This window comes from Ceratotherium simum, chromosome X (assembly GCF_057802395.1).
Source record: "Ceratotherium simum simum isolate JZ-2026a chromosome X, ASM5780239v1, whole genome shotgun sequence".
Lineage (NCBI taxonomy): Eukaryota > Metazoa > Chordata > Mammalia > Perissodactyla > Rhinocerotidae > Ceratotherium > Ceratotherium simum.
Window position 1 is genome coordinate 84,971,271 of NC_141940.1, and position 60,948 is coordinate 85,032,218.

The 60,948-nt window shown below is 45.7% G+C and overlaps 3 protein-coding genes across 6 annotated transcripts; 1 reads left to right on the forward strand and 2 right to left on the reverse strand.

The window, feature by feature from the left end:
• Positions 1–8,892: 8,892 nt before the first annotated feature.
• LOC101397482 (structural maintenance of chromosomes protein 1A) lies at positions 8,893–45,623 on the reverse strand. Of its 2 annotated transcripts, XM_087427465.1 has the most exons (25): positions 45,451–45,623; positions 40,774–40,962; positions 40,551–40,663; positions 39,356–39,559; positions 39,024–39,262; positions 38,114–38,372; positions 37,887–38,027; positions 36,985–37,067; positions 36,621–36,828; positions 35,445–35,630; positions 35,174–35,353; positions 34,923–35,069; positions 34,690–34,827; positions 33,760–33,876; positions 33,547–33,653; positions 30,444–30,585; positions 28,119–28,264; positions 27,874–28,027; positions 26,725–26,835; positions 12,338–12,494; positions 11,698–11,852; positions 11,418–11,569; positions 10,226–10,295; positions 9,842–9,952; positions 8,893–9,391 (listed from the first exon to the last, which is right to left on the reverse strand). In XM_087427465.1, the coding sequence occupies exons 1-25, from the start codon at positions 45,557–45,559 to the stop codon at positions 9,308–9,310; spliced, it is 3,702 nt and encodes a 1,233-aa protein (XP_087283591.1). In that variant the 5' UTR covers positions 45,560–45,623; the 3' UTR covers positions 8,893–9,307. The 2 variants fall into 2 exon arrangements, with proteins under 2 accessions (XP_087283591.1, XP_087283592.1); XM_087427466.1 differs by lacking the exons at positions 40,551–40,663; positions 40,774–40,962 and having other exon boundaries at positions 45,451–45,543.
• A 5,747-nt stretch (positions 45,624–51,370) lies between these two features.
• Positions 51,371–58,209, forward strand: RIBC1 (RIB43A domain with coiled-coils 1). The gene is made up of 6 exons (XM_014779724.2): positions 51,371–51,487; positions 52,706–52,787; positions 52,983–53,327; positions 56,899–57,017; positions 57,455–57,849; positions 57,965–58,209. Exons 1-6 carry the CDS (start codon positions 51,371–51,373, stop codon positions 58,044–58,046), a joined length of 1,140 nt encoding a protein of 379 aa, XP_014635210.1. The 3' UTR covers positions 58,047–58,209.
• Positions 58,210–60,738, reverse strand: HSD17B10 (hydroxysteroid 17-beta dehydrogenase 10). 3 transcript variants are annotated; one of them, XM_087427468.1, is made up of 6 exons: positions 60,660–60,738; positions 60,141–60,305; positions 59,309–59,497; positions 59,088–59,216; positions 58,898–59,006; positions 58,210–58,363 (listed from the first exon to the last, which is right to left on the reverse strand). In XM_087427468.1, the coding sequence occupies exons 1-6, from the start codon at positions 60,684–60,686 to the stop codon at positions 58,305–58,307; spliced, it is 678 nt and encodes a 225-aa protein (XP_087283594.1). In that variant the 5' UTR covers positions 60,687–60,738; the 3' UTR covers positions 58,210–58,304. The 3 variants fall into 3 exon arrangements, with proteins under 3 accessions (XP_087283594.1, XP_087283593.1, XP_004443806.1); XM_087427467.1 differs by having other exon boundaries at positions 58,361–58,698; positions 60,660–60,737; XM_004443749.3 differs by having other exon boundaries at positions 58,361–58,698; positions 59,333–59,497; positions 60,660–60,735.
• Positions 60,739–60,948: the final 210 nt, after the last annotated feature.

The following is a 60,948-nucleotide window of genomic DNA, read 5'->3' on the forward strand; positions in this document are numbered from 1 at the left end:
AAAAATGATCTGACAAGGGTTTTTAAGGAGCCATCATAAAAATGCCTCAATGTACAAGGAACAGACAAACAAAAAATAGAAACTGTCAGCAAAGAAACAGAAGATATAAAGAAGAACCAAATGGAAATTTTAGAACTGAAGAATACAATAACCAAAACAAAAACCTCCATGGATGGGCTAACAGCAAAATGGAGAGAACAGAGGAAAGAATCGATGAACTTGAAGATAGAACAATACAAATTACCCAATCTGGAAAATGGAGAGAAAATAGACTGGGGAAAAAACTGAACAGAGCCTCAGGGACCTGTGACACTATAACAAAAGATCTAACATTCCTGTCATTGAGGTCCCAGAAGGAGAGAAGAAAAAGAGATGGGGAAAGTTACCTATAAAGTAATGAGACTCAGACCGCATTTCAGACTTCTTATCATCAAAACTGGATGCTAGAAGAAAGTGGAGCAATGCCTTCAAAGTTCTGTGGGAAAATGATGTTGAACCTCAAATTTTATAGCCAAGTGTAAGGATGAAGTAAAGATATTTTCAGATATGCAAGACTCAGGAAATCTACCTCCTACACAACCGTTCTGAGAAAGTTACATGAGGATATGTACCATCAAAACAATGGAAAAAATAAAACAAAAATCAGTAAATAGTGGATATAACTAAGGGAACCACTAAATAGTGGATATAACCAAGAAAAGCAGTGAAGGAAAGTCCCAAAATGACAGCCATGCATCAGGCCTACAAACCAACTCCTCCAGATTTGAGAAAGGGGATGGCGGGCTCCAGGAAGAAGGTCTCTTGGCATAAAAATGTGGACTTGATGGAATATTTAATGTAACAGAGATTTTAGAAAGAAAAAAAAATGGAATATATGATAAAGTAAAATAGTGAAAGAGAAAAAAAGAATTAGAAATTTGAGGAAAAACGAAAAACTGCTACGAGGAAAAAATTATAAAACTACATTAATTGTCTCTGCAATGAACAATATTTACAGTCATTAATATAATAACTGTTTATTGGTTTTCAACTTTTAAAATCAAACTATCAAACTATAGACAAAACACACACATACACAAAACCTAATCATGATTACAGAACAGAATTCAATGTTATCAACTTTAACAACATAAAAGACCAGATGCCAGAAGTTGGGAGGTTGATGGTAGGGAAGAGGGCAAAAGGAAAAGATATTCTCATCTAGCAAAGTTCTGGTCAAGACATATTTTCTATAGTTTGTGGAACAAGAAATAAAAGTGTTACTTAAATTCAGAAAGGTATCTAATAGAGAAACCAAATTATATTAGCAGGAAGGACAAGAGTTGAACTTGGTGTAAATGATCTAAATCTTCATCTGTCAGAACAGGACACCCACAGGTAATGTCTGAAATTGATAAAAGACAAAGGCCCACATAGCTGAATATTTAGATATGGAGACAATCAGAAGAAATAATTAAAAGTTGATGTTAATAACTAAAAATGGTAGAGTGGGGTGGGGATGTGTGAGGCAGTTAGACTCGTGCTTTTCATAATGTCCCTTTGTACTGATTCGAGTTTATTGATTTGTTTTCTAAATAATGTGCATGAATTACTTCTATTTTAAAATGAACACGTAGGGGCCGGCCCGGTGTCGTAGCGGTTGGGTACGCGCGCTCCACTGCGGTGGCCCAGTGTTCGGATCCTGGGCGTGCACTGACACACCGCCTGTCAAGCCATGCTGTGGCGGCGTCCCACATAAAGTAGAGGAAGATGGGCACAGATGTTAGCCCAGGGCCAATCTTCGTTGGCAGAAAAAAGAGGAGGATTGGCATCCGATGTTAGCTCCGGGCTAGTCTTCCTCACACACACACACACACACACACACACACACACAAGAACATGGATTTAAAATTAATGTTTAAAAACACAGAAAAAGGATATTCTTGTGCACCACTTACCCCTCCCCCAATTTCCTTTGTCACTGCAGACCTAATGGCAGCAGAATATAAAAACCTTTGGGAAACCTTGCAGTCTCCCTTCCTGCCTCTCCCATAAATGCAGCTCTGCTGCAGTCAAACTGGAATATTTGTTAGCCCAAACCTGCCATCTTTACACCCACCTCCTTGCTTGTTTTCATGCCTCCCAGGGCTGGAAAGCCCTTACTCCTTATCTCCACCAGTTGGATTCCTCCCTATTCTTCAAGGCTCAGCTCAAATTCCACCTCCTCCAAAGTCTTTCTTTGTCCCCTGGTAAACTTCCTCCCTCCTCGGGGCCTCCTGAGTCGTCATCATTCAAGCCTCTTATTATGACACTTACAGGTTCCTTCTTCAAGTAAATTATTTAGGTCAGTGTTTCATGCCCCCAACCATCTTTCAGACCAGCTACCAGATTGATCTTCCTAAAATACCAATCTGACTCTGCCACTCCCTGCTTCAAACCCTTCTACTGCTTCCCTTGCCCATAGGGTCAAAGCTGAGCTTGATTGCCTGGCTTCTGCCACTTCTTCCACCACACGAACGATGCCTGCTCCCCCAAAACCCATGCGCTTTCATACTCTTCATACAACTTTGCTGAGGCAACTCCTCTGCTTGGAATGTTCTTTCCCCACCCCGTCCACATGGTAAACACCAACTCTTCCTTCAAGTCTCGGCTCAAGTACCCTTTTTCTATAGAGGCTTTCTTGAGTACTCCCTCCATCCTGCCCCACTCCAGGAAGAACCATCCAATGGTCCTATATTCTCTCTCTGCCCCATCTGGACTTCTGTTATCTCATCTGTCACAGTTGGTGCACTTACCTGCTTACTTATGAGTCCCCAATTAAACTGTGAGTTCCTGGAGTTCAGGAGTATACCTTATCTCCAGAACCTAGCACGGGTCCTGACACGTAGCAGGAACTCGATGCATGCTTGCTGAATGAATGGATGGAAAAGTGATGACTGAGTGATTACAGAAAAGAACAAATGAGCAAATGAATGAGATATATGCTTATATCAATGCATGAATGATTAAGTTAAAAAGCGAATGAATGAGTTATGCAGGAATAAGTGAAGAAATGAATGATAGCTGGATGAATGAATGAGAAAAAGAAGCCAATAAGTAAAGGAAAAGTGCCTGTGCCAGTGAGGGTATGAGAGAAAGAATGAGTGAATTCCCACCTCTGTGTCTTGGTTCAAACCCACCTGGAAGACCTTCTGCCCTGCTCTCCACCCATCTAAAGTGCACACCACAGTGTTAACCTCTTTTAGATTACAAGGAACAGACACACTCAGGTTAGTGATGGAGATTTATTGAAGCATTCAGGGAAATAAGGAAGACGAAAACAGCTACACAGGCAGCCTCACAGAAGGAGAGAAACTTGAAAATGGTTCATGATCCAAAGCAGCTCTAGAGCCTGGCTTATCTTGTCACTCCCTCAGCTGCAGGCATCTGTTGCTCCCTTCTCTAGTGCTTCCCAAAACGGTGACTCAACTTCTTTCTGGCTGTATTTATACTCCTACTGCTACTGACTACCTTCTTTCTGCTCCCCTCCTTGCCAGCCCATGGCCTTCGGGGCCTCACAGCTTCTGGGCCTCCTGGCTCCTGCAGCTTCCTGGCTTCTGGGGCTTCAGTTCCAGTTAACCCAGGGCTTCTCTGTTGTAGCTTCTGCTTGCCTTGTAATTCCTGCTGCCTCTTCGATTCCTGTTGCCTTGCTGCCACGTGGTTCCAACTACCTCGTGGCTCTTGCAGTCTCATCACTTCTGCTGCCTCATGGATCTGGTCTGTTCAAGCCTGCTGCTGCTTCCTGGATCTCAGATTCAGGGTTTCGCCTCATGGTTTCTGTTCCTTGTGGCTCCTAGTTTCATGGCTTCTGTGTCCTTTTGGCCCATTGTTGTCTTGCCACTTCATGGCTTCTGCTACCTTGTGGTCCCATGTTCTCATGATACAAATGCCTCACGGTTTCTGCTGCTTTCTCCTTGCTTTTGCTGTTTAGTTTCTGGCACCCCTCATCTACCACCACCTCTGCCTTGCTCAATTCTAATTAATTGCTCACTTCTTCTGAATGCCTTACATTCAGCCTCCATGAAAAAGGATTGTTTCATACATTAGCCATTCGATACAGGCCGTCCCTATGAGGTGGAGTTCTTACATCAGTCCACCTAATAGGCCACCGGCCAGCCTAGAGATTGGCTATCCTTGAGTCAGATACTATCCCAACCTACCCATCTGTGGTCAGGATTGTGAGGTCACATGGTACAGAGCATGGCAACTCATGCTTAAGAAACTCCTTAGAAGGAACTGTGGGCGTGGCAGGTTTGCTGAAGGTTTCCAGAAGGGGGCAGTGTAAATGGCAAGCTTCTTGTTTGGCCTCTCCAGCACATCGACCCTCAAGGCTCAACCTAAGTCCCACCTTCTCCCTGGCTACCTCTGCCCTTCCTGATCTGTGATGGGAGCGATCAAGCTCTAGGGGCGATGTGGAAAGGGAACTTAGGTTCCGGTTCTGGCTCCAACACTTCCTAGTAGTGAGACCTTGGGCAAGTTCCTTCCTCCAAGGGCCTCAGGAGGGGGTTGGACAAAGTCTGTAAGTTCCCTTACAGGTCTGACATTTGGGCATCTCACTTTAGGTTACTGTATATGGGACATGAGTCTTACCTGGGAAAGTCCTCAAAAACATCTCTTGAGGTAGGAAAGAGGGAGTCAAGAGTCCTGGCTTGGAAGAGCCTCACTGCACACAAGAGGGGCTTAGCCAAGATTTATTGAACTGGATGAATGAATCAATGGCTGGGGGAGGAGGAAACCACACAGCACACAGAGAATGTTTAACTAACTTGAGGGAGGAATTCCAGTTGCTGAGGAGGCTGGAAGGAGATTCCGATTCAGATGGATGAGGAAGGAGAATGACTGGGATAGCGTAGGAATCTTGGCTATTAATGGGTACTCATTCTATGCTCTCAGTCACCCTCCACATCCAATAATCAGTCACCAAGTACAGTTCATCATCTTCCCTTAACAGCTCACACCTTATCACCGCCAATCCATTTCCACTGCCCTTGACCTAGAGCAGGCCTCCTGGGCCTTTCAGTAGTTTCCTAACTAATCTCCCTGTCTCCATTCTCTCCCTCACAAAGGCATGCCTTCACACATTCATCCATCCAAAAACTATTTACTGGGTGCCTGTTTTCTGTCAGGCATTGTGCTTTTTGCTGGGAATATACCAGTAGCAAGATAACCCCAGGCCCACCCTTGTGGTGCTTACAGCTTATTCAGAGAGACAAAATAAGCAAATATAATGCACCGTGAGAATTGAACAACAGGGAAACTGCAGGCATGGGAGCACACAGCATGAGCGTCTGACCTAATCCATTTCCGCACTGGCTGGCCAGAAAGAGGTTTGTTAAATTCACATGTGATCTGGAGTCTCCCCTGCTTAAAAGCATTCCACGGCTCCCCACTGCCTTCATGCTACTTTTCCCAAACCTGGCTGTACCCTAGTCATGTGGTGACCTTTATGAGCACTCAAGATTCCAAAACCCCACCCCAGTTACTGAAACTGAATTTTTAGAGGTTGGGGCCCAGGGTGCCCTGTGTATTTCTAGTGCCCAGTCAGTTTGGGAACCACACTGGCCCATGAGATAAATCTAAACTCTGTAGCCAGGCTCTTATGACCCTCTTCGAATTCAAGTCAGGTTCCTGACTACCTCTCCAGCTTCATTTCTTGATGCTCTTCCCCCATGCCAGGAAACTTGATGCTTCAGTACTTCCGAATTGCTTTGCTGTCACTTGCCTTCAGGTCTTTGGGCATACTGTTCTCACTACCTGGAAATTCCTTCCACTTCCTCCTCAACTGGCTAATTCCTACCAGTGCCTCAAGACTCAGTTCAGGTGTCACCTCCTTGAGGATGCCTTCCCTGAACCTCTCCCTAAGCTGGATGCCCCTCCTTTTTCTGTGTTCCTGTCAGAGCACCGATCACACTGCATAATAATGGCTGTCTAATAAATTGCCTCCCCAACTAGACAGTGAGCTCCTCAAAGGCAGGACAAAGATTTGACTCACGTTTGTGTCCCTGGTGCGCAACAGCGTGATTCTCAGAGTCAAGTGCCCAATTAAGGTAGACACTGTCGTGGAGTACTCCTCGCCACCCTACAACAATGCAACTGGGTCCAGAGCATAAGGAAGTCAACCTAGCATCCTTCAACAAGCCCTGCGGATCCTACTTGGAACCAGCTTGCTCTTGGAAACACATTGTGGTGTCTGCTCTCCTCTCTGAGCACAGCCTTCACTGAGCATGGGCTGCCTTGTGATGATTCGAGGCAGTGTGGCACAGTGGGAAAGCACTGGACAAGCACAGAGGAAATTCAAGTTGAAGTCTAGACTCTGCCACTGAACCACCGGGATCTCAGACAAGTCATCTCACCTCCTTGATCCTCAGAACCTAAGGCCTCGAAGCTCCTTTGTAGCACTTGTGTTCCTGTGTGCCAGGGCCTTAGCCTAAGGCATCTCATGTAATCCTTTCCACCCTGTGAGGCAGGGATTAGTTATCTAGATTATTATCCACACCTACTGAATTAGATTTCTAGGCGCGGACCAGAACAAGGAGCTCCACATGCTTTGAACATGGGGGTGCAGCAGGGAACTGGTGCTTTCCATTATAAGCCCTTCTGTACTATTTTATTTTCTAACCAGTGTATATATTGCTTTGATTTTTAAAAAGGAGAAAGAAAAAGCCTCACAAGTGATTCCAGTGCACAGCCAAGGTAGATAACCATCCTCACAGTGGAGAAAGCACTAGACTGAATCGGAGGGCCTGGGTTCAAACCCTCACTCTTATCTGGTAGTTGGGTCACTTAACCTTCCCGGGCCTCAGTTTCCTCATCGGTGAAGTGAGGAGAACAGCAATCGCCACCTCTAAAGGCCTATGATGATCTAGATGCCAGCCAAATTGCTTCACATGTATTTCATCTTCGCTACACTGCTGCAAGGTAGGCCTATATGATTTCTCTTTCTACATGAGGAAACCGAGGCTCAAGGAGGTGAAGTAACGGGCTCAGGTTTCTACAGCTAGGATGTAAAGCAGAGTGACTCCCAAATCGTGCTCCTCCACATATGCCAGCATTTTCCAAACTACAGCACATGTACCACTGGTGGTATGTGACTTCTTTGGTTGAACACAGACAAATTTATTTTGTTTTGGTAGCTATGCCTTTTAATATGTATTAGAAAAATACATAATTAGCACATCGAACCTGTGGTTTCATGGATATCACTACTTAGGATGAAACTGAAGTAGACAACAATGTTAGACCCAAGACAACCTCAAGATAAATACTGAGTAAATAGCACAGGAGGGCAACTGAAAGTATCTATCAAAAACAAAAATATAAATAGCCTGTGACTCTGCAATTCAACTTCTAGGAATCAACCCGAGGTAAACTTACACACACACACACACACACACACACACACACACACACAATGTTCCTATGTAGTATTTTGTAATAGCAAGAACGGAAAACAGTCTTACTGTCCATCACGAGAGCAATGGGTTAAGTAAAATGTGCTCGAGTCATATGATGGCAATCTATACAGCAATTACAAAGGATGAACTGCATCTACATTTAGCAACATGCATAGATCTCAAAAACAGTGTTAAGCCAAGAAAGCAAATTGCAGCATGATTCAATATACCATTTGCATTAAACACACAATATTTTCAATGAACTCATATATGTAAAAGTCTTAAAGTCTAGATGGATATACAACAAACACGACAGCAGGTCAAGAGGCAGAGGGGAGAGGGAATGGCAGTCGAATGAGGCTAGCTTTATTTGTAACAATCTAATTTCTTAAAAGAGAATGCATTCATGCATTATTTGGGTAATTAGAACTGATTTAACTTTTAAAAAACAAAATTGCAGTACACAGAGCAAGACAAGGTGATGGTCTGACGGTGTATGTGAACAAGCAAAGGCTGACCTTGTGGCAGCAGGCTGTGCTGCCTCTGCACAGGCCTTGCAACTAATGCCGTTCATTCCTAAAAGGAACGTCACACGCATTTGGCCGGGATGTGGCCCAGGCTACCTCTCCCCTACTTCCTCACAACCCAGGTTGGGGCCCAGGCACCTGGTTATCATATGTGGTTGCAAATATAGGCTTCCTTAGGCCCTCCACTTACCAGGTAAACCCCATCAGTGCCCTGGAACTTTCCTAATAACCAGGGCATTCAGCATCTCCCAGATTTGGAGGCTCCTTCTGTCCCTAACAACTGGGATCAGAAGCCCTCAGGCTCAGGTCCAGGCATGAGAAGGCTTGCATTCTGAGGAGTCAGCACCTAGTGGGCTCCAAGTAGGGATAAGGCTTCCAGTGAGGAGCTTGACATCATTAAATCCTATGAGGTAGGTAAATATTGTTAGCCTCATTTTACAGATGAGGAAACTGAGGCACAGAAAGGTCAAATGACTTGCTCAACGTCAACCTAGTAAGTGATAAAAAAAAATGGGACTAGAACCCACAACTGTATGTCCCCAGAATCCAGGCTCTGCTCCTAATGCCTGACCAAATCCTACCAATTTGTCAAGGTCCAGCTCAAATGTGACCTCCAGGAAGCCTGGAGGTGATCATCCTCTTCTCAGATTCAAAGTACCTATACATATGATTCAGCTAACTATGGGAACTCATGAACCCACTGCATCTCCTTAGCAGGAGAGTAGAGATCATGTCTGATTCAGCTCTGTGTTCCTAGCATAGAGCCTGACAAATAGAGGGTGTTCAGTATGTGTCTGATGAATACATGAATGAACAAAAACACAAATGAGTGAATGAGGGCAATTTCATGTGACTGCCTGACTCCTATGAGGTCCTGAACGCCTTTGCCCAGCTCTGGGGTGCTGTCATACTAAGCTCTCTTGGAATCAAATTCAGTCTAGGCTCCTTCTAAAATGGGTCTCCAATATCTTTATTATTTTGCAAACACACCCACATGCGCACATGCGGACACACATATACACACATACATACCCACACACAAGCAAAATGCAAGGGGGCCCAAGGGACCTCTGATTATGGGTGATGGGGGAGAGGTCCAGGAGGGGAAGAGGGGATGGACAGATGGCCCTGTTCAGCTCAGTCCAGCTCAGCACCTCCTTCCAGAGGCCGGGATGCTGCCTGTAGCTCAGGAATTTTGCTCCAGACCTAACATCACCTCTGTTCCTCTTCATGCTTCATAGCAGTGCCTAAATCTCAAGACTATACCAAACAAGGACAGGAGGCAGGGGAAGGTTGGGAGCCAAATATCCAGAGATTGGGAGAAGGGCAGCTTAGGGATCCAGACAGGGCGGGAGGGCAGAACTACTGTTACTGCTCATTGGGGTTGGGGTTGGCATCTGGGTACTTGGTGAGGTCGAAGGTCAGGACTTTGCTGATCACACAGTCCCCTTGCTGAAGGAGGAGGGAGAAAAAGAAAAATGAAATTGTAAGGAGAGAATTAAGAGGGGTCTAGCACCCTGGAACTGGGGGCCTCAAACCCTCCTCCCTACATACCTGCCCAAAGCCCAGGCGATGGTTCTCTCTGGGTGTGAGGGGATGTGCTCGGTCCCATGTGCCTTCTCTCCCTGCCTACCTCCGCAGTCTCCTGCTTTTGCACTCTGCTGTCTGGCTGCCTCTGCCTGGCCTTTCTGCCTGGCCTTTCCACCTGTCCCCAAATGCAGCGGCCCTGCCCAGCTGGGCTGGCTAAGCCTCCAGGGTAGGGCTCCAACAAGCCCAGATGGCCCTTCAGGACCTGAGTCCCTATGCTCCTCCGCCCCCGTGCTCCTCCACTGCAGCCTTCCCTTCCTGCCCTGGGGAGTCAGGCAGGGAGTGGGGCTGGCTCCCAAGCCAGGCCCGCCCTACCTCGGGGTAGACTCCAATGAGGCTCTCAGCCTTCGTGTAGAACTCCTCCTTGAGAGAGATGACGATGGCCTGGAAGTTGCAAGTCGACTGCTCCTTGATGTAATTTGCCACCTGTGGGATGCGCCGCCGGGCACTTAGCAGGGCTGAAGCCCTAACACTCTCTTGTGTTTTTCAGTCAGAATCAGAGGCAGAGGGGATGGGGTAAGGGATGGAGGGTGGGGAGAAGAAAGGCTGAGAGGAGGCACTGACTAGCATGGCATGGATGACCCTGGGCCCAGCCTCCCGGGCACAGAGAACAGGCAGCAGGAACGGCTAGGGCGCACTCAGGAGTTGCTCCCTGAAACCCAGCCCCTCCCTCCCAGGCCCCACTTTCCTTGCACCCACCTTGCCAATGTTGGTGTTATCCAAGGCAGCATCGATCTCATCCAGGACGAAGAAGGGGGCTGGCTTGTAGCTGGGAGGGAACCAGTACGTGAGCTGACACTGATGGGGATGGAGGTGGAGTGGGACAGCCCCAGGGCCCATCACACCGGCCAGCTTCCCCCTCCACTTCTTCAGAAACTAAAAAACCCAGGTCTTAATGTTGCCTGAGCCCCTAAAGGCTAATACACCAACTGAGCCCTCCTCTGTATCCAGCCCTGTGCTCCAGAATCCTGTAGAACCAGGAGAAGACACGGTCTTCTCCAGAGCTCCCAGACTGGCTGGGGACATAAAGCTGTCCTAGGCTCTGGCCATACTGACCAAGCTACCTGGAGGTCCACCCCACTCACCCGCACAATGCTGTTACGTCTCCCTGCCTCTGCACGTGTTGCACCCTCCGTGTGGAATGCCTACTGGTCTCCCTGGCTAACTTCTACTCATCCTTCGTATTTCTTGCTCAAGTGTTATCTGCCCTTGAAAGCCTTCACTGGCCACCTGCACCCTGCCCCAGATTGGGTCGGCATCCCTCCTCTGTGTATCCACAGCACACACGCTCAGCCAGTTACAACACTTAGCTGAATGTGTTTACACATCTGGCTTCCACTAGACCATGAGCTCCTCGAGGACAGAGACCACGTCTGACTCATCTGTGTCCCTAATCCCCCAACAGGGTCTGGTACAGAGCAGCCCTCAAGAAATGCTTGGTGAATGATGCTGTACAATCAAGCACTAAGTTGTGGGGGTCAGATTCAAGGACTACTGGCGTTCAGGAGGGGAGGTCAGGGTATGCCACAGTGGTCAAAGCAGGCTTCCTAGAGGAACAGGAGGAGGAGAATGAGATGTGAAGGGGTGGTAGGTGACAGTCAAGCTAGATTTGCATGGGAAGGGCTTATTAGCCAGCAACCATGTGAGCAAAGCCTGGCAGTGGGACTGAATACATGCAGGGGCCAGTGAGGGCAGGCTGAGTGGACGAGGTGGATGGGGAAGACAGGTCCAGGAAACCAAGGCCAGATATGCTGTAGTAGGTAGGGAAAGAGGGACGCCAATCCAGATTCCACCAGCACATCTTCACCTCTGCATATCCTTGGGCCCCAGAGCCTCCGGGGCCTCAGTTCAGTCTCTCCGCCAACCGCCCTGGGGCGGGGCACAGCCTTACCTGTGGATGGCAAAGAGCAGGGCCAGAGCTGCCACTGTTTTCTCTCCACCTGACAAGTTGTCCATAGGCCGGAAGCGTTTGCCAGGAGCCACGCAGTTGTAGTTGATGCCATCCAAGTAGGGCTCCTCAGGGTTCTCAGGGCCCAGGAATGCCTAGGGGAAGGCAGATGGTTCAGGGTCAGGATTTGGGTCTGGGTCTGGGTGGGGACGGGGACAGGAAGCCTAGAGGGAAGGGCAGCTGAGGATGGTAGGGGCTGGCTGGGTAAGGGGCTCCAGCCTACCTGGGCACTGCTGTTGCGGGACAGGGCCTTGTAGATCTCATCAATGTTGGTGGCCACAGATTCAAAACAAGCATTGAAGCGGTCAAAGCGCTCCTTCTTGATCTGCTCGAACGCCTGCTTGGCCTTCTTGGCTCGCTTTCGAGCTGCTTCAAACTCTGTCACAAGGGAAAAACAGGTGACCCCTCAGTGCCCGGGTTCTGCCAAGGCTGAGGACCACGCCCTGGCAAGAATGACCTACAAATGACAATCCACAGAGCAGCAACATCCCACAGAGGGAGAGGAATGCCTGGGGAGGGTCCCGGGAAGATGGTTCCACAACCACCTGAATGAATCCAGTGGGCCGGCCATGTAGTGCAAAGGAAGAAACATGGGCTTGGAGCCACATAAACATGGATTCTTCCCTGGGCTCTACCAGCAACCAGCTGTGTAACCTTGGGCAGGCCATTCGCCCTCTCTGAACCTCAGTAGTTTTCCACTCTATAAAACAGGTGTGATAACCCCTACTGTTTAGGGCTCTTGAGAGTTTCAAGTAAAAAAGCATAAAAAAACGGGAGCTGTTGTGATATGTAACAACAGGCCCTTGTCACACCTCCAGCCTCCTGCCTTCGTCTTAGGCCCAAGTAAAAGGGGGAAATCTTACCATCTGAGGTCTCCTGAAACTTGTCTCGGACACTTTCCAGCTTTTCCATGGCCTTCATATTAGGGGCAGCAATACGCTGGAGCACACTCTGCTGCTCATTTAGCTTCTGCTGCAGTGTGTTCATCTCCTGCTTGATCTCCTCCTCGGCCTGGGCATCCTGTAAACCCCGGGCCCAGCAACATCAAGAAGGGCCAGGCCCCTGAGCCCAGGCCTCCACAGAGATGCTTGACCGAGTGGGGGCCTTGGTTCCTGCTCCCACGCAGAAGGCAGGTTCTTCTTCTCCAGCTCAGCTCCTCCCACCAGGTCCTGCCCACAGTAACTATTCCTACCATCCCTGGAAATTACAGGCTGATGCTGCTTTCTCATCTCTAGCCCTTCCCCTGGCCCTGTCAGTCTGTCCACCTCTCTCTGGCTCTAAGCCCAAGCCACGAGCCAGCACCATCCCAGGGGCACCTAGAGGCTCCCACATGGGCTGGTCTGGATTCCACAATGAATAAGGCAACTCACGTTTTCTGCTCAGGTCACTACATCTGAGCAAATTCCACTTGAGTTTGGTTTTAGGTCTTATGGATATTGCAATGCATGTCTAGGCTTGTGCCTTTCTGCCACTTTTAGTCAATAAAGGTTTATTGAATGCCTTCCAAGTGCCAGGCACTGGAGCCCTCGTAGCCTGTGAGCCATGGTTCCTGTGCTCACAGAGCTCAGAGACTAACAGAGGAATCCATATAAGTAAACAATCAGAACACTGCATGGTAGATACCAAAACGATGATAAACAGTGTTGGGTGAGCACACAAGAAGTGCACCTAACTCAGACTCTGGGGCTAGGGAAGGATTCCAGGAATATGTTGAAGCTCAGGCCTACAGGATGAATGGTAAGGACAGAGAGAAGGAACAGTCTTCCATGCAGACAAGAGCATCACATGCAGGACTAGGGGTTTGCTCATGGTTCATTCAAGAAATTCAAAGCAATTCAAAAGATTAATAAACTTTAATAAACTTCAAAAGCCAAAAGAAAAAGGCAATTCAATATGGCAATAGTAGCAATTATGTGTGCGTGCAACATGCGTGTGTGCTGAGGAAAGAGACAAGGCTGGAGGCATAGGCGGAAGCCTGATGATGAAGGGTCTTTTAGGCCTTGTAAGAGGTTTGGACTTTACCCTGAGGGAGGTGAGGTACCGCTGAATGACTTCAAGTACAGGAAGAACGTGAATATACACGCATTTTAGAAAAGCCCTTCTGAAGATCTCTACACACTGCTATGGAGTGGTCTCCAGGGTATGTCATAGGTAAAATATGAAAGGTACACACTAGGATGCTATCGTTTATCTAAGAGAGGGAATATGAACATATTTGTGTTTTAAAAGTACAACAGCAAAAAAGGGATAATCCAAAAACTAATTACCGAGTGGGGGCCTGGGGGCCCGCTCCCATGCAGAAGGCAGGTTACGCGTTCTGGTTACGCATGGAGGAAGCTAAACTCCTCTTCATGTACCTTGTATTATACTTTTGTTTTTAGAACCAGATGAAGATTTTACATAATTATAAAACAAAATTAAATCAAAATGTGAAAACCACTGGGCAGAAAATTGTTAGGGAATGAGATATTCACAAGATGCCCAAGAGTTACCCTGAAGATTACTTACTACTTACAAAGGTAAAAGGGTATGTTTAGCGTTGAGAGATCTGACAATTGATACCTTAACTGAGGATCAAACTTAGCATCATGAATGGCGGGGCATCCTGACATCATGTGCCTCCTGGCGTGATGCAATACAGAGTACACAACATCACCAATGAAATGTTCTTGCCAAAAAATTACTTAACCCAAATCCATCAAACTAGATCCAAACTCCGGACTAAATCAAACTTCCAATTTATAGGAAATACACAAGGTCAGGAAGAATAAGTTAATTAATAATGAAAGGAAACTAACATATCCATTCTTCAAGACAACATGTAGACTCTTCAAAAGATCAATGTCATGAAAAAAGGTGAGGGGACTGTTCCGCATTAAAAGAAACTAAAGAGACAGAACAACCAAAAGCAATACATGAATCTTAATTGGATCATAGTTAAAAACAAACAAACAAACAACTACAAAAGACACTTTAGGAACAACTAGGCAAATTTGAATATGGGCAGGATATTAGATATGAAATTATTATTAATCTTCTTAGGTGTAATCTGGAGTTGTGGTTATGGAGGAGAATCGCTTGTTCTTAGCATGCTGAAGTATTTAGAGTTGAAGTTTGCAACTTCCTTCAAATGGTTCAGCAAAAACAAGAAAAGTGTGTAGTCCAGAGGGAAGGAATCAAGAGAGATGAGAGAGAAAGCAAATTGGAAAAATATCCATTGATGAATCTAAGGTGAAAGGCATATGGGAGTTCACTGTACTATTCTTTCAAGTTTCTTGTAGGTTTGAAAATTTTCAAAATTAAAGTTGGAAAAAATAAATCAAAATGCCAAAAAAAGCAATCTCTTAAAACCTGAAACTAAACAAAGAAACCTGACTATATATTAAGCTGGTTAAACACGCAGAGAATTCTTTCAAATTACTTAAAACATAGGAAAATGACTGTACATGCCCAATGAGCCATTAGCTTAACAACAAAAAGAACCTCAAAGAAATCTTAAACAGCATTCAATAATCAAATTGTTACTAATAATATCTTATTGTGATTTTCAAACTATTATACAGAATAGGATAAAGTAAATATGTTATTACGTTAGTGTTGCTAGGAACCAAGATTTTTAGCATGAATAACTGGAGACTCAAACATAAAATTAATGATGTTAAACTGTGAAAATTTCAATTTCAATTGGAAGTATCAATAAGAACTCATGAGATACATTTTTCCTTCAAAATAAAAAATGCAGGGGCCAGCATGGTGGCGTAGTGGTTGAGTGCGCACACTCTGCTTTGGAGGCCCAGGGTTTGCAGGTTCGGATCCCAGGCGCGGACCTACACACCACTCATCAAGTCATGCTGTGGCGGTGTCCCATATACAAAATAGAGGAAGACTGGCACAGATGTTAGCTCAGGGACAATCTTCCTCACCAAAAAAACAACTAAATAAAAAATAAAAATAAAAAATGTACTTCATAGCCTAGTCTACTGAAAAGTTCTAGAAGCACAGAGCAGCCCAGCAGTCATGAGCACACCAGTGTCCAGATGGTAGTCGCTAAATAATAGCATTTCCCATTAAAAGAAGTCAGAGCTTCTCAGAGAAATGGTTAATTCCAGGTCTGGGGAGGGAAATGTGGAGGATGAGCCCGGACATACCAGAAAGCAAGGAAGATATCAAAGGCTACGAAAGTTGTGTCAAAATGATTCAGAAGCCAACTTGAATGAGTTCCCACTGGCCAGAGATGCGAAAACTCGATCAATAAGAAGAATAACCATAACAGAGTACAATACAACAAATGTGTTTAAATCTGTAAGTTCATAGCGAAAACAACTCAGTGGACAAATCTTGAGAATGCCAAAGAACGAACTCATTATTTTATAAACTGGTAAATAAAGGGAAAGAATCAAGGATATATATCCTGCCTTTCCTATACAAACTGTACCTCAGGGTAACCAAATAACTGATGAAAGGAAATCTCTGTTTACAGTATTTTAGCTAATAAACGAAGAAGAAATGATAGAATAAGAAGACCATCATTTTGCAACCCCTGCAAATTAACGGATCTAGGCAATGATCACCATGGCTGCAAACTGCACAAAAAGAGCCACAACCAGACACTATAACCCTCCTGATGGAAGTAACAATGCCACTTATGAAGCAGCCTTATTCTTTTTTTCTTTTTTTGTGAGGAAGATCAGCCCTGTGCTAACATCCATGCTAATCTTCCTCTTTTTGCTGAGGAAGACTGGCTCTGAACTAACATCTATTGCCCATCCTCCTCCCTTTTTTCCCCCTACCAAAGCCCCGGTAGATAGTTGTATGTCATAGTTGCACATCCTTCTAGTTGCTGTATGTGGGACGCGGCCTCAGCATGGCCTGACAAGCGGTGTGTCGGTGCGCGCCCAGGATCTGAACCCGGGCCGCCAGTAGCGGAGCGCGCGCACTTAACCGCTAAGCCACGGGGCCGGCCCTATGAAGCAGCCTCGACCAAGACAAACCCCAAAACTTGAATCTAATCAAACCTCTAGATAAGAGCTGTCCAATAGGGGAGCCACTAGCCATGTATGACTGTTGAGCATGAAAAATGCAGCTAGTGTGACTGAGGAACTAGTTTTAATTTTACTGAACTTTGGTTAATTTAACTTTAAAAACTGATAATTCAGTTACTGGAAAACTTTTAAGTACCTTTGGCACAACTTGGGTATGTGCTTCTCCTTTTTCAATTGTAAATTTTAGGATATCTAAATGCAGATCAAGTATTTCTGAGGAATTTAGCATGCAAATTGAGATGTGCTATAAGCATAAAATATATACTGGATTTTGAAGACAGTACAAAAAGAGATTGTCAAATATCTCATCAATAATTTTTATATTGTTCACATATTGAACAACTCTTTTGGATATACTGGGTTAAACAAAATATAGTACTAAAATTAATTTCACCTTTTTAAAATTACACATGTGGATCACATTATATCTCTGTCGAACAGCACTGATCTGCATCTAACTACCCACTTACAGGAACTACGGAGGATAGCAGAACTTTTTTTTTTGCTTTGTTCTGGGGGAACATTTTAAAAGTCATGGGATAGAATCAACGAAGTACAGAATGTAGAAAATCCTTCAGGAGAAATGAGCCAATTTTTTCAACAACAAAAAAATATTGCAAAGAAAAATAAAAACGGAGGGGGATCTTATACATTAAATGGGACTCAAGAAACACATCAACCAATCACTATACCAATCATTCATCTATCTATTATCTATCTATCATCTTATTTGATTGGCTCCCAATTCAAGCAAGCAAACTGTGAGAGTGTGTGTGTATGATAATCAGGGAAATGTGAATACTAATCATAATATTAATATCAAGGAATTATTATATAATACATAATAATATAAAATCCCAATATTAAGGAATTATTGCTTTTTGGTATGAAAATGGGTTCAACATATTTTTAAGAATTATCTCTTTTAGAGTTACATTCTGAAATATTTACAAGTGAAATGACATGATGTCCACAATTTATTTTTTTCTTTTTCCTCCCTAAAGCCCCAGTACATAGTTATATATTCTAGGTGTAGGTCCTTCTAGTTCTTCTATGTGAGCCACCACCACAGCATGGCTACTGAGAGACGAGTGGTGTGGTTCTGCACCTGGCAACCAAACCCAGGTCACCGAAGTGGAGCATGCTGAACTTTTTTTACCCACTAGGCCATCAGGGCTAGCTCCACAATTTATTTTTAAATAACCTGGGGGTAGGGAGGGAGGATGGAGTACATGGGGGTGCACATGAAACAAGTTTGGCCATGAGTTGATAACTGTTAAAACTGAAGATGGCTACATGAAGTGTAATACTGCATTGTACAACAGTATAATAGCATTGTACTATTCTACTTTTGCATATGAAATTTTCCATAATAAAAATTTAAAAATAAGAACAATAACAAAAATCAACTTGAAGTGGCTCCCACTGGCCAAAGATGGGACAATTTGAACATCAAAAAGAAAAATTATTCCAACAGAATGAAACATATCAAAATATATTTAAACACAAGTTTATAATAAATACAAATTAAAACCTCACTGGTCACCTTTAAGGGTTACAAGGGCAACCAACTCATTCTGAAAGCTGGTAAATAAAGGAAAAGAATTAAGTATTTATCCTACCTTTTCTGTACAAACTGTATTTCAAGGGAACTAAATAGTTGATGTGAGAAAGTTCTTTTTAGAAATCCAATTAATAAATGGAGGAGGAATGAAAGAATTAGAAAATTACCATTTTGCAATCCTTAATGGATCTAAGGCAATAATCATTAACAGCTCCTAAAACCAACTCATGAAAGGCTGATAGGGAAGTTTATAAAAATTAATGGGGCTGGGCAGCAAAGTCAAGATGGTGGCGTAGGCAGACTCTGAACTCACCTCCTCCCACGGACACAGCCAGTTTACAACTACTCTTGGAAAAATTACCCCTGAGAGGGAACTTAAAACTGGATAAGAGGAACTCCTGCAACAAATGACAATCCTAATTGAGGTAGAAGAGGCAGAAATTCCCTTCTCGAGGAAAAAAACGCCACCTTCACAAGCCCCAATGCTTCACGGCTGCCTGGGAGCAACCCAAAGGTACACAGCCTTCCCTAGGGGAGTGGGGGACCTGAGCCGGGGAGCATTCCTGCTATAGGCATTTTTTGGACCCAGCACAACTGAGACGAGTGGCATAATATCTGACTTTCCTTGCTACTAACAACATTGGGGAACACCCCCAGAAAAGCTGGTTCACAAAGAAATTAAAGCCAACTCTTCAAGGGCACACACAAATTCACCCGTTTCAGAAAGCAACCTAAAATCACCACAATGAAAGGTGCACAGTCCTTTGGTGAAAAGAGACTCACCTAATAGGCTCTGAGTGCATCCTGGTAAGAGGTGAGACCTCACAAGGGACTGGGACATTGGTGGCGGCCACTGTTGTGGCCTGGTGTGGGCCTGCTGACACAGACGCTGGCAGACGCCACCGGAGTTCTTCCCACTAGAGCACCAACTTAATCCAGCTCAGCCAGGGCAGGCAGCCCACCCTAGGGGCTGGCCCCACCCAACAACAAGCCCTTGGGCAACCTGTGGGCCTGCTAAGTGAACTGCCTGGGTTCTCTGTAGCCTGGGGGGTGGGTCCACCTCTGCGGGGCAGGGCATGCACAAGGAGTGGGTGGAGAGTGTGGGGCTTCGGTGGAATCTGTGGGGCTCCTGCCTTGGAGAGAGTGGGTCCACTTCAGGAGGCCAGAGGTTACGCACATGGTGCAGGACTGTGTTGACTGTGTGTGTGGACCTGTGTGTGGTGGGGCTTGCCAGCTGCAGAGGACTTGTACATCTCAAAGAGCCACATAAGAGTTTGGTCCCACCTTTCAAAGTGTGAAACAAGTGGGTGCTCCTGTGCCTGAGGCCAGCCCCACCAAGCTGCAACCCTCAGAGAGCCGACAAGAGACTTCAAGTCCAGAGGCTTACAGCAATTGTAAGGCCCTGAGCCTAACAACCAGCCACGCTGGGGGCCTACTCACTTAATAGAAATACTGCAACAGGAATGTGCTATTAGGCCTTGCAGCCAACTGTGCTGGGGCTCCTCACACCTGATAAAGAGACTGAAGGGCCCACAACAACTACAAGCAGCTGAGCATTACAACACCTAGCCAGGAGTACAGCTCTGCCTCCCTGGGCACCTACGGGAAGAGCAACCATGCCACAACAGGACACGTAGCCCACACAGGGGTCACTCCTGGAACATTCGGAACTGGTGACGAGAGGGAAGCACACCACTGGGCCTCATAAAGGTATCACTTACATAAGGTCACCTCTCCAAGATCAGGAGCCGTAGCTGACCTAGCTAATAGAGAGACACAAGCACAGGGAAAGAGGCAAGATAAGGAGGCAAAGGAAGACATTCCAAGTAAGGGAACAGGACAAAACCCCAGAAAAGAAATTAAAGGAAACAGAAATGAGCAACCTATGTGACAGAGAGTTCAAACAAAGAGTGTTAAGGATGCTCACTGATCTTGGCAGAAGAACGAATGAACTCAGTGAGAACGTCAACAAAGAAATGGAAGATATAAAAAAGAACCAATCAGAAATAAAAAATTCACTAGAGGGACTCAAAAGCAGAGTAGAGGATACAGAAGAACAGATCAGCGAGCTGGACAAAAGACTAGAGGAAATCACCCAAGCTGAACAGACAAAAGAAAAAAGAATTAAAAAGAGTGAGGACAGTCTAAGGGACCTCTGGAACAACATCAAGCACACTAACATCCATATTATAGGTCTCCCGGAAGGAGAAGAGAAAGACAAAAGGGGCAGAGAATCTATTTGAAGAAATAATAGCTGAAAACTTCCCTAACCTAAGGAAGGAAACAGACACGCAGGTACAGGAAACACAGAGAGCACCAAACAAGATAAACCCAGAGGCCCACACCAAGACACATCATAATTAAAATGTCCAGAATTAAAGATAAAGAGAGACTCCTAAAAGCCACAAGAGAAAGACAAGTTACATACAAAGGAAACTCCATGAGGCTATCAGCTGACTTCTCAGCAGAAACCTTACAGGCTAGAAAAGAGTAGCATGATATATTGAAAGTGCTGAAAAGAAAAAACCTACAGCCAAGAATACTCTACCTGACAAGGTTATCATTCAAAAAGGAAAGGAGAGATAAAAAGTTTCCCAGACAAGCAAAAATTAAAGGAGTTTGTCACCAGGACTAGTACTACAAGAAATGCGAAAGGGACTTATTTAAGAGGGAAAGAGAAGACCACAAATAGCAAAAATTATCTGTTTCCAAGATGAGGCAGTACTGGATACAAAGGCACAAAAAAGAGGTTAGATGTGATATCAAAAACATAAAATGTGGGAGGAAGGGAGTTGAAGAGTAGAGCTTTCATATAGAAGTCAAACTAAAGAGACCATCAACCTAATATAGATCACTATATACGTAGGTTACTGTATGTGAACCCCATGGTAATCACAAACCAGAAGCCTATAATAAATACACAAAAAACTAAGAGAAAGGAACTCCTAACACTAAAGAAAGCCATCAAACCACAAGGGAAGAGAGCAAGAGAAGAAGAAAGGAACAGAGAAGAACTACCAAAACACTGAGAAAAAAAGTTAAAAAATGGCAGTAAGTACATACTTATCAATAGCTACTTTAAACCTCAATGGACTAAATGCTCCAATTAAAAGGCATAGGGTGGCTGACTGGATAAAAACACAAGACCTATTTATACGCTGCATATAAGAAACACATTTCAGACGTAAAGACACTCATAAACTGAAAGTGAAGGAATGGAAAAAGATACTCCATGCAAACGGCAATGAAAAGAAAGCTGGGGTAGCAACACTCAGACAAAATAGACTTTAAAACAAAAACTGTAACAAGAGACAAAAGAAAGAAAGGGCACTACATAATGATCAAGGGAACAATCCAGCAAGAGGATATAACACTTGTAAATATCTATGCACCCAACGCAGGAGCAGCTAAATATATGAAGCAATTATTAACAGACATAAAAGGAGATATAGACAGTAACACAATAATAGTAGGGGACTTTAACACTCCACTTACACCAATAGATAGATCATCCAAACAGAAGATCAATAAGGAAACATTGGCCTTAAATGACACACTAGAACAGATGAACCTAGTAGATATATACAGAACATTTCATCCAAAAACCGAAGATTACATTCTTTTCAAATGCACGTGGAACATTCTCCAGGACCGATCACATATTAGGCCACAAAACAGATGACATGATTTTATACATATGATTTTATATATAGAAAACCCTAAATAATCCACCAAAAAACTTTTAGAAGTAATAAACGAATATGGTAAAGTTGCAGGATACAAAATCAACATACAAAAATCAGTTGCATTTCTATACACTAACAACGAAGTATCAGAAAGAGAAATTAAGAATACATTCCCATTTACAATTGCAACAAAAAAAATAAAAACCTAGGAATAAACTTAACCAAAGAGGTGAAAGATCTGTATGCTGAAAACTATAAAAAATTGTTGAAAGAAATTTTAGAAGACACAAAGAGGGGCCGGGCCAGTGGTGCAAGCGGTTAAGTGCGCATGCTCTGCCGTGGCGGCCCAGGGTTCACCGGTTTGGATCCCGGGTGCACACTGACGTACTGCTTGTCAAGCCATGCTGTGGTGGCGTCTCATATAAAGTGGAGGAAGATGGGCATGGATGTTAGTCCAGGGTCAGTCTTTCTCAGCAAAAAGAGGAGGATTGGCAGATGTTAGGTAAGGGCCGATCCTCCTCACAAAAAAAAAAAGAAGACACAAAGAAATGGAAAGATATTCCGTGCTCTTGGATTGGAAGAATTAACATAGTTAAGATGTCCATACTTCCTAAAGCAATCTATAGATTCAATGCAATCCCTATCAAAGTTCCAACAACAGTTTTCACATAAATAGAACAAAGAATCCTAAAATTTACATGAACAACAAAAGACCCCGAAGAGCCAAAGGAATCCTGAGAAAAAAGAACAAAGCTGGAGATATCACACTCCCTGACTTCACAATATACTACAAAGCTATAGCAACCAACACAGCATGGTACTGGCACAAACACAGACACACAGATCAATGGAATAGAATCGATAGCCCAGAAATAAACCCATACATCTATGGACAGCTAATTTTTGACAAAGGAGCTAAGAACATACAATGGAGAAAGCAAAGTCTCTTCAACAAATGGTGCTGGGAAAACTCGACAGCCACATGCAAAAAAATGAAAGTAGACCATTATCTTACACCATACACAAAAATTAACTCAAAATGGATTAAAAATCTGAATAAGACCTGAAACCATGAAACTTCTAGAAGAAAACATAGGCAGTATGCTCCTCGACATTGGTCTTAGTAACATATTTCCAAGCACCATGTCTGACCAGGCAAGAGAAACAAGAGAAAAATTAAACAAATGGGACTACATCAAAGTGAAAACCTTCTGCACAGCAAAGGAAACCATCAACAAAACGAAAAGACAACCTAACAGTTGGGAGAAGATATTTGCAAACCATACATCTGATAAGGGGTTAATCTCCAAAATACATAAAGAACTCATACATCTCAACAACAAAAAACTAACAACCCAATTAAAAAATGGGCAAAAGACGTCAACAGACATTTCTCCAAAGAAGATATACAGATGGCCAACAGGCACATGAAAAGATGTTCAACATCATTAACTATCAGGGGAATGCAAATCAAAACTACAATGAGATATCACCTCACGCCCGGCAGAATGCCTATAATTAACAAGACAGGAAACAAGTGTTGGCGAGGATGTAGAGAGAGGGGAACTCTCATACACTGCTGGTGGGAGTGCAAACTGGTGCAGTCACTATGGAAAACAGTATGGAGACTCCTCAAAAAATTAAGGATAGAACTACCATATGATCCAGCTATTCCACTGCTGGGTATTTATCCAAAGAACATGAAAACATGAATATGTAAAGACACACGCACCCCTGTGTTCATTGCAGCATTATTCACAAGAGCCAAGACTTGGAAGCAACCTAAGTGCTCATCACGGGACGAATGGATAAAGAAGTTGTGGTATATATACACAATGGAATACTACTCAGCCATAAGAAACGATGAAATCCAGCCATTTGTGACAACATGGATGGACACTGAGGGTATTATGCAAAGTGAAATCAGTCAGAGGGAGAAGGTCAAATACCATATGATCTCACTCATAAGTAGAAGATAAAAACAACAAACAAACACATAGAGACACAGATTGGATTGGTGGTTACTAGAGGGGAAGAGGGGAGGGAAGAGGGCGAAAGGGATGATTATGCACATGTGTGTGGTGATGGACTGTAATTAGTATTTGGGTGGTGAACATGAGAACATGATGTAATCCATGCAGAAATAGAAGTATAATGATGTACACCTGAAATTTATACAATGTTATAAACCAATGTTACCACAATAAAAAAAAAAGAAATGGATTACAACAAGCATACTAAAAAAAATTAAAAAGAGCAAAAGAAAAAACAAGTTTATGGGGCTAACAACAGCTGAACCTAGTGATCGTGATTTCCTTTTTTTATCTTTTTATTATGTAAATTTTCAAACATACACCAAAATGCAGAGAATAATACAATAACCCCCCCATGTACCCCATACCCAGCTTCAATAATTGTCAACTCGTGGCTAATACTCCGCCATCTATACCCAATTCCTTTCTATATCCAATTACTTCAAAGCAAATCTCAGACATCATTTCATCCATAAATACTTCAGTATGTATCTCTAATCAGGGTTTTTGGATCTCGGCACTATTGACACTTTCGGCCAGACTCGTTGGTGTGGGGGCTATCCTTTGTGTACTGTAGGATGTTTAGCAGCATGATGCCCACTAGAAGCCAGTAGTAATCTCTGCCCTAGTTGTGACATGTTCATGTGACAAGTGTCTCCAGACATTATCAAATATCCCCAGGGGAGGCAAAATCCACCCCATCCCCCATTGAGAATCACTGCTGTAAAAGACAAGGACATTTAAAAATAAAACCACAATACCATTATCTCACCTAAAAATATTAACAGCAATTCCTGAACATCATAAATGATCTGGTCAGTGTTCAAATCATCCTGATTATTTTATAAAAAATTTTTTTACAGGTTTTCCAAAGCAGGTTCCAAATAAGGTGCATATAATGCAATTGGTTGATATGTCTCAAGTCTCATTTAATCTATCTAAGTACCCCTTCCTCTCTTTTCGTTGCAACGGATTTAAGGGAGGGCCACACATTCCAACTGGTTGATTTGTCTCTTATAGTCTATAAAAGCTCTCCCTCTCTGTTTATTTTCTTTCTTCCATTTATGGAAGAGACCAGGTCTTTTGTGCTTTAGAGTTCCCCACAGTCTGGATTTAGCTAACTGCATCCCTGTGCTTTTATTTAATATGCTCCTCTGGCACCCGTGTTTCTTATAACTGGTGGATGTAGAAACTTGATCAGATCCATGTTTGAGTTTTTGGCAAGAATACGTCTCAGGTAATGTTGAACACTCATCAATTTCAACATCACAGAGAAAGAGAGAACTGACATTCAGTGCCTACTGATGCGATGCAAAAGCAAGTTCACAAGTACACAGCACCAACTATGATATATTCTTGCCAAAAATAAAAAATGAACCCAAATCCAATCAAACTCTAGATTAACTACCAGTTTATGGGAAATACAGGGATGGAACATGTTAAATAACATCATGGGACATAATCAGCCAAACTCAGAACGTAGAAAATTGTATAGGACCAATGACCCAGTTTCTTCCATAAACAGGAAGAAAAAAATAAAAGGGGAGGCAGCCCTGATGGCCTAGTGGTTCAAGTTTGGTTTGCTCTGCTTTGGCGGCCTAGGTTCAGTTCCTGGGCACAGAACCACACCACTCGTCTGTCAGCAGCTGTGCTGTGGCGGCAGCTCACATAGAAGAACTAGAAGGACCTACAACTAGAGTATACAACTATGTACTGGGGCCTTGGGGAAGAAAACACAAAAAAAGAGAGGAAGATTGGCAACAGATTTTAGCTCAGGAAGAATCTTTCCCAGCAAATAAATAAATAAATAAAAGGGATAAGAAAATGTTATAGACTAGAAGAGATCAATTTTACCACACAGACCTCACTTGAATCCTTATTTAAACACACAAACTACGTAAAAATAATTTATGAGACATTCATGGAAATATAAATCTAAATCTTAGATGATATCACAGAGTTAGTATTAAAAATTTTTTGGTACAATATTGTGGTTATATTTTTTAAAAAAAGACCTTTTAGAGATATATGCTGAGGTAATTATGAATGGGAATAATATCTGGAATTTGATTTAAAATAGTCCAATGGGGAGGGGGAAGGGTATAAAAAAACAAGATTGAGCATGTGTTGCTAATTGTTGAAGCTGGGTGATGGGTACCTGGGCTTCATTATACTATTCTCTCTACTTCTGTATATGTTTGAAAATTTCCATGATAAAAAGCTTTTTAAAAACTCAAGTCCCCCTGGGTATAATGATGGATTGAAAAGCATCAGAAACTATTTAGGAGGCTCTTGCATTAGTCCATGTGAGAGGTGAAAGCAGCCTGCACTAGAGAGACAGTGGAAACAGAAAACAGTAGAATTCAATAGGTATTTAGGACGTGGAATGGATAGGGCTTGGTAATTCACTGAATATACAAAGTGAGAGAGGGAGTCAAGGATGAGGCTCAGATTTCTGGTTTGAACCTGTGGCAGGCACTGAGGACAAAAGGCAGATTTGGAGAGGAAGGTTGGGGTTTGAGGTAACTGTGAGACCTACCATAGAGATGGCAGCTGAAGCCAGGGGAGTAAAAGAGATAACCAGGATGAGAGAAGGCAAAGTGAGAAGGAAACAGTGCCTAGGACGGAGCCCCGAGGAACACCCAAGGCCTATCTGTTCACTGTACAGGAGCCCGTTCTTTGTGTGCGATCTGGGCTGACTTGTACACGCGAGGAAGGGGAAGACTGGCAGCAGGCAGGGATGGGGGTGAAAGATGTGCCTATGTCTGTATATGGGGTGGGGGGGACCCTGGATCATAACTTAACCCTCCCTCCCTTGCCAGCTCTCCCCTCTTTCCAGTCGTGGTCTCCACAGGGCCTCCAGATGGACTGACCCTCTCTTGGACAGCTGGGAAGATGTCCCCACCCCCCGAGGCTGATCCTCACCTTCAGATCCTCACAAAGGTCACCGTAGTCAATCTCGATGAGGGCCTCTCGTGCATAGATATTGGAAGTTCGCTGGGAACCACTCACTGAATCCTCCCCTTGGGAGCTACCCTGCATCGGCGAGAGGGAGAGTCAGATGGAACAGACTGGCCATGAGAGTGCCCCTCTAGAGGAAGCTGGGGGCTCCTTTGCAGCCTTCAATGTCTCTGAGAAGCACCTCACTAGAAAGCACTTGTGGCAGGAGGACAGCAGCTTGGAAGGCAGAAAGACCTGAGCTCAGAATTAGGCTCTACCACTGCCTAGTGCTGTGATCCTGGGCAAACCATGCTGTCGGATCCCGAGTTCCCTCATCTGTTAACACCGGACAATGCCTGCCTGCCGGCAGGGCTGTGCTTAGGATTCAGAGTAATTATACCACCTGCTACCGTGATGCCAGGCACATTTCCGGTGTTCAAAATATTTTGCTGAATTAAACTGAAACGCTATTTGGGAAGGCGGAAGGGAAAAAGACATGCGGGACTGAGATACATGTCCAGGTCTAAGACAAGATATACGCAAACCTCCTCTCAGCTAACATTCCCCACCTGTTGCTAGCAAGCTTCACTTCTAGTGGATAAAACGCCTTGGCTCCTCTATCACCTAGTGTCCCTCCCTTTCCTATAACTAAGCTTCGTCACCTCTGCATTGCTGATTTCCCTTACCCAACCCTCTCCTGGCCAACTTCCCTCACTGCAGCTAAGCCATCGTCCCTCAGGTCCCCCAGCTTCTGTCTTCCTTTGCTCTTGGCTAATGTCCCTCAATTCCCACTCCTACCAGTATCCATCACCTGCTGGAGCCAACATAGCTCAAATCCCTAAGGTTAATGAATGATTTCATCTTCTCTTGGCTTACCTCCCTCACCACCTACTGACACATGGCTCTACCCTCCATTCAACTTGCCTCTCACACCAAGGCTATTACCTTTCACCTCACCTACCTTCACAGCCTCGCTCTGCCTCATCTTCCCTGCATCCCTCCTTATGTCCCTCACGAGCCCCACCCACTATCCTTCTCTCTCTCTCACTCACCTGCCCTCACTGGCCACGTTCATCCCCCATCCCTGGTCAATGTTGTTCATAGCCTACTCCCACCACCAGCCGTAATACTCACCTCTTCCTGACTAATATCATCCATGGTGCCCTTAGACAGCGGCAACTTGATGTCCTGCATCTTGCAGGCCTGTAGCAGGTTGTGGCGGTCGCTGCGCTTCTGTTCAAGCTTGGTCTCAATGGCTGTCACCTCCTTCTGTAAATGGGTCATTTCCCTAAGAAGATCCAGGGAGATACATGAGACCCAAATCTGGCAGGCTGCCTGCTCTACCTACTTCCCCCAACCCCAGGCCTGAACCCACTCACTTGTTGGCGCCCCCCAGTTTCTTACGAATCTCCTCCATCTCGTGATTCTTATCATTCACTTCTGACTTCTTGGCCAGGTGCTGATTCTTCAAGTCTTGTAGCTGGGCCATGGTCTCATCTATGATCTTCATGTGTCTTTGCTCCTCCTGGTCCCAGCAGGGGGAACAGGACAAGAAGTGAAGGCTTTCCCCATCTCCCCTTGCCCCCACCCTTTCCACCAGGCGGTTTGTTGGAGCCTCTCTCAATGAGCTCTGCTTTCACATACCCCCATCATCCCTTAGGCTTCTTTTATCTTTTGCCAAATTATTTGGATGCCCTCCCCCGCACACAACATTATACAAGTTGCCTGCTGTAGAAAAGTTAAAAGTAAAGCAGAGAGAAAAAACAAATCACTTGTAATCCCACCAGCCAAAGATAACCAATTAACATTGTAGCATACTTCCTCCCAGCATTACTTATAGACAGCTCTACATAGTTAAGACTAGATTGTAATTAAAACTATATTCTAGGGCTGGCCCCGTGATATAGTGGTTAAGTTCAGTGTGCTCTGCTTCAGCGGCCCTGGGTTCATGGGTTCAGATCCCAGGCGCAGACCTACATCATTCGTCAGCCATGCTATGGTAGCAACCCACATACAAGAAAGAGGAAGACTGGCACAGATGTTAGTTCAGGGCTAATCTTCCTCAGACAAAAAAACACAACAATCCTCTACATTCTCACTTAAAATTATATTTGAGCATCTTTTCCACATCAAAACTACTGTCATGATCAATATAACAACATCAATGTTTTTTTAAAAACCCACACAAACAATACTGTGTATTTTCTATGAATACACATATATGAATGTAAAAATATTTAAGTAAATGCCTACAAGGTCTGGAAGAACACACACTACATGGGATTAGCCCAGGAAGAGTAAGGAGACTGGGAATGAGTGGTCAAAGGGGATTGTAGTCTTACTTATAATGTCCTGATTTTTTAAAGGAGAATTTTTATTTTCATTTTTATCTTAAAGTCACATGAAGGGGGCATATCAGCAACTTACTCTCAAATGGCTCATAAAAAATAATATGCATACATAGAGAATGCAAAAGCAAATATGGCAATATGTTAATGACTGATGAATCTTGGTGATGGGTAGTTGGGAGTTCTTTGTATTATTCTTGTAACTTTCTGCTATGTTTAAAAAGACTTCAAAGTCAAAAAGTCATAGAAATGATTCTGGATCATCTAGATGTCCACCTAGGCCTGCCCCAGGATTTTACTGTCCGATCTGCATGTGCATTTAAGATTCTGGGGACACCAAACCATCAGGGTTTAATGAAAAAAACTAACTAACAACAGACATAAGCAGATATAGAAGTCAAATGGTATGTTCAAACCAAGTGAGGACCAAATCACCTCAGGAGCGGGTACTGTGAGGAACAAAGGTTTCACAGGAAGTTAAAGAGAAGGAGTGTGGGAAAAGTGAGTCGTCAGACAATACCCAGCGGCACAGGCATGCTCAACTCAAAGGAACTGAGCCTTGGTAGTCAGCAGCACAGGGGCACTGTGAAAAGGGACTTGGTTTCAGCAAAACACCATCATCTGTTGTGCTGAATTATCGTGGTTAATTATAAAATTCAATTTGTAAGTTTGTCCCAGCTTTTGGTTAAGTGTTCTCAGTATGTATGTTTGTATATATTTAACAGTAAGGATTTTTAAGGCAACACCGGAGATCTTAATCTTTAAAGTGGGTCTGTATATTACTAAAATTTGAAGACCATTAAACTACACAAATACTTATATGAATGTAAGATAATTTGCTAAATTCCTAATTCCCAGGGGGCACTGGACAGTTTCCAATATGGAACTATAAATGCTTGTAATAAACATCAACCTGCGTGCATCAACCTGTGTGCCAGTATTTTGGATTTCCTCCGGTATTACTGAGTTAGAGGGGATAAATGTATTCTGAAGGCTCTTGATGGATGGTGCCATACGGCACAAGAATGCTGGTCTCGTGCGTCATGGCCAGTATTAAGCATTATCCTTTTTTAAAAAAGAAAATTGGGTAATGTGATGGAAACAAACTACATCTGATTGTTGCTTTAATTTGCATTTCTTTGACTTCTAGTAAGGCTAAATTATGTGTATATGTTTATGGACTATTTGAATTTCTTCTTGAACTGTGCCACTTATTCATTTTTTCTCCATTTAGGTTTTGGTGTTTTTCTTATTTAGATGAGGGCTTTGTAAATTATGGATATTACTCTTCTGTCTATCATATCTCTTCCAATTTTTCCTCCCAATTTTTAGTTTGTCTTTTCATGCTCTCCTTACCTTCTTGAGCTTTTCTATCTCATTTTCATCCTTTTTCACTGTCTGCTCCCACATGTGCACTTTATCCTGGTCTTCCTTCAGTTGGTTCTTTTCAAAATCCAACTGGATGCCCAAGCGAGTCTTCTGATTTTCAAACTCCAAACTGTGGGGAGAAAGGAGAACCAGGCCCAGGGCATAGGACCTCAGTTACTGCTGAATATCAGTCACCACTCAGCTCATCCACTTGCAGACACATAAAACTATCCCCTGAAGTTGGGGAACTAAGTTCCTCAGCCTAGCCTTGTGGATATGGCACAAGGTAGGGGAGATTGGGCCAAACTACATTAATCCCCCTTTACACACCGGAGGACTCCGTGGCCCCCTCAAGTTCCTAAGAGGAGACACAAAAAGGTCCACCTGAACCCACCAGCTATGATAATTCTTATTTATTAAGCTTCTGTGTACTTTACATACATTACCTCTAATCCTCTAATCAATAGCTCCACGAGTAGGAATTATTATCCTAATTTTACAAACGAGGAAACTTGGGCTAAGAGGTAAAAGACCTGGCCCAAGGCGACGCAGCTAGTAAATGGCACATGTGAGATTGGAACCCAGGTCTATCACCAAAACCTGGGCTCCTTCTCCTATGGCATCACTGCAATATAATGTGGTGGGATAAGAGAACTGGTATCCCAACTCTGCCATTTACTAGTGGTGTAATGTCAGGCAAGTTAGTTATACTCTCCATGCCTCTGTTTCCTCATCTGTAAAATGGAAATAATAATATTAATTACCTCAGAGTTACTGGGAGATTTTTTTAACGAGTTAATACATATAAAGTCCTTAGAACCATGCCTGGCACACAGTAAGTACTTAGTAAATTTTAGTTACCATCATTATCGCCAGGTATACTGGCTGTATTCAGCTCATATTTGCCCATGGGCTTTGACTCTTTCCAACTACTGCCCCAACGCATGCACCCCTGCACCAAGATTCCAGAACCTCTACGGGGCAGAGCTTGTGTAGTCAAAAAACATGGAGAAAGTACTAGAGTCCTGCTATTACTCTCCTCCCCATCTCTTCAGAAACTCAAAGAATATGAAATCAGCATACAGACACTAGCAGCCAGGCAGAGCTAACTTCCAACTGCCCCCCACCCCCCCCAATATGGTGTGACAGATGCTACCAGATGTCATGCTAGCAGCTTAAACCTATTAGTCACTGTAATCCAAATGGAATGTAATTAACTCTATAATTTTGAGCTATGTAATTTTAAGTCCAATCTCCCAAGCATGACTCATAAAGTCCTCTGTGATCTGGCCCCTGCTGACCTCTCCACCACCCCCACCTTCCTCCTGACCCCATTTTTATGCTCCAGACATTCAAAACTACTTAGTTTCCAGAACAAGGCATGCTCTCTCACACCTCCAAGCATGCTGTTCTCACTGCCTGGAACTCCCTTCTTCTGTCTGCTGCCCAGCTGGCTAAATCCTACTCACTCTACAGGTCTCCAGTCCATCACTCCTTGTTTGTAAAACCTTTCCTGATGGTTGTGAGCAAGTTCTTAGTTTCTATTACACTCTGTTGAGTTCCTCCCTTTTTGGTGCAGCTGAGTTAATCATCCCACAGCTCATAACACACTTATGATCGCTGTCTATGCAAGACCCTTGTCTCCTTTGGTTCAATCCCTGATTTCCACTCCCATTATCTTCCCTACAGTGAGCATGTACTCCAAAGTGACGTACATATCTATACATACATACATATGTATAGGGCCTTAAAAACACATATCCTTGTATGTCATTTTGTTTTTAAATTTATACAAATGGACGGTGTTATATTTATCTATGCTACTGCCTGAAAATCTAGTTCTTGCTTTGAACTGAACAGTATTCCATAGTCTGTATATTCATCACATTTAACTTACACTTTCTTCTAGTGATGGTCGTCTACATTGCCACCAATGTCCCATTAACAAATTATATACCAAGATGAACAACCCTGAATCTGTCTCTCTGTGACTCTCTCTGCAATATATATCCAGGAGTGGCTTTGTTAAATCATAGGGCTTATATAGACTTATTTTCATCAAATATTGCTAGATTGTTTTAATTTGCATTTCTCTGCTTAGGAATGAGACTGAACATCAATTCACAGTTATCAGCCATTTTGAGCTTCTCTTTCCACGAAACACTAACTATATCCTGTCCATTTTTCTATTGAGTCTCTCATTTTTATTTTTCCTCTTGTTGATTTGCAGTTCCTTGAACATTTCCTCTGTATTTTCTATCTACCCCAAGTACAGCATCGATCACACTGCTCTGAAATTATTGATCTACTTGTCTCTCCCACTACTCCATAACTCCTTAAGGACAGGGACAGTCTCTAATTCAATTCTATATCCCTTGAGCCTAGACTGGGGGTAGGAGAGCAATGAATATTTACTTTATGGGTAATGGGCTAGATGAACTGAGGCCCAGGGTCCAGGAGGTGACCTCCTTGAGAGAGACTGTTGTTTCATCTGTCTTACCCCCATCTCCCTGCCTCCTCCAATACCTATCACAGGACAACTTGGCACAACGTAGGTACTCAAGAAAGGTTTGTTGAACGAAGAATAAACTAAAGTAGGGAAGAGAGGAGAAACTGTTGTTTTGTTCTTACTATCCTTCCAACCTGGAACTTCGTTCCTCCCCTCCTGCATCACCCATCAGGATATTGACAATAATAAAAACTAATATTTATTACTCTTAGTAGGTGCTAAATATTATGCTGAATACTTTACAAGGATTATCTCATCTGATCCACCCAACAACAAATGCCATGAGACAGATATCATTATCATCTCATTTTACAGATAAGGAAACTGGGGCTCAGAAAGGTCAAGTCACTGCCTAAGATAATGAGCTGTGGAGCTAGGATTTTAACCCAGGTAAACCACTCTTAACCACTAGACTATGCCATAAAGGCTCCCTGATGTCCCTGTTCTTTAAGGTCGACCTACAATAAACATCCATCGTTCTAAGAGCTGCTCCCTGCCTTATGATGGCACTTGATTCCCAAGATGTCAAGCTGGGGGCTCAAGGGTATCCCAGTCTCCTCTTCTACCCACACTTCCACCTACCGCTTCTTGGCTATTTCATTCTGCCGCTTCACCTTCTCTTCCTCAAACTCCCGGATGTTGCGCACACCAATCTCCCGACAAAACTCTTCAAAAACCTCATCCTCTACCTGAGGGGAAAAGCAAGGAAGTGCAAAGGCCCTTTGGGTCAGAGTGCTGCTTCAAGCCCCAGTCCTGTCCTGATGCACATGCTGGCATGGCTCATCCCCTACCAACCTGGTTCATCTTCTCCTTCAAGTCTTTCATTTCCCTCTCTCGGCTCTGGATGATCCTCTTGATATCATTGATGCGAGGCCCAAAGTTGGCTAGCTCACTCTCCAGCTTGGACTTTTCCTGCAGGAAACAGGGTTGACAGGGCAAAAGAGACCAGGCTCCTTGAAGGAAAAGAGCCACCCCAAGCACACTGGCCCCATGGACAGGAAGGGACAGCTCTCCACACACTGAGAGAACGTAACTTGGCACTGCCACAGTCTAAGTTCCCTCATTTCTCACTTGAACCATGACACAGCTTCCTCCCTGGCCTCCAGTCAGCCAGTTTCAATCCACAGGGTTGGGCACACGGTAAACATTATTACTTACAGGTCCACGCTGCCTTATCTATAACCCTTAGAATACAGACTTTTTGATTTTAGAAAAAAGTAAAATGATATATATACTGCAGATTATATAACACCTCCAGGGTGGTCTGGGGAAGCACCCAATAATCAAACACGTTAATATACCTAGAAGAGTCCCCCCCATCCCCACAGGGACTGAAATGCCTATAGCTCACTTTCAATTCACTTTCAGAAAAAGCTCAAATATTTGTTGAATGAATGAATTATGCTAACAATAGCACCTAATATTTACTGAGCACTTACTGAATGTGAGAAATCAATCTAAACACTTGACATGTATTAATTCATTCAATCTCTGCAACGACCCTACAAAGCAGGTATTATTCTAACTCCCACTTTACAGATAAAGATGAAAAAACTGACACTGAGAGGTTAACTTGCCTAATGTCATACAGAGCCAAGACCTGAACCTCTGGCTATCTGCCTGGGAGGAGAGAGGGATCTGGGACAAGTTCCCCACCCCCAGAGAAACCTCGGCCAAGAATGTGAGGATGGCATTTGGAAAACAGGGCTGAAGGCCAGGCCCCACCTGCAAATTCAGGGCTAGATGTCGTGTCTTGGTCTGTTCTAGGTCACTCTGTGAGTACTTGAGCCGCATCTGCAGTCCGTGGGCCTGAGACTGCACCTGACGAAGCTCTGCTTCTTTCCTTTTTGCCTTCATCTGTTCCTGAAGTGGACAAAAGAGAAGGGCTAGGTGGTTAGGTGACCAGCCAGCCTGGGCTCAGGACCCAACTCCTAGGGACAGCGCTGCCCGTGGCTTACTTTCAGCTCCTCTGTCAACCGCTCCTTCTTCTCTTTCAACTTGTCTACCGCTTTCTCATCCCAGCGCCGTGCCTTGGCCTTCAGGTCACTGGCCCCACCAGAGATCACTCCTGACTTCTGGAACAGGGTCCCATCCAGTGCCACTGTCTACACACAGTAAGGAGAAGAGAGAAGGAGAGGGAGAGAAGCTGAACAGAGGAATCTCCACTACTAAGCCTGTCCAGCTCCAATCTGGGCAAAGGAATCCATACCTTGTGGCGCTGGTGGCCTCCAAAGGCAATGCGGCGGGCATCCTCCACATTGTCACAGACAAGTGCATTGCCACAAGCATACTGCAGGGCCTTTTTGATGTGAGGTGGCTCATAGCGAATCACATCAATTACCAGCTTGGCCCCCTTCAGCTCCCGGAGTTTCTCATCTGTAGGTTTCACCTGTGGGAAGAAGCTCAGTAAGTGGCAGAACATGGAAGGCTAGGAGGAGAGGCTTTCTCACACTGCCCTGACCCCATCCCCACCAGCTCACCTCCAGGTAGTCAAGTGGCAAGAAGGTCTCAGGCTCCCCACGCTGCTCCTTGATATACTGAATACAGTCCCGGCCTGTCTTCTCTGAGTCCACGATAATGGCATCCATGTTCTTGCCTAAAACCTTGGTTACAGCAATCTGATACTTCTTTTGTGTGGGCTGGCAGAGGTCAATGAGGCGGCCATACTAAGGAAAGTCAGAAGAGAAAATTGAAGAATGAGGCTTTTGTGAGCTGGCTCAGGAACCCCAATTCCCAGCTTGGAAAGGGAGGCAGACCAGAATCTGTATGAGGAACACAGTGCCCATGCTATGGAGTAGAAGCCTACTCTGGCCCCAAAGCAACAACAACTTCAGGCAGTCATGTCTGAATCCCAAATCATCTTTCTAAACCTCACTTTTACCATTTCACAGACCACTGCCACCCCAGGCACTATGCCAGATACCTCATATACAATATCGCAAATTCTCACAAGCACCCACCAAAATAAACTTTTCCAGTTCACTTCCTTCATGCCCCCCAAACCACGATTCCCTAAGAACTATCAGATAAAGGGTAAGATCTTCAACAGCAGGGACTGAGCCTAATTCATCCCTATAAACTCCCTACCAGTGTCTAAAGGAGAGAACAGGAAACATTTGTGGAACCAAATTAAGTTGAACCCAGGGACAGGATTACAGCAATAGAGGGATAATATTCAGGGAACCTGGGTTCTCAGGATTTGGTTCAAGAGGCCAAGAGATCTGATAAAGCCTGGGATGTCCCCACAAGCAAATGAGCTGGTTGGTACATGCCAAGGGAACTCACATGGAAGCCTGCACAGAGCTACCTCCTGGGTGACTAATTCCTGCCTCATGGCCCCTCCCCCTTCCAAAGGTCTCTCCAGTTTCTCCGCCTCCCACAGAGGAGGAGACACAGCAAGACAAAACCTTCAGGAAGACACAATTGGTGTGATGAAAAAAACATGAGGTTAAGAGTCAGAACAAGTTGGGTTTGAATTGCAGTTCTTCCACTTATAAGCTGTGCTGTGGGCAAGTCATTTAACCTCTCTGAGCCTCAGTTTCCCCAGCTGTAAAAATGACATTAGCAATCCTTTCCTCACAGGGCTGCTGGAAAAATTATCTGACAGTGAGCATGAGAGTAAGTGCTCAGGAAATGAGTTCCCTCTCCACTCTTACCACAGAGCCAGGGTACAGGCGCTTGATGCTTTCCATAATCTCTGCCTTTCGCTGTTGGCGACTGCTCTCCTGGCGGTCAATGCGGGCATCCCCCAGCTGCTCCATCACCTGGTTCAGCTCCTTATTGATCTCATCAATACGGCGCTTGGCCATCTCCACCTCTTCTGTCAACTCCCCCTCTAGCTTCTTCTGCTCCTCTAGGGACTGCCTACAAAGTGAGGAAACACAGGGGTTACCTTGGCTGGTGAGAAAATATTCCTGGCTGAGAGGGACTCTGGGGGGTCCTGCCTGGGGAGGGGCAGGACAGAGAGGGTTCATTAAGAACAGGCCTGGAAGTAGGAGGGAAGGTTGCAGAGCCACATACTTGCTAGTTGTGATGTATTCCTCCAGTTTCTCAATCCGCTTCTGATTCTCTTCAATCTCCCTCAGCTTTTGCTTGATCTTGGCCTGTGAGGAAGACGAACATACTCCATCACCAGGGGTTGAGCAAGTTAACTCCAAGACCACAGGGCCCTGGCTTATGCCCCCTACATGCCCATTCATCCAAGAGCCCAACAGCTCAGGACAATCTGTCACTAATGCAGGAGATCTACTAAAAAGCAGACAGACGGCGTTTAGTGTGGCTCTGCCAACTGATGGGGCCTCCCAGGGCCCTATGAGACCCTCTCATAGAGTTCTACCCAGCCCGGGCTATCTTGCTCATCAATCAGGGAGGCTCAAAGCAAGGCAAAGTAAAGCTTTTGGACCTTTCTGCACCTCTGTTTTCTCATCTGCAAAACGTAGGTAACTTCCACTTCACAGAGTACACATTAAGTGCTTAATACAGGGTAGCTATTAATACTAATGCCTACTGCCTTCTTTTAAATACTTAAAAGAAGTGCTTAGCAAAATGCCTGGAACATTGTAGGCTCTTGGGGTACTATAACAACTTTCTATTATTGTTACTATTTTACTATTATTGTTATTAGGAAGGCAGTAAGTGAAGTATACTTGATAAGAGTGTAGGCTTTAGCACGAGACTGCCCAGGTTCATATCCTGGTTCTGCCACTAAATAATGATGTGACCTTAGGCAAATTACTTCACCTCTGTGCTGTAGTTTCCTCTTTTGGAAAATGAAGAATTAAATGAGCAAATACATGTCAAGTACAGTGCCTAGCACATGGTAAGTGCTTGCTAGATGTTAGCTAGTACTGTCATTACTGTTAAGACTATCATTACTTCCGTTTCTCTGGACCATCATCCCTAATCTTGTAACACATGCCCACCTCTGTCTCTACTTTCTTCCGCTCTTCCAGATCCAGCCGGTCCTGGTCGGCTTTCTGGTCTCGATTGAACTTCTCGAGCTCCTGGGCCAGGGTAGCTGCTCTCTTGCTGGCTTCTTCTTTCAACCGGTGGTATTTCTTCACCTGTGTTAGGAACAGGGAAGGAGGACAGGGATGACCAAGTTAGTCCACACCAGCCCAGCAATCTCCCCAAACCCCTCAGCCCTCACCTGATTCTCCTCCAGGGTCAAGTCTCTGCCCTGACTTTGACTCTCCTCTTCCATCCGTTCCTCAAACTCCTGCCGGGCTTTCTCCACTGATAGCATCTCCTTTTCCAGCTCATCCATGTCACCCTTACGCTTCTTGTAATGCTTCTGAGCATTCTGTAGGGACTTCTTGGCTGCTTCCAGCTTCTTGATTTTGTGAGAGGTATTCTCCTTGGCTTTGATGTACTGAGGCCGCTTCTGGTTCAGCTCTGAGTCCTTCTCCCTTTTGCCAGAGGGGAAGGGGAAAACAAGTTAGCCTGTGGGAGAAGGTAGGGTTCCCAGGCTTTTTACCCAAATAAAGGGGGCCTGAGCCCCCCCCGCCAGCCTCAGGGAATTGCCTAAAAGAACAAGGGCCTGATGCTCCACAGATCCTCAAAAAAGGGGCAGTCTGACTACTCCCTGAAATCAATGGCTTCAGCCTTGCATTCCAGCCACTCCACAAGGCAAAACTACTACCCCTGCCTCAACCCTAGCCAGGCCAGGCCCCCCAGTAACAACTCCCAAGAACACCGTCTAGTCACTCAGTCATCCCCCATCTGATCTAACCTTTTCAAATTTCTGTCCTTTAAACATCTAGCTCCAGTCTTCCTCTTCTAGGAGGACATTCCCAGCCACCCGTGGCTTCCTCTCACTTGGCAAGGCCATCACTCCTTTTAAGTGCTTCCTCTTCTGAGTATCTATCTACCTAGAGTCTGAGTACTTAAATACTCTGTCTAAAATGCAAGTCAAGAAATACACCTGGTTCTGGCCAAAGCAAGTCAAGGAGAAGACAGAGAAACTAGGACAGGCACTGGACTCCAAGCTCAGAGGAGCCCTAGGGAACAGCACAGCCTCTTGGTTTCCCACAAGTTTCAGGCCCAGGCCTGCCTCTTACTTGATCTCCTTCTCAATCTGCTGCTGCTCCCGCATCATTTTGCCCAGCTCCTTCTTCTTCTCCTTCAGCTCATCCTCTACCTTGTCCATACGCTTCTTGTCCTTCTCAATCTCCTTGTTCTTAGAGGCCAGTTCCTTATTGAGCTTCTCAATCTCCACTTCATTATGATAAAGCTTAAAGAGCTGCAGCTGTACCTGAGCTCGCACCACTTCGTCCTTCAGGCGCTGGTAGCGGTCGGCCTATGCAGATAGGGGCATGGAGGCAGGGGTGCATCAGCAAGGCACTGGCTCCATTCTGGCCCCTCAGAGCCCAGAGGTAGCCTGGCCACCTACCTCTTCTTTCTCCTGTTTGGCCTCCTTGCGTTCAGCCGCAATGTTTTTTTTGCGATGGTAATTAAACTGCGTGTCCTCTTCAGCCTTCACCATTTCCTTCTTCCGCTTGTCATACTCCTGGGCCAGCTCCCCAGAGCGACTGATCTCTTCAAATAGCGCTGTCCTCTCTTTGGGGTTCTTCATGGCAATAGACTCCACAGCACCCTAGTAAGGGTCAAAACACTCTCCCCACTTAGACCCTAGCCAGCCTACTTCCCCCTACCCACTCCATCATTCAGAAAAAGTTCACTGAACCCCCTCCCCACACTGGGTGCCACATTTCACACTGGGCTTTGAAGACACATTCCCTGCCCTTCGAGGCACACAGGGAGCAGAAGAGACCAAAGCAAAGATAACACAGTGTGTTACATGCAGTGACAGAAGTAGCACAAAAAAAGGACTAAATGAAGCTTAGAGATAGGAGACTGGTAGGGGTGTCTATCTGGGAAGGCTTCTCAAAGGTGACATCTAAGCTGAGTTTGGGAGATGAGGAAGAACTAACCAAGAAAGTAAGAGAGAAGAGGCTATTCCACATAGAGGAAAATTAATATGCAAAGGCCTGCAGGTGAAAGAAAGTAAGTGAATTTGGGGACCTGTAAATGGTTTAATTAGGCTGGAGTTGCAGGGCTGCAGGGGAAGAGAATCGGCAGAGGATAGTGAGGTGGGCAAGAACCAAAGGATGGTGTTTCCTAAATGACAGGAGTTTGGATTTCATGCTAAGGCAACAGTTCTCAAACTGTAGCATATATCCTAAAAACCTGGAGAGATTGGTACAACACAAATTGCTGGGCCCCACCCCATAGTCTCTGAGCCTGTAGGTCTGGGATGGGCCCTGAGAATGTGCATTTTTAACATGGCCCCAGGTGATGCTGGTCCAAAGAATACAATTTGAGAACCACCATCATAAGGCAATCAGAAATCACTGAAATGTTTTAAGGAGAGAAGGGAAAGAAACAAACTTCTGTCTTCATAAGATGAACCTGGCCTAGGGGATGAACTGGAAGGGGCCAGATTAGAGTCAGAAAGCCCAGTGAGGAAGCTGCCACATTACTTCAGGGGAAAGATGATAAAGCTGGATGGAGATGGAACAGGCCCAGTGGGGGTGAGACAAGGGATGGCAAAAAGCAGATAGCCAATAACTGTTAAAAACGCCCACCTGGAAGACGAGGAAGTTACGAGCTTTGATGAGAATGCCCAACTTCTCCAATTCCTCACTGTACTCGTGTAGCTGGACCACTTTGTTGTTGATCTTATACTCTGAAGAACCCCCTATAAGATAATGAAAGAGTTGGCCGAGGGTCAGGCCTCCTTCCTACCCCAACCAACTAGTCTAGCCACCTCCCAGGACCAAAGAGAGCCTTCTGGCTAGCCTCCCTCACCAACAATGACACGGGCAAAGGTGCGGTCCTCAGCACCCTCCTCAGAGTAGACCATGCTGACAAAGGCCCGGTTAGCAGCTGGCTTGCCCACAGGAGCTCCGTGAATCAGGTCTCTCAGGGTCTTTACCCGCAGGTTGCTGGTTTTCTCACCCAACACAAAGCTGATGGCATCCATGAGATTTGACTTACCTAAGGGAGGAAGGGACAAAGCAGAGGAGGGGAAGTGAGGAAGAAGGGCAGAGGAGAAGGAATAAAGGAAACATTGAGAGGAACAGGAATGTTCCCTAAGCACTCAGTGCTCAGACTAATAGGAGGAGAGAATACTGCCTTGCTCCCATAAAGACAGGACCCAACCAAAGCCCCAGGTCAAAGGCTTAGAAAAAGAGTCCCTTTGCACATATTACTTATAGCAGCCAAAAACTAGAACCCCATCTAAGGAAATGGTATATTCACAGAATGGATTGTTCTACAACCTTTAATAACATGGGAAAATGCCCACAATAGGAGAAACCAGCAAGATACAAAACTCAATAGTTTCATCTTAACCAAGTTAAAAAAAAAACAAAAATGGACTGGGGGGCGGAAACAGGGAGTTGTTGTTTAATGGGTATAGAGTTTCAGTTTTGCAAGATGAATAAGTTCAGGAGATTGGTTGCAAAACAATGTGAATATACTTAACACTACTGAACTGTACACTGAAAAACGGTAAGGATGGTAAATTTCATGTTATGTGTATTGTACTATAATTTTTTTAAAAAGACATATTCTTATTGTGATACAACATGAAGCACACAGCATCATCTATGAAGTGTCTTGCCAAAAATATTTAACCTGAATCTAAACAAGCCTTTACACCTACTTTCCAGTTTACAGGAAATAAAGCAGTCAGAGGAACACGGTAAAATGACACCATGAGGAAACCTTAAGAGAAACACAGAATGTGGGATGTTCTACAAGACAATTGGCCTGGTCTTTTCAAAAAGTCAATGTCTAAAAAGAAAAGTTGGGAGAACCATTCCAGAACACAAGAGATTACTGAGACATAAGCAAAGGCAATGCATGAACTCTGGTTTCCGGTTCCAAAAAAAAACCCAAAAAGACATTTGGGGGAACAATTACGGAAGCTTGACTATAAACTGGATAACTGAGGAGAGGAGGAAATTAATTTTATTAGGTGTGATAATCGTATTTTGGTAATACAACAGATTAATACTTTTTAGGAGATGAATGCTAAATCCCTTAGGGGTGAAATGTCATTAAGTCTGCAATTTACTTTCAAATGATTAAGCAAAGCACACATGTATGTTTAAAATTTTTCATAAAAAAACAACTTGCAGAGAAGAAAGGCATAGGAAAAAATTCATGAAAATGTAAACAGTGTAACAGTGGTCGCTTCCAGGAAGGAAAGTAGGTAACAGGTCAGGGAAGGGAGTCTTCTTTTTATTGTACATCCCCTGGGATTTTTAAAAATTTTATACCATGTACATGTATTAGCTACTGAAATAAATAAGATTAACATTAACAGTGGTTATCTTTCCAGTAGTGGAGTCAGTTTTTACTTCATTTTAGACTCAGAAAAAAACATTTAAAAAAAATTTAGACTGGGTTGGGGGTGGTGGGAAACAATTTAATCTCTATAAATTCTATCTTAAGATTCTCCCCAGGGGCTGGCCCCCTGGCGTAGCGGTTAAGTGCGCGCACTCCGCTACTGGTGGCCTGGGTTGGGATCCCAGGCGCGCACCGACGCACTGCTTGTCAGGCCATGCTGAGGCAGCGTCCCATATACAGCAACTAGAAGGATGTGCAACTATAACATACAACTATCTACTGGGGCTTTGGGGAAAAAAAGGAGGAGGATTGGCAATAGATGTTAGCCCAGGGCCGGTCTTCCTCAGCAAAAAGAGGAGGACTGGCATGGATGTTAGCTCGGGGCTGATCTTCGTCACAAAAAAAAAAAAAAAAAAAAAGATTCTCCCCAAACATGTTATATGACCTTGAACTGAGAACCTGATTTCCAATACCGTTCTACCCAGCTATAAAAATGGCAGCCCAGGTCCTTCCATGGAGGCAGTATAAGACAGTGATTAAGAGCTTGGGTTCTAGTCCAATAGACCAGGTTCTAATCTTTTTTTTTTTCAGGTTCTAATCTTAATTTCACTACTCAGCTGATCTTCCATTCCCTCACCTGTAAAATGTGAAAAACCATGACAAATAAATAAAACATCTAAAACAATGCTTGGCACATAGTTCTCTGTTGGAGTGGCAGGAGCAGAGTTTGAAGTATGGCAGGCATGGGTTCTGATCCTAGCTCTGAGAATCAGGTAGTGTGCAAGGGATCACAACTCTTTGTGCCTCAGTCTCCTCATTTATAAAATGAAGATAATGGTATCTCCCTCCTAGGGTCATTGTGAGAATTTAAATGTAAAGGGTCCCAATAAAGTACTTGACACACAGTAGGAACCCAATAAATGGCAGTCCTATCCTAACAACAGGTCTGGACTCAGCTCTGTCTCTCTCATCAACAGCAGGACTAGCACATCATGCAGACCAGGAGTCAGCCTTTTAGGCACCCATTTCTAACCTTTGGGCTTCTCCCATGCTTTCCAGGGACAGTAAGAACATCTCACAACCAAAGCCCTCCCTACTCACAATCATTCAATATTGTAAACATTTTTATAATATGTATTATGAGTTGAACACTGATAAAACGTTTTAAGGAATGTCTTCTTTGGGGCACTCATAGACCAGAGATGAAGATACAAAAACATATACCGTGGATACAAGACAGAAGAAAATAAATGTGTACCAAGTGTCTACTGTGTGCCAAAGAGGAAGAGAGCAATTCACTCAGGGGAATCAAGGAATGCCTTGTGGAGGTGGGCACTGAAGAATGGGAGAAGGCGGGGCAGTCAGACCAAAGGCCTTTTCCGAACAGCTGCATATACAAATCTACCCATGTTGAGGGGACTGAATGCCAAGAGGTGCATCCTGGCTCTTTCCACAGGGGCCATCACACCAAAATCCTAAGAAACTGAAGTGGTACCCCAAGCATTAGACCTCCAGGCCAGTGGTTGTCAAAGAAAGTGGGGAGGGGAATGATTTTGCCTCCCCGCCCCCAGGGGACATTTGGCAATGTATGGAGACATTTTTGGTTGTCACACCTGGGAGGTGGGGGTGCTGTCATTTAGTGGGTAGAAGCCAAGGATGCAGCTAAACATCCCACAACGCACAGGACCGACCCCACAGCAAAGAATTATCTTGCTGGAAATGTCAATAGTGCCACTGCTGAGAAACTCGGCTCTACCTAGAGAGCCAAACCCAGGCAAGACTCCAGGGAAGGTCGTCAGTTTGAGCTATTTCAGCAAGGAAATGATAACAAGTATTTCCTAGCTTACTTCCTCAAGCTAGGAAATGATTTAGCTAGAACATCTCTGGGGTGGAGGAACACAGTAGGATTCCAAATGGACTGCTTGTGAGGGTGGATGGGAGGAATCCATGGTGTATCATTTAGAGATGGGAAGTTAAGATACGAAATAGAGGTCTTACCTGACCACCCTTTATTTTTTTTTTTTTAACTTTTTTCCCCCAGTTTTATTGAGATATAACTGACATAACATTGTATCAGTTTCAGGTGTACAACATAATGATTCCATATTTGTATATATTGCAAAACGATCAGCACAATAAGTTATCATCCATCACCTCACATATTTAAGTTTTTTTTCTTGTGATGAGACCTTTTAAGATCTACTCTCTTAGCAACTTTGAAATATACAATAGTAACTACCGACCACTCTTTCTAAAGATGCCCACTTTAGAAAGTCACTCTATCACATCAACCTAATATCCCGCACAGCACTTATCACAGCCAAAAATTATCTTATTTTCTCTTTATTATCGTCTTTCCCCTCTGGAATGTAAGTTCCCTTAGAGCACGGCTTATTCTATTCTCCACTGTTTCCACAGTACCTTGAATAACTCCTTATAAAAAATAGTAAGCATTCGATAAATTTGACGAGTGAATGAGTTCCGACTTTTAACGGTTTCAGTGGTAGCAAAGGGGTGAGTTCGAGACATTCCCACCTCTGAGATGGGGGTGGAGGGTCGAGACGCTACCTCTGGGTCCTCAATTCAAAAGTGCCGCCTCCGGAGGAAAGTAGGAAGGAAAAAAAAAAAAAAAAAAAAAGGAGGAAATGGAGCGTACCAATGAGAGGCGGGAGGGGGCGCCGGGCTGAGGCAGACGTGTACCGTTTGGGACCGGAGGCCACGGGAGGGCTACCAGCAGTCCCACATCTTCCGGAGGGTTAAAACAAGGCGGGGAAGCCGGATCCAGCTGGTCGGGCGGGGAAACAAGCGGCCGGCAGCAGGCAGCCGGCTCGGGACACGCCACTTTTGGCGGGAGGGAGCAGTGGGCGAGGTAACGTACAGTTGGGCTCGTACCACTCAGGCCGGAGCGGGGCCGCGCAAAAAGCGGGAGCGGGCAACTAACGCCTGGGGAAGAGCTTCGAGTCAGAGCACCCGAGCGGGGAAGGCGGGTTTGGACCGAACCCCCTCAGGACAAGGAACCTGTTAACGGTTCGCAACATTTCAGGTTGCACGGGTGGGCTGTACTACTCTGCTGCCAGATAGGGGGTCCAGGCCGGGACGTGCGCAGGGCCGCAGCCGGGTTTATCTCACCAGAGCCATTGGGTCCAATGATGGCGGTGAACCTCTGAAATGGTCCGATAATCTGTCGACCCTTGTACGACTTAAAGTTCTCGATCTCAATCAGTTTCAAGAAACCCATGACTGCGGCGGCGCCGGCGGCGGTACGAAAGGCCGCGCCGTACGCCCGGGTTCTGGGGCAGCCCGCGCGGGAAACACCGCAGTGCAGGCCGGGCGGATGGCAGACCTCGCGAGACTAACTCCAGGCCGAACGGGATTTCAGGCTTCCGGCGCGGGAGGAAACCAGGGGCGGGGCCTTCGGGCTGGCGTGGAGGTTTTGTTGATCCGTTGCCAGGGCGCGAGCTTACGACAGGCGTTTGGGCTCCGCCCCCTTCCTTGTTGCATGGCAACGCAAACCGCTGCCACAGCCTACCAAGTCGTAGAGGAGGCGGTGACCGGAAGACTCAATAGCTTTTGGGATTCGAGGAACCAGGCGGGACCGGAGCTCACGCTTACCAAGACAAGTCAGAAGTCACAGGAGGGTTATGCCCTCCAGGGCAAGAGGAAGGTGGGAGCTCGGCTGTGGCCTTAGCCTGGCAGGCCGGAAGGCTCAGACAAGAACAGGGTCGGGGATTGGAAGGACTCCGGGGAACGGAGGGCTGTACGGGAAGGAGGGGCCAGCGGGAGGATTCGGTATTAGGTGAGCTCAGACCTTGCTGAGGGTTGAGTAGCACTGGAGGTGGAGTGGGGTGGAGGTAGAGGTGGGATGGGTGTAAAGGGGGATGGGGTGTGAATGGAGATGAGGGTACTCTGGAGCGACAGGGATACAGGCTGGGAAAAGCTATGGCCAGAGGTTCTGCCCCTATCCCCTGCCTCCCTTCTGTTCCTCCAAGCAGAGTTCAGAGACTGCTGCTGTAGCCCCAAAATAGTCTTGGACCTGAGCCACTTGTTGACCCAACCTGGGAGCTTCAAAATTGGGACTCCTTGCTAAGAAAGGTACTTTTCGTGAATCCCTGGGAGTCAGGGTCCCTAAGCCAGTGCTCTCCACCTCTATGCTTCTTCCCCCTTCATCTATTTCTCTCTTTATGTCTCACCACCATCCCATTCCCTCCTCTCCATCCCCCTCTGCCCCATCCCTTACCTCCCCCCCTTCCTCTTCTCTCTCTGCTCCTTCACCTCCGTTAACTGACCTGTTGCCCTCCTTCCTCTTTCCTTCTCTGCCCCCCAACTCTACCCTCTCTGTCCCTTTCCCCTCTCTGTTCCCCATCTTTTCTGTCCCTCTCCTCCATCCCCTCATCCCCCATCACCTTATACCTGCTCATTACTAAGGACATGGCCTTAGCAGCCCAAGAAGCTTAAAATGTCTGCCGAATCTTCCCCTTCAGTGACCTTATATTGTGGTGACAGATGGAATGAGTAGGCTGGGGTTGGTGCTTAGATTTAGACATGGAAAGGGTCTGGTGGTTGCAATAGCCATTCCTGTAACTATTTTAAAAATGATATCTGGAGGCTGAGAAGAGTCTTAAAGTCTTAGAACAAATCCAAGAAAGTGAGAAAGCTTGGTTGATGGAATCTAGTAGAGGAGCCATAAATGAAGTTCAACTGGAAGAAACAGTCACAATCAGGCTGAGGAGATAAAATGACCAAAGAACAGCAATCTTATATAACTGACAGGAACTACTGTTCCATTTTAGAAAATGAGATGGAGCTTGGGGGAAAAAAATCAAATTGGATCCCTACCTCTCACACCCTATACATAATGCAATTCCAAAAGGATTAAAAACTTAAATGAGAAAGGCAAAACATTAGAAATTTTAGAAAAATATATAGGAGAATATCTTTATGAGCTCAGGATTTCCTAAATAATAAAAACTTCTAAGCTTAAAGGAAAAGATCGGTAAATTTGACTACATTCAAATTCATCCAAATTACAACAAAAAAAAAGTGAAAAGATGGGCAAGTGCACACAAAGCTTCTCAAGTATTGAAATGTCCTATTTTCTGGATTCTGTGAAGGGTTCACAGGAGTTCATTTTGTTGTTGTGCTTCATAACTTAAATGTGTGTTAACCATATTCCTTTGTATATATCAATTGTTACCATAAAATTATTATCAAATAATAGTAAAGTGAAAAGACAAGCCACAAATTATAGATGTTTGCTACATTTAAACTAAGAAATGATTCGTGTATAGAATACATAAGGAACTCCTAAAATTAAGAAAAGGACAAACAACCTGATTTTTTTAAAAATTAACAAAAGATATGAATGGGCACTTCACAGAATAGTAAACAAAAATGGCCAAAACACATGAAAAGATGTGCAACCTCATTAGCAATAAGGAAAATTCCAATTAAAATAGATAATTATAATTTTATACCCACAAATTGGCAAAAATGAAAAAGTCTGCAATACCAAGTGTTGGTGAGGATGTGGAGTGACTGGAATTTTTATACACTATAGCAAAAGTGTGAATTGGTACAATCTCCTTGGGAAACAACTTAGCATTGTCTTGTAAAGTTAAATACGCTTATGCCCTATGATCCAGCCCTCCCACTCCTAGATACATGCTAGAGAAACTTCCCACCTGTATATATGTCTCTCTTTTTTTTTTTTTTTTTTGATGAGGAAGATTGGCCTGAGCTAACATCTGTTGCCAATCTTCCTGTTTTTGCTTGAGGAAGATTGTTCCTGAGCTAACATCTGTGTCCATCTTCCTCTATTTTGTATGTGGGACACCGTCACAGCATGGCTTGTTGAGCGGTGTGTAGGTCCATGCCCGGGATCCCAACTGATGATCCCCAGGCCGCTGAAGTGGAACGTGCAAACTTAACCACTACGCCACCGGGCCAGCCCCTATATAAGTCTCTTTTAATCTCCAAGTTCCTCCTCCCTCTTTTTCTCTTGCAATTAAAAGAAAATAAACTGGGTTGTTTGTGCTGCAGAGCCCTAATCTCTCTTGAACCCACTTCAATCAGGCTTTAATCCCCACAACTCCACCAAAACTGTTCTTGTCAAGGTCATCAGCAACCTGTATGTTACTAAATCAGTCAGTTCTCAGTCCTCATCTCACATAACCATCAGTTGCTCACTTTCTCCTCCCAAAAGCACTTTCTTCACTTAGCTTCTCAGACACCACACTCCTGGTTTTCCTCCCACCTCATCGGCCATTCCTCCTTAGCCTCCAGTGCTGGCTCCTCCTCTCCCTGTCTCCCCTGGGGCATTCTTATCCATCTGCACTCATTCCCTTAGAGATCTCTTACAGCATCATAGCTTTAAATTCCTTTGTATCAGTCAGGATAGGCTAAATTATGCTGAGGTTACAAACGACCCCAAAATCTCAGCAGCTTATAAAAACAAAGATTTCTCATTCATGCTTCTTTTCCATTGTGGGTTGGCTGCATCTCTGCTCTGTGTCATCATTCCAGGACCAAGGCTGAAGGAGCAGCCCTTATCTGGGACATTGCCAGTCTCATAGCAGAGTGAAGAGAAAAAGTGGCTATCATGTAATGGCTCTTAGTTCTGCTTGGGAATAGCACGTATCAATTCTCACATTACAGAGGGCAAAGCAAGTCACGTGGCTAATCTTGAAGGCAATGAGATAAGGATGTATAATCCTTCTGTAGGGAAGAGCAGCAAATCTTTTTGAACAATAATAAAATTTACCATACCATCTGTATGCTATCAGTGGATATCTAATAGACCTCTTAAACCCAACACTTCCAAAACTGATCTCCTGATCCTCCTTCCATCCCATATTATTCTCCCTACATAGACTATTCGGTTGATAGCAACTCCATCCCTCTGATTGCCGCAGCCCAAATCCCTGAAGTCATTCTTGATACGGATCTCAAACCGTACATCCAATCCATCAGGAAGTCCTGTCAGCTCTGCCTTCAAAATATATCCAGAATCTGACCACTTCTCAGCACTTCTTCTGCTACTAACCTGGTGTAAGTCACCATCATCTCTTGCCTGGATGACTGCAGTAGTCTCCCGTATGGTCTCGCTGCTTCTAGCCTTGCCTCCCCTCCCTCCAGTCTATTCTTAACACAGCAGCCAGAGTGTTAATCAAAGGCAGAACTCATCACTCCCACTGCTGAAAACCCTCCAATGGCTGCCTATTTCTCAGAGTAAAAGCTACAGCCTTTACAATGGTCTGCAAAGTCCTACATGCTCTGCCTGCCCCCCCCCGCCCATCTCATTTCCTACCTCTCTCTCCTTCACTCACACACTTGCCTCCCTGCTGTTCCCTTGAACCTGTGCCTCATGTCCAACTTAAGGCCTTTGCACTTACTGTTCCCTCTGCCTGGAGGGCTCTCCTCCTAGATATCTGCATAAGTGACTCCCTCACCTTCTTCAAGTATTTGCTCAAATATTACCTCAGTTATGCCTCCCCCGACTTCCATATTTAAAATTGCAACCCTCCCCCCATTTCCTTGGCACTTCCAATTCCCCTTATCCTGTTCTATATTTTTTCCCATAGCACTTATTATCTTCTTACAAATTATTTAATGTACTCTTTATTGTCTGTCTGCTGCCACTAGAAAGTAACCTCCGCAAGGACTCAGATTTTTGTCACTTTTGCTCCTTGATGTCTCCCAAATGCTTAAAGGAGTGTCTGATAGTAGGCACTCCACAAATACTCGTTAAATGATAGAATGAACATCAGTGAAAAAAGCAAGATGCAGAAGAATACGTACTGCATGATACTTTATAAAGTTCCAAAACAAGAAAATGTTTAAAAATATTGTTCAGGGAATTGTACACACACACAGTATTTTAATGCACATTAGTAAGGGAATGGTAACATTTTGGATAGTGGTTATCTCTTAGAGTAAGGATGAGAGAGAAGACACTTCAATAGTATTGATCATGTTCTATTTCTTAAGTTGGGGAGTTGGTTCCTGGGTCTCTATTTATCATGCTTCCTAACTTACATATGGGTTATATATATTCTCCTATGTATATCAACTATTTCACATTTACAAAATGGTTTTTTAAAAAAAAGACCGGAACTAGCTATAGGAGGAGTTGAGGAATGGTGTTCCAAACAAAGGAACGCCTTGTACAAAGGCCCTGAGGTGGGAACAGTTGTTGTGTTGGAGGACTTGATAGGAGGCCAGTGTGCCTAGAGCACTGTAAGCAAGGGAGACAGTGGCATGAGATGAATTGGAGAGATATGCAGGAACCGGATCTTGAAAGCCCAAATGGTAAGAAGTTTGGATCTGATTCTAAGTGCAGTGGGAACCCAGTGGAGGATTTTAAGCAGGTGAGCAGCATGTTCAGATTTATGTTTGCAAAAGTGTTTTTGGCTGTGGCTTTGGCACATGCCAGAAGTGGGCTCCCTAAAATATGAAGGAACACAGGCAAATTTAAGCCCTTTAGCCTTTCATTTGACTAGAGAATAAGTAATAAAAATAAATAAAGGGGGAATGGTGGTGCTGTTCACTGAAATGGGGAAAACTGAATAGAGCATAATGTGACAGGGGGAGGGCTGTAAATGAGTTTGAGACTTGGAAAGGTGAGCAGGGGTCAGATTATGAAAACCCCTATAAATCTGGCAGAGGGGGGTGGACTTTATCTTGTAAATACTGGGGAATCATTTGCTTTAAAGCCGCTTTTAAAGGTTTTAAACTGAGGTGTGCCATGTTCAGATTTGCTTTCAGAAAGATCACTCTGGTAGCCAGTGCAGTGAAAGAAGTAGAGAGAGTAACACTGGAGCAAGGGAGGCCAGTGAGGCTCCTGGGAATACTGTCTGGCACCAGATTGTGAGGCCTGAATTAGAGTGGTGACAGCAGAGATGGAGGACACAAATATGAAATATATTAGGAAGTAAAATCAGTAGGAATCAATAACTGGTGACACACTGTGGGGAGAAAGGAAAGGGGATGGCCACGTAGTCAAGGATGATGGTCAGCACTGATTGGCCATTCCACCTCACCCTTACTCCAGATGTATAAGGTAGACCTGTCACCAGATCCCAAGGAGGTAGCAGCCATCGAGGCTAGAAGAAATCGAGAAAAGGAGCGACAGAGCCGAATCTTCAATGTGCGGACCCGAGTCATGGGGGTGAGTGGGCAGCAGGGACTATCTCGGGACCAGAGGCCACCTCACTCTTGCACCTAGAGAAGATCGTGGCAGTGCCTGTTATAGCCCTTCCCTGATCCAAGCAGGCCCTAGGGCTGGAGAGGAAGGAGGTGGGTTGATGGCACCCACCCCCAGGCGTGGGAAGGGCCTGAGGGTGCAGAGGAAGAGACTAGGGGAAGAGGAGCCAGTGACAGCTGACTCTTTTCCAGTCAGCTATGGGCTGAGTGGCCTGGTTCTTGAGACTGGCAACATGAAGCCAAAAGAAGTCGTTTACTATTCACTAAACTGTATTCCCTCATACACTATTTTGAAATGTTTTAAATGAATTATAATCAAAATAAAGAGAAAATATTGATAGTTTAAGAAAAAATAGATTGCTGGGTGGATAGAGGGGGGATGCCCCAAACCTATGCTCAAGGGCCAGGTCTGCTATTTACTGGAGGTGTGGCTTTGGATGAGTTACATGTCTTCCCTGTGCTCCAAGCTCCTCCTCTGTATAATGAGGCTAAATAAAGGGTTGAAGTGAGTATTAACACATGGTGGTGGCTCTGAAAAACCAGAGCCTAGTGCCTGACACAAGAAAGTAGTTGGCTGAGGGATGAGTGGTGTGATTGAGATCCAGTTGGCAAGCGTTCCCTCAGGGCCTGCTCTGTGCCAAGCACTGGGTTGGGCAGTAGGGATACAAAGCTGACTAAGGCCCAGTCTCTGCCCTTAATGGGCTCACAGTCTGGTGGAGGAGATAATCAATAAAGGCAAACTTCAATATAATGTGGACAGTGGATCCTGGAGTCCATAGGAGTAGCACCTGCCTAAGGGGTCAGGAAGGTGAAGCCTGAGCTGGTTTTGAAGGATGAAAAGGAGTTTGGGTAAAAAGGGGAGGAAAGAGTGTTCGAAGTAGAGGGAGTAGCTGGAGCAAAGGCTCTCAGTTTGAAAAAGCCTAAGATGTGCAGGGAACTGTTGGCACAGAGCTCCTGAGGGTGGGACAGGGGAAGAGGGTATGAGATGAGGCTGGAGAAAGAGGCAGAGGCTAGACCATTGAGGGGCTTACAAATCATGCTCAGTTGGTGGAACGTTATCCAGTAGGTATTGGGGATCTACAGGAGGATTCTGAAGCAGGTAAATTGTGAGCAGTTTGTGTTAGAGCATTCAAGGCCCGCTGCTAGGCCCCTACCCTGATTTAGCTCATTTTTTGGGGATCAGGTGGATGTTGAAGCCCTGAACAGCCAGGTGGAAGAACGAAAGCTTCGGGAGGCAACAGAGCAGAGCAAGGAGGCAGCTTATGGTAAAAACCCAAGGCCAGGAGCCAGCCAAGGGGGAAAAGCAAGGGCGTGAGTGGGCTGAGGTAGGGCCTCGGAGTGGGGCCTGAGTCCTGGGGTGTGGTGGAACAAAACAGATGGGCCTTGGGAGCAGAGGCCATGCTGAGTGGGCTCTGTCCTTCCCGTGGTACCTTCTCCATGTCCCTGCCCACCACCCCCAGGTACCAACCAGGTGCAGTATGATCTGGTAGCCCAGATGCTAGAGAAGGAACAGGCAGAACGAACACGTCGGCTGGCCAAAAAAGTCCAGGAGTTTCGGGAACAGAAGCAGCAGCTCAAGAACAGGCGTGAATTTGACCTTTGGGATCCAGAACAACTCCAGAATGAATTTCCAGCCCATCTTGGTGACAGTGATCCCCACTGTGGCCCAGCTAGCCTGCAGTGGTTCTCTGGAGAGGACCTGTACAGGGCCACGTGCCTGAGAATGCAGCAGGAACAGTTCAGGTACAGCCTGGAGAGGCAGCTGCAGGAGCAACAGCAAGCCAAGGCTGATGAGAAGTGTGCAGGTAACCAGCCGGGCACTCCAGGTTGAGACCTAAGGCCTGGTGGGGAGTTGTCCTGAGCCAGGTACAGCACCCAGGAGACCAGAACTGTGTGGGGAGGTCCAATTACCCGAAGGGCTGGTGCTGAAAAGTTAGACTGAGCAGGCCCCAACCTCCCTGATTTCCTTCAGTAACTGACAGTATAGCCATTACCTGGAGGCAGCACAATGAAGACAGACCTAACGGCTCTGCCACTTACTAGCTAGTTTGGGCAAATGAATTTTCCTCTCTGTGCTTCAGTCTGGGCTGCAGGGAGAGATCTGGGAGCCATGGAGGGATGTGCAGATTAACAGAATGCTATGCCTGGAGCCTGGGGAAAGGTGAGCAAATGGTGCACTCTGTAAGGGCAAAGGCCAGAGCTGTCTTATTAACCACTACAACCCCGGTGACTTGTACAGTGCCTGGCACATGGAAGATGCTCAGTAAATGTATCCTGAGTGAATGAATGAGTAGAGGAAAAGGAGTCCATAATAAAGACTGAGAAGGGATCAGGGAGGTAGGAAAAAGATGCATAAAATAATAAGAAGAATAGCAGCTAACCTTTATTAAGCACTTACTGTGTACCAGACACTGTGCTAAGCTTTCTGCCGTGTATTAACTCATTTAATCTGACAACCTATGAGGCAAGTACCAGTATTATCCCTGTTTTCAGTGGAGGAAACTGAACAACAGAGATGTTAAATAACTTGCCCAAAGTCATATAGCTAGTGGGTAATGGAGATGGGAAGTGAACTCAGGCGGGCTGGTTCCAGAGCCCGTGCTCTTGACCACTATGCCATACTTGCCTTCTCTCAGTCACCATGAGAAAGTGGGGACTCAGAAGCCAGGGGAGGAGTTTCAGAGAGGGAGTCATCAATAATGTCAAATGCCCTGGAGAAGTTCATATAGGAAGAGAAACCTGTGTGTTGAATTTGGAAATTAGGAGTATTTGGTGATTTTTGTCAGAGCAGTTACAGTGGCATCGTGGGGCTAGCTGCCCAATGGCAGCAGGCAGGTGTACGAGAAGGCAGAGCAAGGCAACAGGGACAGCAGAGTGCTGAGGGAGAGTCTGTGTGTAATGGAGGAAGCATAAACTAATTCCTCAAGGGACTTGGATTCAAATCCCAACTGACTGCTTGCCAGCTGTGTAACCTTGGGCATTTTACTTCACCTCGGGACCTCTCGAGGTGTCCCCATCTGAAAAATGGGCTGATCTTTTCCTTTCTGGGTTGCTGTGAAGAGTGAAATGAAACAACACACCCCTATCCTCCCTTCTCCTCTGCCGCCCAGTCTGAAGTCCGTGTCCCTGTGCCTCTTCAAAGCCAAGCCTTGAGCCTATGCTCTGGACTCCGTTCTCCCTGCCCACCCTCAGGCTGTGCTGCCTTAGGTATCCCCACTCTGTGTTCTCAATATTTCCCCTTCCGCTGGCCCCTTCTGTGCAGGCTGCAAACATGGTTACATCTAACCCATTTTAAAAAAACAAAAGCCTCCCTCCACCCTGTGATTCCTCTAGATGCCGTTTTCCTTTATAGCCATACTTTTTGAACACTCTGCTTCCACTTGCTATCTTTTCTTCCTAACTTGCCAGTCACATCTTGACTCCCTGAGATCTCATTTCTCCCCACACAACTTCACTGATGCTACTCTTACTAAAATCACCAATGCCCTTTGTGTTATCAGGTACAAGAGGCTCTGTTTAGTCTTTTCCCCTTGACTGGACCTTTCTTACTACACTTGACTCTGATCACATCTTCCTTCTTGAACCTCTCTCTTCCTTGGCTTCTGTGACAGCACATTCTGCTCGTAGCTCGCTGACCATTCCTTCTGTCTGCCTTTTGTGGGCTCCTCTTCCTTCTACTGCTTCCTCCTTGAGACTGTGTCCCTGGCACACTGCTCTCCCTACCCTGCATACTTACCTCAGGTGCCCTCAGCCCTCATTATGGTTTTAGCTACCATGTCACCACCTCTGTGCTAAGGACTCTCTACCTACAGAATCAGATATCCAGATGCCTGCTGACCACCTCCAACTCAGCTTCCTAAACAGAATTCATCGGTGCCCCTAACCTGCTCTTCATTCTGTAACTTCTACTTCTGGTGGTGGCCATACCATGTATCCAGTCATCCAAGCCAGGACCCTGGAAAGCATCCCTGCATCTTCTGTCTCCCTTACTCCCTCATCTAATGCATCAAGTACTGCTGATATAACCTCCTATATATTTCCCCTCCATTCTTTCCATCACTGGCCTGGTTTGAGCCTTCCCAACTGGCCTACTACAATAGCCTCTAAGATGGCTTCCCTACCTCCATTGTCTCCCACCAGCCTAACTGTCCTCTATACTGGCTACCAGAAGGAGCCTTCTAAAATGCAAATCTACCCGTCTTACCCCCTTGCTTTAAATCCTTTCATGTTCCCCACCACCTTTAGGTCAAGTTTCTGGCCCTTAGTCTGGCCCCTGGAAAGCCCTCTAGCCACTCATTTTATGCTCCAGCAAGAGCAGACTATTTGTAGTTTAAGATACAGACCATGCTGTTTCTTGATTTCCTTCATTCATTTGACAAATATTTATTGAGCACCTAATTATGTGCCAGGTTCTGATCTAGGTGCTGGGGCATGGTAGTGAATAAAACAGACAAAAATCCCTGCCCTCACAAAGGTAAACTTCTATGAGGAAAGGGACAGGCAAGAGGCAAAATAATAACGTAAAACGTAGAGTATATTGATGGTGACAAATTCTAGGGAGAAAATAAATCAGGAAGGGAGATAAATGTTAGGGGCAGGCAGGTTGCAATTTTAGGTAGGAGAGACAGGGAAGGCCTCACTGAAGCCATAACATTTGAGCAAAGACCTGATTGAAGCAAGAGAGCGTGAGCCAAGAGTAACATCTATTGCAAATCCCTGAGGCAGGAGTGTCTGGCATGTTCTAGAAACAGCAAGGAGACCAGTATGGCTGGATTGAAACAAAGTGTCAATACCTTTGTTCATGCTGTGCCCACAGACTGGAATGCCCTTTGCTCTTTCTGCCTATATGCAACATGTATTGCAAGGGTCACCTTCTCCCAGAAGCCTTCCTCTCACCCACCACCCAAAGCTCTCATAATGCCCTGTACACATCTCTGTCACTGCCCTTACTACATTGTGGTATGATGATCTATCTTTGATCCATCTCCCCCACTAGACAGGGAGCTCTCTTGAGGACAGGATCTAAGTCTGTGGTGTCCTCAGAGCCCAACACATAGCCCTTAGACTAAGCCTCAGAGAGACGAAATGATTTCCCCAAGGTCACACAGCTCAGAAGCAACAGAGCTGGCACTGGGACCCAGGTCCATTGGAGGCATCTTTCACTTAGGCACTTCAGAAATCCTTGTTGTTGCCACTTTGGCTATCCCTAGCCCCCAAGAGTAGCTCCTTCTACATCCCTACAATTAGAACATTAACCAGCCCACCACCAAACATACATACACACACATCCACAAAGCTTGTTGAACAAATGGCTGAATGAGTGAACCAGGAATGGAGCAGGCCAATACAGTGCCCTGGCCATATTTCTCTGTGTAGATATGCTCAGTGACCAGCTGCGCCTAGCCATGGACATGCGGGCCACCCAGCTGGCCAAGCTGGAGGAGTCCTGTCGTGTGGCCATGATGTCTGCCATGGCCAACGCCAACAAAGCCCAGGTAGGGCCTGAGCCATCCAGTGCACTGGGCTCTCCCCAACCCCCTGAACAAAGTCCTGGGGAACCTTGGCCACATCTTCCCCCTCACAATCTTGCTCAAATCAACACCAGCCCTCTCGTCTACCGGAGGACTTACCCCTTCACCTAAGGGCCCCCTTAGGGCAGAAGATGCCCTTCCCTACCTCCAGACTCAGGATGACTTAAGAACAGAACACTGCCCTCCCTTCCCCAGCCTCTCAGTCTAAAGGCTTCCAGAAGGCAGGGAAGTTACCTGCACATTCCACCCCTTCCTCCACCTTAGGTCATTCACAGGCCATGCAATATCTGTTCCTTTTCTCCCTGAGATGGAGGAGAGTAGGGCCGTGTCTCCCCCTCCCCTGTGACTGAGAGTTCCCTGACGTTGGGCACCCAAATGCTTACATTCGGGGGCCCCACCAGGCAGCTGAGCTGGCTGAGCGGCAGTGCCGTGAGCATCAGCATGAACAGGAGGCCAACCTCATGGAGATCCAGAACCAGATTATGAGCGACTTGCTGACTGAGAACCCCCAGGTCGCCCAACACCCTATGGCTCCCCACCGGGTCCTGCCCTATTGTTGGAAGGGCATGACTCCAGAGCAGCGAGCTGCCATCAGGAAAGTCCAGGAGGCACAATGCTCTGAAAAGGAGGCACAGCGCCAGGCTGAACAAGCACTGGATGCCAAATGGGAAAGCCAGGCCATGCGCTCAGCCCAGGCAGCAATGGAGCTAGAAGAGCAGGAGAGGGAACTGTGTGCTGAATTTCGGAGAGGGCTGGGTTCCTTCAACCAGCAGCTGGCTAAGGAGCAAAATGCCCAGTGAGTTCTAGGGGGTGGCAGCAGGGATGAATGCCAAGGGAGAGTGGGGAGGGATGGCAAGGGCCAGGGAGAGAGGGAAAGCCCATCAGCTGAGGCCTCTGGACTTCTTTCACAGGCAGAATTATCTGAATTCAATAATCTACACCAATCAACCTACAGCCCAATATCATCTACAGTTCAACACCAGCAGCCGCTGAGCTCAGGATAGTCATCTCTCCCTCCTCCCCCTTCAAGCTCACAGAGGCCAGGAGTCAGAGAGGAATACGCTGCAGACCCCCTTCCCCAATCCATTCCCCAGAGGGAGAGAGCTGAGCCAATACCCCCACCTTCAACCCTAAGTAATAAAGTTATTCACTAAAATCAAGGCCATGTGTTGTAATAGGACACAAAATGTGTGAGGTACTGCCTTTCCCACCCTACCCCTGGGCTCTGAGCATCCAACCCTTTCAGAGTCTTCACCCATTCACCTTTCTTCCCCATGCCAGTTCCTTCAGCACACAGCACTGCCCACTCCCTGTGAGAAATAGAGACTTTATTAGGCACAGAGGGTGACTAATGGGCAGTTACAAAATGGCTACTGGGCTTTCTCCCAAGCTGGAGTATAGTACTCCAGGGGAAGGAAGAGCAGAGGAGCATGTGTTTTCTCTGCCCTCTCCCTTTAAGGCTGCATGCGGATGGCCCCATCCAGCCGGATGACCTCTCCATTGATGAATGGGTTCTCAATGATGGCCTGTACCAGATGAGCATACTCAGCAGGGCTGCCCAGTCGGCTGGGGAAGGGCACCTGGCTGGCCAGGAAGTTGCGTACTTTCTCTGGGAGGCTGGTCAGCAGTGGGGTGCCAAATAGGCCTAGACAAGACAGCCAGAGTCAGAGGACCACCGTTGCTTTCACATTTACCTGGTCCCTCCTCACTTTAGCCCTATTTGTGGTGCTTCCCTATGCCCACAGATGGAAGGCTGCTGCTGCTTAGGTGGTGGATACTTTCCCCTCTCAATTGCCCATGAATCCCACCCAATCCCAGGTGTGGCAGGGAGGGGATATGTCTACCTGGAGCAATGGTCATCACCCGGATGCCCATGGGTGCCAGATCCCGAGCAATGGGCAGTGTCATGCCCACTATGCCCCCCTTGGAGGCAGAGTATGCAGCTTGTCCAACCTGGAAAAGGAGTGGAGATCATAGGTGGGAGGATCCCAACAAGTCACCGAGTAGGCACAAGCCTTGCTCCTGCCTACACACCTGGCCCTCGAAGGCAGCCACGCTGGCGGTGTTGATGATGACCCCACGTTGGCCTCCCTGATCTGGTTCATTCTGGCCCATCTCACCAGCCACCAGGCGGATCACATTGAAGGTGCCTATGAGATTCACCTGGAGGACCAGTAGAGACATAGTGTAAGACCTGACACAAAGGCAGCCTTTAGTCTTGGGGGCACCCACAGCCAGATACCTCTTACTCCTACCCTGGAGAACCTCCAAGGCCTTACACTGAGAACTCGCTGAAAGTCCTCCAAGGTATGGGCCTGGCTCTTCTTTAAGTTGTATGTCTTGATGGCCACTGCAATGCCTGCACAGTTGACTGCCACATCCACACGGCCAAACTTTTCTTTTGCTAGAGTCAGGGCTGCTTGCACGTCCTTCTCTGAGGTCACCTTCAAAGGGAGAAGTGGAGAAGGTATTCACCTCCCAGCACACACACAGTCACCACTAAACCTGGGGGAGGGGGGGTAGTCCAGTCTTTGAGTGACAACAGAATTGTGTAAGCAAGAGAGAAAATTCCAGAGTGGGACAAAGGTGAAAATGTCAGGTAATATAAAGCACTGTTTCAAAACATTTTTCAAATCTATACCCTCTTTTGATAAATTCACATACTCCTGGAGATTCTCAATCGCTGTGGATCAGAGCAGTTTTGAGAATTATTGATAGAAAGACAAACTAACTTTTTTGTACCCCTACCTGCTAAGATGATTTTATCAAGCTTTACTTTCTGTAGTTTGTTTCATGAGAAGTTTTTTGACTTTGTAAATATAAAATTACAGGGTACAATATGCATTTTCAAACTATACATACCCCCTCCAGGAGATTCTGATATGTCCCATCCCCACTGTTGTGAATCCCTGCTTTAGAGATTTCCATCACAGGTGCTCCCACAGTGCTTGACAGACGGTTCAGGCCAAAATGGGCAAGGAGATGGGTCCACTGCCCACACTCTTATGAGAGAGCACCCCACGGGTTCCCGGGCAGGTGTCCGTGACCTCATGCACACCCTGGGAGGGGTGAAGTGACTCCACTTACATCGGCTGGGGCGAAGGCACAGCTCTTCCCTAACTTCTTGGCCTGGGCCTCCCCATCCGAGTTGGGCAGGTCCAGAAGCACAGCAGTCGCCCCCTGCCCTATCAGTCGCTCCGCTGTGGCCAGGCCTAAGCCCGAGGCTCCTCCTGTTATGACGGCGACCAGACCCTGTGAAGACAGGCACAGTCAAGGGTTACACTCTGCAGACCACCCCCACCCTTTCATCTGCCCGTTCTCCAGGCTTCTGTGAGGAAGGCTCCTGGTCACCCCTGCAGAGTGACCCAGGTGTGCCTCCTCTCCTTACCGATGGGACCTCTGGGTGTCTCATTTTTAGCCCATCCAGTCACCCCACATACATGCGCCGCGGACAGTTGACCTTCACCTCCCGAGCCCAATCGCCGCAATACCAGGCCTAGACAAGCGTGACCCTTTCTCCCAGCACCGATCCTTCCCCCTGGTTCCACCGCCGCGACGTCCCAGCCGGTACAGCGGAGCAAGCAGCAGGAGATAAGACCCAGCTACCTTCACGCTCCGACACACAGCAGCCATCTTGCGCTGGCCTCTCCACAAAGTGGGCCGTGTGGCGCTCGCTGATTGGCTGGGGCGGAGCCGTGGGGCGGGGCCGGCGAGGCGGGTGGTCCGCTGCGCAGGATGTTCTAGACCGTGTCTACTGCTCCTGTCCCCTGCCGAGAGGGCGAGGCCATGGCAAGGTGCCCGAAGAGCGTTGCTTGTCTCTTCACCTGGGGAAAGAACCCAATAGCAGCAGCATAATACCGCCCCACTCTCTAGCTGGCCTTTGGGCAGGTGGCCA

Bases quoted from the DNA above. Each gene is read 5' to 3' on its own strand.
- LOC101397482 (XM_087427465.1), bottom strand. From the start codon at position 45,559: ATGGGTTTCTTGAAACTGATTGAGATCGAGAACTTTAAGTCGTACAAG. The intron at 38,028-38,113 runs GTGAGGGCTGAG...TTCCTAACACAG, and splicing joins TGACCCTGGAGGAGAATCAG to GTGAAGAAATACCACCGGTT. The intron at 33,877-34,689 runs GTGGGGCCTGGC...TGTTTCCTGCAG, and splicing joins ATCTAGCCCTGAATTTGCAG to GAAAAGTCCAAGCTGGAGAG.
- RIBC1 (XM_014779724.2), top strand. From the start codon at position 51,371: ATGTATAAGGTAGACCTGTCACCAGATCCCAAGGAGGTAGCAGCCATC. The intron at 52,788-52,982 runs GTAAAAACCCAA...CACCACCCCCAG, and splicing joins GAGCAAGGAGGCAGCTTATG to GTACCAACCAGGTGCAGTAT. The intron at 57,018-57,454 runs GTAGGGCCTGAG...GGGCCCCACCAG, and splicing joins CCAACGCCAACAAAGCCCAG to GCAGCTGAGCTGGCTGAGCG.
- HSD17B10 (XM_087427467.1), bottom strand. From the start codon at position 60,686: ATGGCTGCTGTGTGTCGGAGCGTGAAG. The intron at 59,498-60,140 runs GTAAGTGGAGTC...CTCCCTTTGAAG, and splicing joins GTGCCTTCGCCCCAGCCGAT to GTGACCTCAGAGAAGGACGT. The intron at 58,699-58,897 runs GTAGACATATCC...TGTCTTGTCTAG, and splicing joins GGTGATGACCATTGCTCCAG to GCCTATTTGGCACCCCACTG.